The sequence below is a fragment of the Alligator mississippiensis genome, unplaced genomic scaffold (genome assembly GCF_030867095.1).
Source record: "Alligator mississippiensis isolate rAllMis1 unplaced genomic scaffold, rAllMis1 scaffold_41, whole genome shotgun sequence".
In the NCBI taxonomy this organism is placed as follows: Eukaryota; Metazoa; Chordata; order Crocodylia; family Alligatoridae; genus Alligator; species Alligator mississippiensis.
Window position 1 is genome coordinate 66030 of NW_026775350.1, and position 69738 is coordinate 135767.

General features: G+C 53.4%; 2 protein-coding genes, 2 non-coding genes and 1 pseudogene across 20 annotated transcripts; 4 read left to right on the forward strand and 1 right to left on the reverse strand.

Annotated features, from left to right (window-relative positions):
* The first annotated feature begins 22884 nt into the window (after nt 1-22884).
* On the forward strand, nt 22885-57026 carry LOC132247199 (uncharacterized). 5 transcript variants are annotated; one of them, XM_059720138.1, is made up of 2 exons: nt 22885-31321; nt 55019-57026. In XM_059720138.1, exon 1 carries the CDS (start codon nt 23697-23699, stop codon nt 27474-27476), a length of 3780 nt encoding a protein of 1259 aa, XP_059576121.1. In that variant the 5' UTR covers nt 22885-23696; the 3' UTR covers nt 27477-31321; nt 55019-57026. The 5 variants fall into 5 exon arrangements, 4 of the variants coding, with proteins under 4 accessions (XP_059576121.1, XP_059576122.1, XP_059576123.1 ...); XM_059720139.1 differs by having other exon boundaries at nt 22885-29963; XM_059720140.1 differs by having other exon boundaries at nt 22885-29945.
* Nucleotides 23003-23183, forward strand: LOC132247203 (U2 spliceosomal RNA; annotated as a pseudogene).
* LOC132247201 (U2 spliceosomal RNA) lies at nt 27857-28042 on the forward strand. Its single transcript, XR_009458534.1, has one exon. It is a non-coding gene; the product is annotated as a U2 spliceosomal RNA (small nuclear RNA).
* LOC132247200 (uncharacterized) lies at nt 28298-54499 on the reverse strand. Of its 13 annotated transcripts, XR_009458533.1 has the most exons (4): nt 42340-52764; nt 33178-33255; nt 29317-29424; nt 28298-28381 (listed from the first exon to the last, which is right to left on the reverse strand). XR_009458533.1 is itself a non-coding variant. In XM_059720150.1 (3 exons), the coding sequence occupies exon 3, from the start codon at nt 39034-39036 to the stop codon at nt 38092-38094; it is 945 nt and encodes a 314-aa protein (XP_059576133.1). In that variant the 5' UTR covers nt 39037-51328; nt 52771-52918; nt 54412-54499; the 3' UTR covers nt 35104-38091. The 13 variants fall into 13 exon arrangements, 12 of the variants coding, with proteins under 12 accessions (XP_059576133.1, XP_059576131.1, XP_059576136.1 ...); XM_059720150.1 differs by lacking the exons at nt 28298-28381; nt 29317-29424; nt 33178-33255 and adding exons at nt 52771-52918; nt 54412-54499 and having other exon boundaries at nt 35104-51328; XM_059720148.1 differs by lacking the exons at nt 28298-28381; nt 29317-29424; nt 33178-33255 and adding exons at nt 52771-52918; nt 54129-54499 and having other exon boundaries at nt 35104-51328.
* Nucleotides 30622-30815, forward strand: LOC132247202 (U2 spliceosomal RNA). Its single transcript, XR_009458535.1, has one exon. It is a non-coding gene; the product is annotated as a U2 spliceosomal RNA (small nuclear RNA).
* Nucleotides 57027-69738: the final 12712 nt, after the last annotated feature.

Here is a 69738-nt window from a genome sequence, read left to right on the forward strand (position 1 = left end):
AGGGCCCAGGACAGCCCCATCTGGTCCCATCCTTCTTGGCTGCCCAACCTAGCAGCCATCTCCCTAGCCCGAGCCCTCCCATCCAACTGTGACCACAGATCAGACTTGGTTACCCGCTGAATTTAAGCATATTAGTCAGAGGAGGAAAAGAAACTAAGCAGGATACCCTCAGTAATGATGAGTGAACAGGAAGGAGCCCAGAGCCAAATCCCCATCCTGCGGTGGGGCGCGGGAAATGTGGCGTTCAGAAGACCCACTCCCAGGTGCCACTCAGAGGGTCCAAGCCCTTCTGATCAAGGCACAGCCTGTGGACAGTGTGAGGCCGGTAGCGGCCCCCAGTGCACTGGCACTGGGTCTTCTTGGAGTCAGGTTGCTTGGGAATGCATCCTAAAGCAGGTGGTAAACTCCTTCTCAGGCTAAATACTGGCATGAGACCAATAGTCATCAAGTACCCTAAGGGAAAAGTTGAAAAGAGCTTTGAAGAGAGAGTTTAAGAGGCCACGAAATCATTAAGAAGTAAATGGGTGGGCTCTGCACAATCTGCCCAGAGGATTGAACCCGGCAGGTTTGGCTGGCTGGCTGGCCTGGGACGATGGACCCCACTTCCCCGACCTCCACATAGTGGGGCGTTTGGGAACCACTGCCCGGCAGGCCCTGGCCCCAGTAGGTTGCATTTCTATGATGGCAGTGCACCGCGACCTGCTCTGGGAAACCTGAGGAGGAGTGGTGGGCAGTGTTACAGACCCCAGGCATCAGCTCTCTCAGCATCCCAGATTCGAGCGAGATGATCACTGCCATGCCTTCCCCCATGGCCCCCTATTCTCCCCTCCTTGCAGTGGGGGCCACATGAGGGCCCGCCACTGGACAGGCCCCCTCACTCCCAGTGCGACTCCCAGTGAAGCCAGGCCCTTCCTGTGGATCATCCCAGCATTGCCCAGTGCAACTGTTAACCAAGGCAGACTGTCCTCATTGCGCCCCAACTGTGTCACGCTGCTGGGCTGGAAGGGCCATGCTCGGTGCCTGGGGCTTGCAGCAATGTCGGCCAGCCACCCGACCCATCTTGAAACACGGACCAAGGAGTCTACCACATGCTCAAGTCAGAGGCTCAAACGAAAGCCCATGGTAGTAAGAAGGTGAGGGCCAGCAGGTGCCAGCTGTGGAGGGATCCCCAGGCCACTGTTTGCAGAGGACGCACCACCGGCACATCTCGCCCACCCCATCAAGGAGGTGGAACATGAGCATTGATGCTAGGACCCGAAAGATGGTGAACTATGCCCGGGCTGGGCAAAGCCAGAGGAAACTCTGGTGGAGGTCCGTAGCAGTTCTGATGTGCAAATCGGTCATCCGACCTGGGTATTGGGGTGAAAGACTAATTGAATCATCTAGTAGCTGTTTCCCTCCGAAGTTTCCCTCAGGATAGCTGGCACTCATCTGTCTCTGCAGTTTTATCTGGTAAAGTAAATGATGAGGTCTTGGGGCTGAAACAATCTCAACCTATTCTCAAATTTTAAATGAATAAACCCAAGTCCCTGGAGAGGAGCTGGGCACGGAACAGGAGTGCCTAGCGGGCCACTTTTGGTAAGCAGAACTGGCACAGCAGGATGAACTGAATGCTGGTTTAAGCTGCCTGATGCCAACGATCATCAGACCCCACAAAAGGTGTTGGTTGATGTAGACAGCAGGACAGTGGCCATGGAAGTTGGAATCTGCTAAGGGGTGTGTTACAACTCACCTGCCAAATCAACTAGCCCCTGAAAATGGATAACACTGGAGCGTCGGGCCCAAACCCAGCTGGCACCAGTAATGAGATCCAGGAGGGCTAGACTGCGATGAGTAGGAGGGCCACTGCGGTGGGCATTGAAGCATAGGACACGGGCCCGGGTGGAAGCACCACATGTGCAGATCTTGGTAGTAGTAGCAAATATTCAAATAAGAACTTTGAAGGCTGAAGTGGAGAAGGGCTCCATGTCAACAGCAGTTGAACATGGGTCAGTCGGTGCTAACAGATAGGCAAGCGCCATTCCAAAGGGACAGTCGATGGCCTCCGTTGCCTTCAGCCGATTGAAAGGGAGTCAGGTTCAGATCCCTGAATCTGAAGTGGCGGAGATGGGCACCGTGAGGCATCCAGTTCGGTGACACAACCAATCCCAGAGAAGTGGGCAGGAGCCCCGGGGAGAGTTCTCTTTTCTTTGTGAAGGGCAGGGTGCCCTGGAATGGGTACGCACTGAGAGAGGGGCTCGAGTCTTGGAAAGAGTCCTGGTTCTGGTGGCATCTGGTGAGCTCTTGATGGTCCTTGAGAATCCAAGAGAGAAGGTGTAAGCCAGGCCCTTCCTGTGGATCGTCCCAGCATTGCCCACCTCTCCTCCTCCAGCTGACTTAGAGCTGGCACAGACCAGGGAAATCTGACTGTTTAATTAAAGCAAAGCATCATGAAGGCCCGCGGTGGGTGTTGACGGGATGTGATTTCTGCCCAGTGCTCTTAATGTCAAAGCGAAGAAATTTAATTAAGTGTGGCAAAATGGCAGGGGTAACTATGACTCTCTTAAGGAGGTGTCTCTTTTAAGTGCAATGGTTTGGTTACATGGTCATAGCAGGTGTCTTCCAGGTACCTTCAAGTGGTTCGCGCCGGGTGCTGAAGGCTTTGGTCTGTCAGTGCTGTTGAGCACCTTGCAAGCATTTGGCAGCCCTCGTTGTTTCGTTGCGAAACTCACAATGTCTTCAGTAGACTGGTTGCTTGACGGGTTCGCCACTAGACAAAACTGTTTGCCACACAGTTACCAGATGGCATCTGTGCCGTGCAGTGGCCCCGTTTGTCTGGCGGTACAGGATAGGCCAGCTCATCACTGTGCCAGATGCGGGGGCCTCAACAGCGAAGCCCCCATACCAAAGGCAGGCATCACCCAATGTGTGTCCACCTGCAGGTCACCCCGGCGCCCGCTCCCAACACAGAGAGTTCCCCCTCGCAGGCTGACAGGACAGTGCCAGCTGGGGAGGGCCATGGCCTTGGTCGTGAGTCCCCCTCAGTGCAGGGGCCCAAGGCCAATACCACTGCTACTGTCAGAGTGAGCCCACCAGGGAGTGTGAACCACTCTCCACCAAGGTTTTCCTGGTGAGGCTGCCTGATTCAAACCCTCCATGCCCGGTCTGCATGGACAATGTAGGTAAGCCCTCCGTGTTGTCCCTCCACTGTGTGGCGGACCATGCATGGGTGGATGTGCAGTACCAGTGCACCCACTGCAACAGGGTCAGTGCTAACAAGCACAGCATCCTCTGCCACATGCTGCATTGCCAGCAAAGGATGCCAGAGCAGACCGGGAAGGACTGGGCTTGTCCTGGGTGCACAGCCTCCCTTGATAAGAAAATGGGTCTGTTGCAGCACACACGGCACATGCATCCAGTAACACATAATGCAGTAGGGGTTGCAGACAGCCTGTTGAGAACCAGTTTAAGGCCCCAGAAAAGACATGGGTGCTGGAAGGTAGAAGAAGAGGAATCTCACCGAACTTGACACAATGTTCCATGGTGCCCAGAACATCAACCAGCTGATCGCTGCTGAGATGGTGTCCAAGGCAACTAAGCAGATCAATGACAAATGGAGGTTGCTCGGTCTGTTTCTTGAGCAGACCACATCAGGTTGTGAAGCTGAATCTGCCTCCACGATGGAGGTGGAGTCCATGACACCAGAGACAGAAGCTCAAATCCCAATTGAACCACCCAAGAAAATCAAGAAGATCCTGGCCCACACAGGGCAGGGTCTGTCGGACAAGGTACGGGAAGTCTTGGGCGCACAGGTGGAGGTTCAACCCAGGATTTTGTGCTTGGGTCGACTCCATCTCACTTGATGTTTTGACTTCATTCTTGGGAGTGCCCCCAGGACTGCAGACGGCTCTGAGCAAGAAGGGGCCCAATGAGGGTGGCAAACAAATGGCCTGCATGAACAAACATGCTGTCAAACAGGGTACTTTCCATTGGTAAGAGCACCTGTTTTGTATCAACAGGAAGTTCCTGGAGGCCATCATCCTGGACGGCGCTGAGCATAATCTGTGCACCCTCCCATTCAAGGAGGTCTTCCAGGCCTACCAGGGAAAGTGGAAGGCTGAGCTGCCTTTCAAGGGTCTCTGACTGTTCGGGGTCCAAAGCAATGTGGATAGCTGCGCATTCAAGGCCCTGATCACTCTGGAGGAGGGTGTCAAGCACATGATGGCAATGGCCAACAACTCAGTCCCAGGCAGCTCACCCTGAAAGATCTGCGCCAAGCAGACCCTGAGGTAGATGCTCTTGTCGAACTGTTCAACCTCTGGCTGATCACCAGCATGGTCCTGGATGGACTTAAGGAGCGTTGGACCGTGCTGATACTAAAGGTGGTGGACTTTGAGAAGCTGAGGTAGCTAGGCAACTGGCGCCCCTTCACTAGCGGGTCCATTGCGTTATGACTGTTCTCACGAGTGTTGACCACATGGCTCACCATGGCCTGCCCCATTAACACCCACGAGAGGGGCTTCATCTCAGCACCCAGGTGTGCCGAGAAGCTGAAGTTGCTTGAGTTCATCTTGTGCGAGATAAAGCAAGAAAGGAAGCTGCTGGGGATAGTATTCATGGATATAGCTAAAGCTTCCAATTCAGTCACATGATCACATTTCCTGGGTCCTAAAAGCCAAAGGGCTCCAGGCAGGGGGAGGCAGAAGCCAAGAGCTGGCTGAGAGGAGAGGCTGGGAATAAGCACTTTCCAAGGGGGGACTGACTTGTGCAGGTCCCGCTTGGAACCTCTCCCGGAAGGGGCACTGGCACTTCCAATTCCCCATGTTCCCTTCACATGAGAACGGGCCCATGATTGGAGGTGGGCTGAAGCAGACCCGCAACCCTGGGCCTGTTCTTCTCTCTGTCCTTGGCCAGCCCCATGCGCAAGCTAGCTCTGAACTGAGGTGCAGCTCCTGCTGCCCAACAGCTTGTGTAGGCAAATGGCTCTCTCTCCTTGCCAAATGGAGGGGAAAAAAGAGACAGGCAGTGGGCAAGAGGGAAAAAAAAGCGGGGAGGGGGCGTGGCGGGGAGGGTGGTTTTTGTGCCTGGGAACTGATCTTTTGCCAGAAAGGTGAAAGCACCAAAGCAGTCCAAGCCCCTGGACCTGTGAATTCCCACGTTTGTTGACTCACTTTCGGCTCTCTTGTCCTTTCAGGAGCGTTTGGACTGCTCCAGGAGTAGAGATGAGAGCTAGATGAGCTCAGGGCTGCAGGAAGCTTGACTACCCAAAACCATAAGCAAACAAAACCCGCACCTGGTCCTCCTCCTGTTCTGTGGCACGTCCTGGCCCCAAGTTCCTCCTCCTCCTGCCACAGCGCCTCTCGGACCCTTGCGCCCGAGCCCTGCTGGCAGAGGCTGGGCCTGCCGGGCCCTGGTGCTGACAGCTGCTGCAGCCGTTCCCTGAAGACAGTGCAAGGGCAGAAAGGCCAGCTGCAGCTCACATCATCCTGGCCTGTGTGGCTCTGTTGGTAAGGTGTGTGACTCTTAATTTGAGGGCTGTGGGGTCAGGCTTCTCCTTTTGTGAATCTTGCCGATTTTCCCAACCTTGGATTTTGAACTCAGGATGTGACTCAGCACAGCCTTCTTCAGATCCCTGCTCTCGGCTGCAAGGTACCATGCATTCCCTGCCTTTACTTTCCATTCTGTCCTTACACATACCTCAGTCTGGGATTGTACAGCCCTGGGAGGCTGGGTATGTGCTAGGAACACAGTGCTGTTTCAGGCACAGCTCCCTCCAGGCAAAGGGTTTACCAGTTCCTCTAGGAATTGATTTGATCCAGAATCACCTCGTTCCATGCCCACATCTTCTTGGAAAAGCATTGCTCAGGGTGAGGAATTTCCCACAACCTGGGCAATTGAATCTTCCACTGTGTAGGGCAGGATGGCATCCTTCATCTCACAGGCTGTAAAGTGTTTAGGCTGCCTGACTGGTCTGCAGTTTGAAGCCCTCAGTGCAGGAGCAGGTGGGGAGGGATATGCAGTTTGTGGGCTACCCTGTATTCAGCATCCAGGAACATCCCTTACCTTCCTTCTTCAGTTGTCAGGTGAGGGTGAGCCTGCACAGCTACAGCTTAGAAGGCTATGGATCAAAACCCTCCTATGAATCAAACGTAGCCCAGGTAAACCCCGCGGTGTGCCCTGTATACCGATGGCAGTGGTGCTCACCAGGCAGGGTGCTGAGGAAGCGGTCAGGTACTGGAACAGCTTCCTCACCCTGTATAGAGTTGGCCAAAACCAGATACTTAACTATGTGCAATTAATTACAAGAATAAATACAGATGTGGATGCTTTGCCCCAAAGTTTGGTGTCATCGGCAAACTAGGCCAGTCTGCTTCTGACTCCAATGTCCACATCATTAATGAAGATCTTGAACAATATGGGTCCAAGGAGAGAGCCTTGGGGGACCCCACTTGTAACAGGGCACCATTATGACTTATTTCCATCAATTACTACCCTCTGGGTCTGACCACAGAGCCAATTTCCCAGCCAATGGATCGTGGTGGTCCCAAAGCCACGATTGGCCACTTTCACCAGGAGGTGATCGTGGGATACCAGCTCGAAGGCTTTTCTGAAGTCAAGATATATGATATCAATCTCTTCTCCCAAAGAGAACATATGAATCCATACAGATTTATAAATGAAGGTTGTTTATATTACCAGTACCGCCTGTGCTTCACTGGACTCTGGGATGCTATTTGCACCATAGCAATGTTTCTTTATGGACGATGTAGGAGAGTCTGGTGTCAACCATCTGCATGGCAGGTTTTTTTATTGAGGTAATATGAAACAGAACAGAGTTGATGTTGCAATTTTTCAAAACGTTTTGGTATTTAATAATAAACTAAAATGTACATACGTGCCATCTATCTCACAATGCAATACACCTACCACAATGGAATCGTAATGATTGCTCTCAGTTTCTACAATGTTGGTTTCATCATTGGAATTAATTTTCTATCGCTACTGAGGTCTGAAATATTGACCACAAGGGGAATTCACAGCAGCCATCTTGGATTCCAATGTGGCAGCTATACGCACTTCTTGCCAGATTGGCAACATAACTGTCCTCAGATGGGTAGATCACCTTTACCTGGAACACACTGCTGTCATTTGTGGCAATGAGTTTCCTATGGAGCTGTTGGCTACAAAGCACCAACTCACAGGATCATCATAAAATTCGAGTTTATTGGATGGATGCAAAAGTCAGACCATAAACCTTGGTGGTGATCCCTCCAAACACACAAATTCACACACACAAACACACACACAGTAGCTAGCTATGAATACTAAGCACCAGAATCAAGATATACCTATCCCCAAGTGCTGGAGTCCACCATCGATGGCTAGTTGAGGCTTCTTACAGCGTGATGTTGCTTTGGAAGGGGGTCACCAGCTGGTCCTTCTGGTTGGACAGGCAGGGTGCTGGTCACGTCAAAGAGAGCACCATTGTGGGATATTCTTTGCTGCCTTTTATCCTTCTCTGGCAGACTTTGGTGACTCCCCAGTTCTCAGGCTTACCCAATCCAGGGGTCATTGACCTCGAGGGATGTCCCTCTTGGTAGTTGCTGGATGGCAGCTGTCAGCCCCAGGGGTCACATCCGCACGTACGTGCAGTCTCAGAAGTTCATTGATGAATTTTGATTGATTCACTACTGTGATGAATAGAGCTCTAGAAGTGGTTGATCAGCAGGGATTTCAGCCCTGAGGGTCTGTTTCCAGCCTTGATTAGTTCAAACGGGGGCTTTCACACCTTTAACAGTGAAGTTTCCTGGAATTCCTAGCTCTTTATTAATTCTTTCCTCTTCTTGGCCTGTAGTTTTGTAGGTGTTAATTCCCACTCATTAACATGCTTCTCCAGACTAGCTACTGTGTTCCACAACCAACCACGATTCATTCAGGGACCTACTCCATACAGAGATTCCTGTTCTTGCTAACATTGTTCAAGGGTACAACTTAACTTTAAACATAAAGTACATTTGTAAAAGTATCTACAACTGTATTTTCACTACAAATGCACCTTATATAAAAATAATAATGATATAATAAAAAGAAAAGGGATGTCTGAACACCTGGCGGCTGCCTGAACATCCCAGGGCCAGCCACGCACAAAACACCAGCTAACTCCTAATGTTATCATAATTTCAGTACAATATTAATGAATGCTGAATCAAAGGGAGGAGGAAGAAAGAGGAGCAGTAGAGTTGCAAATACATCTTGTTAAGAAGCACTCTGACCTTTTAGACATCTTGTTCATGAGAGTGCAACTGCTGAAAAAGATGACCTTTAACCAGACTGTTTAACTGATAAATATTTTATTGCATTAAATAATAGAAACAGAAATGTTTTAACTATATACAGTTGGCCATCTCAGGAATGGAGGTTGCACAGCCATTCTGCAGACCCTGTCTGGATGCACGTCCGTGCTTTTGCCACATGTAGATGAAAACCGGAACTGACACAGGCTGGGGGCTAAAAACCTGATCCTGCCAAACCTTCCCGGAGCCCAGAAATCCCCTGCAGATCCTGCATACCCATAATCCCTCCCATGGATTGTGTTTACCCTCCACCCTCCCAGATTGTGCCTACCCATTCCCCACCCAACCCCCCATGCATTGCACCCCCCCACCCCCTTCCCCTGCAGACATCCCCTGCCCCCTGCCCCTCTGCCAATGCCCCCCTATCTAGGGTTACCAGGGGGAGCAGGGAAACGTGGGTTGGGAATGAGGAGCACCAGCAGGGCTGGGGGAGGTCAGGAGTGAGGGATGCCGGTAGGGCTGGGAGGGAGCGGGGTGCTGCACACCTGAGACACCTGAGCTGGAGCAGGCATTTCTCAGTTAAAAAGGCTCTGTGCACCCAGCCAGGGGCGTACACACACGACTTCACCAAACCATTTCTATTGCATACGGATGCCTCCAACGCGGCAGTAGGTGCGGTGCTGTCCCAGACACGGGAGGTGGGGAACATCCAGTGGCCTCCATTAGTCAATATTGCTATTGGGTCTGCTCCCCAGGGGGACACATGGGTTCATGCCTGTTGTGTCCCTGGGAGCCGAAGACCCGGGCGCCCCAGCGAAGAGCCAGGAGGTAGGAGCTCGGCCGTGAGAGGGGGCGAGTGAGCCCAGGGGTGCTTGTAAAGCGTGAGGAAGTGCGAGTGTGTGCGTCAGTGAGTGTGTGCATGTGTGTGTTTGGGGCCATGCTGGGCAGGACATGTCAGCTGAGTGGAGCCCGGGAGGGAACCCCCCCCGCAAGTCCCTACTTAGCTGAGCCCCCCCGGGAGCCCCGGGAACAGAGCGCACGAACAGGTGCAGCCCAACTGGGGAGCAGCGGTTTGCACAGGAGCTCGTGCAGAGGGGCGTGCAAAGGGCACCCAGAGGGCTGGTCCAAGCAAGCGGCCTGAGCCCACGGGCCTGAAGAGCAGCTGCTGAGACCAGGTAAGTACGAGACGTAGTTCGCAGCTGTGGCAGTGGCTCACCGTGCCTGTCAGCTTCAGCTGCCCTGCGCCCAGACCCCAGGCAGACAGAGCGTGCAGCCCTGGCCCTGGACGGCGGGGCTGCCTGGGGTGGCAGCGGTGCTGGCCCCGAGCACAGGCGCTCCCCCACTTGTGGGATGTGCTCCTTGCTGGAGTCCCTGGAGGGCCGAGTGCGGGAGCCTGAGCAGGAGGGACGCCAGCTGTGCACATCGGGGCCTATGAAGACCACATCGACAACTACCGCCGGGCCCTACTCCAGGGAAACGGCACAGAGAAGAAGGATGGGGAGGAGAAGGGGGAGGAGGTGGCCACGAAGAAGACTGGCCACAAAAACCCCCTGGAGCTACCTGGAAAACAGTCGTCTCCAGGTCCAGCACACACAGAGCTGGGCCACTCCTCCCTGGCACTGCACTACAGGTAGCTCCCCGCCCCACGCAGGAGACTCAAATCCACCAAACTCTGCAAGCCCCTGCACTAGACTCCTTGCTTCCTTCACCACTACACCCCCATGGCTCCTCCCTGTGTGACCTCCTACCACACCACCACACCCCCACCACTGCCCTCCCTGCACTCCCACTCTCGAGCCCATGTCAGTAAGGGAGAGGGTTTGGGGGAGTGGGGGAACGGGAGCGGAGCAGCACTGGCAGCATCCTCCGTTCCTCTGCCCTGTGGGGGGAGGCGGAAAGGGGGAGCAAACCACCGATTGCTGCAGCCTCGTGGAGATTTCCAAGTGCTCCAGCCAGGGGCCACTGCAGAGGCCGTGCAATGTCCTGCAGTGGTTCCTTTTTTGAAACAGCCCCAAGCCAGCTATGCCTGGAGACATTTCAAATGTCATGTCTGCCTGCACCTTAAGACTGAGGTGCATTGAGTTATGCGTGACTTGATCTGAGTGCTCTCCACTTTGTGCATGTGCTTATATTTTAGCTGTGGAATATCAAACCGATCCAGAAGATATTCCATAGTGCAGGAGCTATTCTCTTTGATAACAGGAAGGAGCATTTTAACAGCACACAAGTTTTACGCTATGTCCACTAAATTGCCCACAGCTTACCCTGTGAGAGCACGTGTCAAAGTGCACACGTTCTAGATCAAGGATTGGTAGTCGGGGTGCCCCAGGGGACCTTTCAAGGGTGCCACAGAGGATGTCTCCAGATCACAGCTGGTAGTCATCTCTAGCAGCAGTCCTCTGGGCAGCAGGCACCAAAGAAGTGTTACTTTTAATCTATGGTGTTGGTGTGCAACAAATGGCAATGAGTTGTGATGCAGAGAAGCACCCCATTTTTGTAGCTATGGAAATGAATGACAAAAGTCTCTGTGAATAAAGACAGCATCCTTTGCAACTGCCTCCTCAGCAATCATCAAACTCAGCACTTTGCATTCAAAATGGGGCCTCAACCCTCCGCCTCAGGATGTCTCCAAATACAATTGGTTTCTGATCAAACAGGACTGTCGTGGGGGACGGTCAAATTCTGACGGCTTCTCAAAGTCTGGAACAACTTCCGATCTGGATGGGTAAAGACAGCCCCGCCGGTACTAGCTCAATTTGCCATTTGGTTGCGATGTTGAAAGAGTAATTGGCTTTCTTACCAGTTAGGCTACAAATGGACATGGTTAGTTTGGAAAGGGTTCTTCAAAAGGGAGGATAACATCTAGGATTTTTAAGTGGAGGCGGTCCCGGAGTGGGCAGACAGGGGTACAACTACTCATTTTTGCCCCCGGGGCATAGAAGGGAGGGTGGGTTGTGCGTGGGGGAGACCGAGCGGTGGATGGTCTTACCCGCTCCTGGCCTGCCCGCTGCAGCCGCGGCTGCTGCCGCCACACAGCGTCCCAGGCCCTTGACTCTGCTGTGGCAAACATCTGCTGCCCTGTCTGGCTGCCTGCTTCGGGCCTCGGCTCCCGCGTGCGGCAGTGCTTGAGGCAGGATGGCAGAGGGATGCATCTCCATCCTTGTCCCTCCTCCTGAGATGCCCTGTTGAGGAGTTCAAAACCTAGTTAATTGGAAATTATTACTTCTACTGGCGTAAGGAGCCAAGGTGCTTAGGTACTAAGCACATCTACACCTTTCAAAATAAAACCAAAATAAATCAGAGAGAAAAAAAAAGAAAAGAATTCAAAATGCAATGGTGCCATTTCTTTGTACGCATAAAGCGTGGCCCGATGAGTGTCCCGATGAGCGTGCACAAACTGCGGAAAGAGGGAGCATTGCTCCCCCTTTCATGCAGTTTGTGGCACTTCAAACCCATGTCAGGCCCCGCAGACCGCACGTGGTGCACATGCACTCATTTGCCATACTGCACATTTACAGCGTGGTGCCGAAGTTTGACGCTGGGAGATCCTGGTGTCAAAAAAGAAAAGAAACAAAAGCGGCACGGTCCACGTGGCAACAGTGTGTGCTGCCAGAAACACAGGCTGGCTGGGCAGAGCTCTGCTGAATGCATGTACTACTAAAAGCAAAATGCAAAAACATTGCTCTTATTTCAGTGAGTCACTATGAGGTCCTATACGCGTGCAGGGAGCCCGCTCTGACACGCTGGACATGCAGCACGCTGGAGCAGACTCAATTAATTGAGTCTGCCAGATCCTTGTGTAAAGAACAATAGGGAAGATCCTAAAGTTACAATTAAATAAATGTATATCCTTACTTTAAGTTCAAAAGCATGCCATCATGGATGTAAATCCCGCAGAGTCAATGGACAGTAACCAATGAAACTGGAAGCAGAATTTTGGGGTCGGTTCAATTACCAAAAAAGCCAACAGAAAAACTGGTATTGCTGGGTTGAGCCCTCGCCCTTTTCCTCAGTGCTCAACCAGGGCAAAGTTAGCAGCAATAGCATCTTCTCCTTCCCTAGAGTAAAGAGGGGAATGGAAGTGAAGTAAGGCGTCGTTGCGTGTCTGCGGGCCTCGGTCTTTCTGCACGGGCTCTCTCCGAATCCTGCGTGGAGTATATTGCCTTTTCTGGCCCTGCTCCAGCGCTCACTGCACCGCTATGCGCAGCGACCTGGCTGGGCCGTCTCCTTTCCAGCGCAGCTCCCTGCCCTTCCCCTCGCCATGAACACAGAATCGTTACACGGAGATGGCATTAATCACCCTGAACTTCACGTGCTGCAGTCGACAGCGACAGGGGTGTTTGGTCACACGCACTACTCATTTCCTTACCACGCATTGTGAAGATCTGCTGACCACTGCTTTCCTCAATTCACACCTGACTCTCTCAAATTAGGCAAGGCAAAAAGAGTATGTGACAGTGAGAATTGGCATCTCTATTTGATTTACCTTCCTCTCTTTCCAAAGGATCCCATATTTTTCTCCCGGGATAAAAGACTGTCCAGTCTTCTGTAGCTGTATGAAAGAAATATTGAAGAGCAAGTTGAAACCACAACCAGTCATTCCCAGTTACTTGATGTCTGGAGCGAGGGACAGCATCATGGCCGGGGGGCAGGGTACTGCAGTTTGGGGTGAGGGGCACTGGCAGGGCTGGGGTCAGTGGGTTGGGAGTGAGGGGCAGCAGCAGGGCTGGCGCGGGCTATGGCTTGGCACTGAGAGGCAACAGCATGGGCAGGGACAGGGCACTGTCATGTCCCTGCCCCCCACTGTCATATCCCCTGTCCCCCCTCCGCCATGTGACAGGTGTCCTGCATTTTGGACATGGAAATATGGAAACCCTAAAGCAACCATCCGCATCCTCACTGCCTGCTCCGCTGCACCCCTCACCTTGCCTGCCCAGCCAAATAGCATCGCTCCAAGCACTCCCCCCGCCTCCCCCATGTCAGGCCAGCACACCTCGTCTTCAACCCTTGGCTTGTACTGAAGCGGACTGAAGTCATGTTTAGGAAAGAAACGAAAGCATAAAAGTGACAATACCCCCAGCCACAAGTCACCCACCCCTACGACCCCCCAAGTGTGGGTGCAAACACCCCCTCATTTGCCCACACTTACCCTTGCGGTCAGGGTGACACCAAGGACACAGGTGTGACCTGACTCCAAGCAGTGTTGGCTCGGGAGCAGTCCAACTGCTGTGCGCGTCTCCAGGAGCCGCACGGCGACGAGCCGGTTCTAGAAGGGGCCATTGTGATGCGCGTCACCTTCTCCGGGTCTCCCCGTGTTCACGTCTCGGCCATGTCCGGCCGCACTGCTGCATCAGCCTCCAGGTGTGAGACAGGGCTGGGCTTGCACGCGGCCTGATGGTGCTCACAACGAGGGACTTCGCACAGGACTGGCCCCTGCCAGGGTTTCCCTCCGGGGCACTGTGACAGCGGATGAGGAAAGGGACTCCAACACCGGGTCCTAACGAACACCATTTCTTGTCTGTGCACAAGAACAGACGGCCCAGGTCTGTCTCACACGTGCTCCCTGCAGTGACTCTAACTTCTATTTCTGGAGGCCGGGGGCTCCCGCTGCTCCCAGCTCTGCGCTGGGGAATACACTGTATTACTTGCCGCCTACTGTCGGTGCTTTGACGGTGTGGGTCCTCCCAGTGTCTCAGCATTGCACCGCTTTCATGGGCAACTTCCCCCAGTTTCCCTTCAAGCCCTTTCGCTTCCTGGAGGGCGAACTGTTTAACCAGATCCGTGTCCTGGATCTCCCTCTTCTGCCTTTGGTCAAACAGCCCTTGCACCAGAGCTGCGGCTGAAGAGGATCTTTCATGGATATCATGTGCTTACTGCGCCTCGAGGTAGTGCTCCTTCTCTGCCATCCTCATTTTACCTTTCCTGCCTGGTTCCTTAACCATAACCACGCTCTCACTTTCGTTTTCGATGAATGGACTGGAAGACGGACAGATCTTGGGTGAACGACTGTGTCCTGAGATTAGTCCTCAAGCTTGATGTCTTCAAATCTGGCGTTATCACCGACCGACCGCGCTGGGCATGGCTTACGGTGCTAGCAGTGCCGCGGTGCTTGCAGCGGGCATGCTGACAGCCTCTTATCCCACGGAGGGCTCCTGACAGTCGGTCCGTTCCCGCTGGGGATTTAACGAGCCCTTTGTTGGCAGCGCCTTCCAAGACGGGCAGTTTTCCTGTGCGGGGGCAGCCTCCCGCATCCGTCCCGCGCCTCCCTGGACAGAGCAGGGCCGGGCAGAAGCCACGCGCTGCGGGTTGGAGGAGAGCAGTGCCGGGGCAGGGTTCAAGTCAGGATGTCGTCATCACGCTGGGGCGTTTCTCCGCCTTCTTGCCGAGAGCGTCTCGTCTCCGCTTCCTGTGCTCCAACAGCCAGCGCGGAGGCGAGAGAGGCAGGGAGGCGGTGAGGGGACGGGAACATGAGCAAGGCAGATGCCAGTGCTGTGGGCCCCACGGGCGGGCGGGGGGCGGTGTTGCTGGAGGGGGCCGGAGGCTGCTTGTGACAGCCGAGGGAGCGGGGCGCTCGTCTGACGGTCGGGTGTGAGCACGCTGGAACGATTCAAACGAGGCAAAGCACAGGCTCCGCGCCCCAAACTGGAAAGGTGTCGCTGCATTCCAGTTGTTCTCGGTTTGTTCCTGCGCAGCGTTGAAGCGTGTTCATGCTCGGTGACAAAGCTCGTTCACCCTGCGTGATGAAGTAGGTTCACACACAACAGCGAAGCACGTGGACACACAACGAAATGTGTGCACACAAACAGCGAAGCCTGTTCACGCGCAGTAGCGAGCGGTCTAAATGTTGTTAGGCGTGAGCTCCCTGAGAGCAACCGAGATGAAGCAGAGGAGAGGCCCCACACACCAAACTGGAAAGGTTTTGCTCTGGTTCAATCCTCAGCTCCTTCACAGGCAGCAGTTAAAGTGTGTTCACGTTCAATGATGAGGCGTGTTCAAATGCAATTAGGTGCGTTCACACTCAGCGATTTAAGAGCGTTGAAACTCGTTTACACGCAGCGTTTAAGCACATTCGCATAGACGAGTGACGCGCCTTCCCTTCCTCCTCAGGGATTAGAGCTTAATAGCAGCTGTCCCTTTGAACCCTGCCCCTGGGGAAGGACTCCCAGCGTGCCTGTGTGCCGCTAAGAGAGCTGTCGCTGGGAGCAGGGCCCCGCTGGACTGGAGAGGGTTGATGTGAGACGCTGCCATCGTGGGGCTGAGGCTTCCTTGCAAATCTGGCGCCTCTGTCTCCGGTTGGCAGCCAGCGAGAGACGGGGGCAATGAATCTGGGCACGCCTCTGGACTGCCTGGGTGAGCAGGGGCACCGTGGTGCCTTGCACTCGCTGGGCAGGAGACGTTGCGGGAGGGGTGTCGTGCAGGCTCACGGGGCCAGAGGATGCTGGGGATGGCTGCGGTACATGGCGTGCGCCTGGAAGGGGCCTGCGGTGGCACGCTCCAGTCCTTCCCCCGATGCCCGGTGGGTGCGGTGTGCGGGTGGTGGTTGTTGTTGTTCTCCCCCCCCGTAAGCTGTGAGCGTGTGTTGCTGAATCCTGTTGCTGATAAAGATGAAGCTGTTTGCCGTCCCACCAGTCGCTCTGCTGAACGCTGACTCGAGGACAGAAGCCCAGGGGCGTGGAGGTCTGAGTGAGTACCCCGTCCCAGGGACCCCGAGGCCAAGGCCAACACTGTATGGTGTCAGAAGTGACCTGTCGGAGTAGGCAGACCAAAGGCTCTCTACAGAAGCAAGCTTGCAAACAGTTGAGCGGAAGGAAAGCTGCCATAGCACTTTGCAAAAGCAAAGCAAACCACCGGTGCAGTTTGCTCCACAGGAGGGCCATCAAGCTGCAAAGGGCAAAGTTTGCAAACGATGCGGAAGCACACGCAAGCCTAGATCCTGCCCAGCTTTTGGAGAAACCTGTTACAAATGCTCTGGAGCGAACCACTTTGCAGAAATGTGCAAATCAAAGGGAGAGGCTCCAAAATCTGCAAAAGGAGTCAGTACCCTCTATATGGGCTCAGTGTCTGCCAAGCAGCACTCACCGACCGTTGATAAGCAGAGTGCCTGGTATAGCGCAGGTATAGCACAGGAGTTTTGATACGTTACAGTCTGCCTGGCCACTGACTCCCCAGCCCAGCCCAGCCCAGCCCCTGGCTTCTTGACTTTTCATCCCATCCAGGAAGAGCACACACCAAGTGCTGAAACCTCCTTAGCCTGACGAAGGGTTTTTGAACCCGAAAGCTTGCTTAATAACTATTCTCCAACTATTTGGGTTGGTCTAATACAAGATATCAAATTCACCCAAGGAACCTTGTCTGCCTGTGTCCTTAGACCAACACGGCTACAACCTACACCCCTGGTATAGCACAGTGATGACCGCTGGCTTGCCAGCTAATTTGAAGTTAGATACTGGAGCGGAGGCAAACGCTATTCCAGTAGCTGTAGCAAAGGCTTTGCAGGGAAAACTGCAAGGCTCAAACTCATGTTACATTAGTCGCATTTGGCGGTGCACCCATGAAACCAAAAGGTGCAGGCATTGCAGGCTGCAAATCTAGTGCTAATGAATCCGATGTACCTTTCTACCTAACCGACAATAGTGACCCACCAAGACCTGGTAGGGTGGCATGCACCACGTCAGACCTCATCAGACGAGTCCACGGAATGGCCCCGACAATACCCGCAACCAAGGCGGACCTTCTCAAACTATGTCCGGACGTTTTCGAAGGGGTGGGCCAATTTCCCGGTACCTACCACATCTGTGTTGACCCGGCAGTACCACCAGCGGTGCACAGGTGTAGAACAATTCCCTGTGCAACCCTAGGCACGTAGAAGACTGCCCTCGAAACGCTGGAAGCTGTGAGAGTCCTTACGAAGGTGACTAAACCCACACACCCTGGGTCAATAGCCTCGTGATTGCACAAAAGAAGGATGGTTCGCTACCGCTTGGTTTATACCCGCGAGACCTCAACGAGGCAGTATCGAGGCAGCACTTTTCTATTCCCGCTGTAGAGGATGTGCAAAAGAGCTTGTCAGGTAAAAAGCTGTTCACCGTTCTTGATGAAGAGGACGGCTACGGGCAAGTCAAACCGGACAAGGAATCAGCCGAGCTGCGTGCCACTTCAGTCGCCTTCCCTTTGGTGTCGAGTCGGCTAGCGAAGTATTCCCACAGAAGAACCGCGAGTGCTTTTGGGGACGTTCCAGGAATCCACATGGTCGCAGATGAACCCCGTTCCTACGTGGCAAAAACTCCCAGCAGTAATGTCTACAGGAGAAACAGAAGACATTTAAGGAAAGATCAGTCCTCAGTAGCAGCAGAACAAGTTGATGCGCCCCAGGAGACGGCAGCAGAACAAGCATCGGAAGTAAAACCAGATCACCAAGAGCAAGAGTTTCATTACATTTCAGAGGATCCACCAGTACCCACGCAGACACCTGATGGCACCACGGAAACAAAGAGTGAATGGGAGGTGAGGCTGCCTGTGAAGTACAAGGATTACGTAATGGGATCCAGACCCCTTTGGTGAGCCAAGTGCTAGCAACCTCTAGCTCCACGGTCCTGAAATGTTCCCAGTTAAAGTAGCCGCTGAGGGACTTTCAACTACGGAAGAGGGAGCTCCCCGAGTGAAGAAGGGGGATGCGGTCCACGGCGTGCGCCTGGAAGGGGCCTGCGGTGGCACGCTCCAGTCCTCCCCCCGATGCCCGGTGGGTGCGGTGTGCGGGTGGTGGGTTGTTGTTGTTCTCCCCGCAAGCTGTGAGTGCGTGCATTGCTGAATCCTGTTCCTAATAAAGATAAAGCTGTCTCCCATCCCACCCGTCTGTGCTGAATGCTGGCTCGAGGACAGAAGCCCAGGGGCATGGAGGTCTGAGTGAGTACCCCGTCCCAGGAACCTGGTGGCCACGGGCAAAGACTATAACGGCTGTGAGTGAAACAGACTCCTTGCAGACTAAGAAAATCAGAGGCACGTGAGCTTTTGTAAGCTAGCTCACTTCATCAGCAGGGATCCAGGTTTTCTCCAATTTAAAAAAATCCCCAATTTTTATATTTATATTTTTATATATATATATATATATATATATATATATATATATATATATAGTGGGGTTTCATTTTAATCATAATGGGAAATGTGGGGGTTCGAGGTTAGCGTTTTTTTAACTGAAAATTGGGGAATTGTTTTTCATCAGAGGCCCTGTTCATCGGCTGGTCAGACGGGAGTGCCGGAAGCAGCACTTCTGTCTCGAGCAGTGATGAGAATGGGAGGGGAGGAAAAAGCAGGTGCCGGCAGGGCCTGCGGTACCCTGCAGGTGTCAGTCAGCGGGGCTCGCGGCCCCCCTTTCTTTGTCCTTCCCCTTCCCTACCCTTTGGTATTCCAGTCCCTGCTTTCGGTTTAGCATCGTTGCTTCCTCCAGCTGCATCTCAGCATCCGACGAAGCAAGCTGCTGCTTACGAAAGCTGATGCATCCCTGGTTTAGTGAATCTAGGAAGGGCAGATCCGCACTGCAAATCTCCCCTGAATCCAGGCTAGCGCGGCCAGTTCCTCTCCCCACTCGGATCCTTAAAGGAGCAGGCTGAAGGCAGGCCCTTAGGTCTGCAGCCCAGAGTGAAACCTGATGCCACGGCATATCAGAGTACGGTGGATGCTCATACTCTGGTTACTTGACGAAGCTGCGCCTTAGAAACGGGTGCTGTTGATTACTTAATATGTGCATTGTGTTTTTAAAAGACTTTCAGAAACGTATCGCGTTTTCCAGCAGGGCTGTCCAGTTGTTCAGAAGCACCTCTTACACCTCATCTCCGTAGACCTCATACTTTTATTTATACCATAGACTTTTTGTAGCTTTTTTGGTTTTTTCCCTATTTCTGAATTGGGCCCTGACTTTTGGGGAGACCAGATTTTTCTGTCACGATTTGTGCTCAGCAGATAAGAGGGTGGTCAGCGCTTCTCTATAGGATACAGGAAGGTGCGACTTTTTTGAACGTATAACAAGGTGTTCGCTTTGACGTCACGCAGTATTAATACCAGTCCCGCAATACTATACTGGCAACTATAGGCCAGTCAGTCTCACCTCCATCCTCGGCAAAGTCTTTGAAAAAATTATCAAGGCTCACATTTGCGAGAGCCCGGCAGGACAAATTCTGCTGAGGGGAAACCAGCACGGGTTCGTGGCAGGCAGATCGTGCCTGACTAATCTAGTCTCTTTTTATGACCAGGTTACAAAACACCTGGACGCAGGAGTAGGGGTTGTCGTCGTTTACTTAGACTTCAGGAAGGCCTTCGATACGGTATCCCACCCCATACTGGTGAACAAGTTAAGAGGCTGTGACTTGGATGACTGCACGGTCCGGTGGGTGGCGAGTTGGCTAGAGGGTCGCACCCAGAGAGTCGTGGTGGATGGGTCGGTTTCGACCTGGAAGGTTGTGGGCAGTGGGGTCCCGCAGGGCTCGGTCCTAGGACCGATACTCTTTAACCTCTTCACCAGCGACTTGGACGAGGGAGTGAAGTGTACTCTGTCCAAGTTTGTGGACGACGCAAAGCTGTGGGGAGAAGTGGACACGCCGGAGGGCAGGGAACAGCTACAAGCAGACCTGGACAGGTTGGACAAGCGGGCAGAAAACAACAGAATGCAATTCAACAAGGAGAAATGCAAAGTGCTGCACCTAGGGAGGAAAAATGTCCAGCACACCTACAGCCTAGGAAATGACCTGCTGGGTGGCACGGAAGCAGAAAGGGATCTCGGAGTCCTAGTGGACTCCAAGATGATCGTGAGCCGGCAGTGTGACGAAGCCATCAGAAAAGCTAACGGCACTTTATCGTGCATCAGCAGATGCATGACGAACAGATCCAAGGAGGTGATACTTCCCCTCTATCGGGCGCTGGTCAGACCGCAGTTGGAGTACCGCGTGCAGTTTTGGGCGCCGCACTTCAAGAGGGATGCGGATAACTTGGAGAGGGTCCAGAGAAGGGCCACTCGTATGGTTAAGGGCTTGCAGGCCAAGCCCTACGAGGAAAGACTAGAGAACCTGGACCTTTTCAGCCTCCGCAAGAGAAGGTTGAGAGGCGACCTTGCGGCTGCCTATAAGGTCATCACTGGGGCACAGAAGGGAATTGGTGAGGCTTTACTCACCAAGGCGCCCCCGGGGGTTACAAGAAATAATGGCCACCAGCTAGCAGAGAGCAGATTTAGACTGGACATTAGGAAGAACTTCTTCACAGTTCGAGTGGCCAAGGTCTGGAACGGGCTCCCAAGGGAGGTGGTGCTCTCCCCTACCCTGGGGGTCTTCAAGAAGAGGTTGGATAGGCATCTAGCTGGGGTCATCTAGACCCAGCACTCTTTCCTGCCTAGGCAGGGGGTCGGACTTGATGATCTATTGAGGTCCCTTGCGACCCTAACATCTATGAATCTGTGAATTGTTGTTATTTTTGTTGCTGTGGTTGTGACGTTTGCTGGCAGGTCCTGAACTGACGAGTTCCGCGAACCTTCGAGGCCCCCAAAAGTCAGTTTCTGAACTGGTGTTATCGCTGACAGCGCTGGGCATTTCACGGGCCCCGCTTACTGTGCTGGCAGTGCCGCGGTATTTGCAGCGTACAGGGAGACTGACAGCCTCCCGTCCCGTTGAAGACTTCTGACTGTCAGTTCCAGCTGTGTATTTAACGCGCACTGTGTTGACACCGCCTTCCAGTAAGCGCAGGGTCCCTGTGTGGGGTCGGTCCCCTGCTCGTGTCGCGCGTGCTCCTGGAGGAAGTAGGGCCGGGCAGAGGAGAGGGCGGGCGGCCAGACGCACGTCCCCTTGCCAGGGGAGGGTTCAAGTCAGGATGTCGTCATCACGTTGGGGCGTTTCACTGCCTTCATGCAGATCCTGCGTGTCTCGGTCTCTGTCTCGTCTCCTCTCCTCACGCAGCCAGCCAGGAGGCGAGAGGCAGGGAAGCGTTGAGGGGGCAGGAATCTTTGGGATACACGAGCGAGGGAGACGCCAGTGCCGAGGGCGGTGTTGCGAGAGGGATTTCTCCCCAGGTTGCTGGGCCCAGAGGCTGCTCGTGACAGCCGAGAGGAAAGGGGCCTTTTCCAAAGGGGAGCAACAGCTCCGTTGGGATGGCGGGGTGCGAGCACGCTGAGAACGCCTCAAACGAGGCAAAGCAGAGGCTCCTCGCCCCAAGCTGGAAAGGAGCTGCTACCTTCAAGTCGTTCTCGGCTCGTGCCTGCACAGCCGTTAAGCGTGTTCGCTCAGCGTTCGCTCTGTGCGATTAAGTGCATTTTCATGCAACAGGGATGTCCACTGACACACAATTAAGTGTGTGCACAGAAACAGTGAAGTGCAATCACGTGCAAGCCTGTTCTAGTTGTTAGCTGTGAGCTAGCTGAGAACAACTAAGACGAAGCAAAGGAGAGGTGCCGCAGCCGAAACCGGAAAGGAAGGTTTTGCTTTGTTTCAGTCGTCCGCAGCTCCTTCACAGGCAACAATTAAGGGTGTTCCTGTTCAAATACCGGTGGGTGGGCTCACACTCAGTGATTAACGGGTGTTCAAGCACAACTGAAGCACAATCTCACTCTCACAGGCAACAATTAAGGGTGTTTCTGTTCAAATACAACCGGGTGGGCTCACACTCAGTGATTAACGGGTGTTCAAGCACAACTGAAGCACAATCACAGTCTCACAGGCAACAATTAAGGGTGTTCCTGTTCAAATACCGGTGGGTGGGCTCACACTCAGTGATCAACGGGTGTTCAAACACAACTGAAACACAATCACAGTCTCACAGGCAACAATTAAGGGTGTTCCCATTATACCGGTGGGTGGGCTCACACTCAGTGATCAACGGGTGTTCAAGCACAACTGCAAACATTCACACTCTCACAGGCAACAATTAAGGGTGTTCCCATTATACCGGTGGGTGGGCTCACACTCAGTGATTAACGGGTGTTCAAACACAACTGAAGCACAATCACAGTCTCACAGGCAACAATTAAGGGTGTTCCTGTTCAAATACCAGTGCGTGGGCTCACACTCAGTGATCAACGGGTGTTCAAGCACAACTGAAACACAATCACACTCTCACAGGCAACAATTAAGGGTGTTCCCGTACAAATACAACCGGGTGGGCTCACACTCAGTGATTAACAGTGTTCAAGCACAACTGAAGTACATTCCCGCTCTGCCACTAAGCACGGTGGCACCAACCAGTGAAGCGCATTGCCCCTCGGGGATTAGAGCCCGTTCCCCCTCAGGGATCAGCAGCTGCCCTTTTGATCCCCGCCCCTTTGACAAGGGCTCCCAGTGTACCCGTCTCTGCTCAGGGGCTTGCTGCTGCTGCTGCTGTTGCTGTTGCTGTTGCTGTGCTGCTGCTGGCGGGGAGAGCAGGGCTGGAGGAACGCCCCGCGAGATGCTGTCGTCATCGCGCTCGCTCTGGCTTTGAGCAAATCATCTCTCCTCTCATGGCCAGCGAGGATGAGGCGAGAGGCAGGGCAGTGTTGAGAGGGCATGAATGGGGGCGCCATTGGGCTACGTGGGAGGGGTGGGGGGGGTGCTTTGGACCTGTTGGGCACGAGAGATTGCGGAAGGACTTTTCCGTGTGGGTTTCTGGTGCCAGAAGCTTCAGGTGACGACTGTGAGCGGAGGGGCCTCCGTGGCAGCTTGCGGTGTGCTTGGGGGGGCTGCCCGTGGGGGCCCCGAGGTTTCCGAGGGGCTCACGGTATCGCTTCTCGGCCTTTTGGCTAAGATCAAGTGTAGTATCTGTTCTTACGTTCTCGATGCGAGGACTGACGCATTGAACGCATTTTCCGGTGCCGGGAGCGGAACTCGGAGCTTGCTCCATCCGCTCCACACATCGGCCCGGTTTTGCAGTTTAATTGCCGAAAAAGACAGAGAAACACTTACTCTCGCCCCGCGCCCGGCCTGGTATTGCACTACTTCCAGGACCGGCGCCAACCCAGTCCGGCAGACTGCCGGAACTATAGAGACAAAAAGTGAGCTGACTAGCAGCTTGCTTTTCTTTCTCCTGCTGCAGCGAGGGTTCTCGTCAGTCATGACGGGCTAGAGAAGGCGGTGCCGCCAGTACGTCCGAAAGGGTATCCGGTTGCGCGAGCGACCGTGCTTCCCAGGTTAGTAGCCAAAGGGTGCTCTGGCTCGCCGGACCCCGATAAAGCGAAAACCCCAGCTCGGGCTAGTAGCCGAAGACCTCGGTCGGTAGGCGAACGCCAGGGTTCGGAGGACGGAACGTGGAGCAACACCCCCAGGTCTCAAGGACGCCCTGATCCACTGTCGAGAACGCTCGAGGCACGGAGACCCCAGCTAGGGCAGAACGTCGACTGCGGATCCCGGAGGACCCTCCCAGGAGGGTAGACCAGCGAACCCGAGCCGGCGAAGAACCCCGACGCACCCCCCCACGATGTCGGGACCCCGACAGGCGGCGGCGGACCCCCGACCATCGATCCACCCCCGGAGGCAGAGAGACTCTCAAAGCCCGGAACCCCGGCTGACGAGAGCCGCCTCCCGGCGGAGGACCCCGGAGCCCGAGGACGCCCCCCGGACAACGACGGAGCGTCCCGTGCGACAGCGGAGCCCTCCGGACCCCCACGGCGCCTCGGTGACAACGACGGGCCCCGAACGGCGACGGCCCCCGGACCCCGGCGGCCCCGAGGACGCCCCCCCCAAGGGTCTCCCCACGCTGGTGGAGGAGCCCCGAACCCCCCCGATGCCGGACCCCCCCACGGACGACCCAGGGGAAGGAGCAGACGTGACGGCGCTCACGTTCCTCCCCTTCCCTCTTCCGGGCAAGCTGTTCTGCCCGACCTGCCACCCGCCGAGACAGTACAGGTCGCACGGCGACATGAACAAGCACCTGCGGCGCTTCCACCAGCTGCGCCTAGCTTTTTACTGCTCCCTCTGCGGCACCGAATACGAGGCCTTGAAGCTCCTCAAGAACCACCAGAAGGTATGCCAAGGCCACGGAGCAGAGAGGAGACCCGGCACGCTGGTGAGGTCCGCCGCCCCGGCCCGGCGCACCCAGGCCGCGGCGCGGAGACCCGCCAGACCGGCCACCCCGCCGACAACCCCACCGGACCAGACCTCCGAGGACCGCCCTACGGAGAGACCTGCCCCGACGACGCCACCGTGCAGGCCTCCGCCCAGGGTCCCCCGACCGAACGCGACGCCCCGACCGGACAGCCCTCCACCGGGACCCCCGGGGCCACCCGAGGCCCCCGCCCCGCCGAGGGTTCCGGAGCCGCCGGGAGGAACCGAGCCGCCGGGCGCCCTCCGGCCCCCGAGCGTGCCGGAATCTCCCGGTGCGGAGCCCTCCCCGCAGCAGAGGATGCCCTCTCCATGGCAGACCCTCTGGCTGGAGGAGCTCTCCCAGGCCACCACCTTCGAGGCTTTCGAGGCCTCGGTGGCCCGGCTCACAGAGGAGCTCTCGGCGGCCGCCCGGCCCGGCCAACCCCGAGGAAACAACAACAGACCGGCGACGCGACGAGACCACAGGCCCCAACCGCAGAGGCGACCCAGGCGCCAGCGCTACGACCCGGCGGCAGCCTCCCGGATCCAGAAGCTGTACCGGGCCAACCGTCCCAAGGCGGTGAGAGAAATCCTGGAGGGACCCTCGGCCTTCTGCCAGGTCCCCCGGGAGGCTCTCTTCAGATATTTCAACAGGGTCTTCAACCCTCCAACGGATGCCGCCACCCCACGCCCCGCGACCGTCGAAGCGCTGACCCCCGTGCCCCCGGCGGAGGGGTTCGAGGACGCCTTCACGCCGCAGGAGGTGGAAGCCCGCCTGAAGAGGACCAGGGACACCGCCCCCGGCAAGGACGGGATCAGGTACGGTCTCCTTAAAAAACGTGACCCGGGCTGCCTTGTTCTTTCTGTTCTCTTCAACAGGTGCAGAGAGTTCCGGCGCACGCCCGCCGCCTGGAAGAGGGCCATGACGGTCCTCATCCACAAGAAGGGAGACCCGAACGACCCGGGCAACTGGCGACCCATCACCCTGTGCTCCACCGTCGCGAAACTCTACGCCGGCTGCCTGGCGGGCCGCATCGCCGACTGGGCGGTGACCGGCGGAGCCGTCAGCCGAAGCCAGAAGGGCTTCATGTCCACGGAGGGCTGCTACGAGCACAATTTCACCCTCCAGATGGCCCTGGACAACGCCCGGAGGACCAAGAAGCAGTGCGCGGTGGCGTGGCTGGACATTTCCAACGCCTTCGGGTCCGTGCCCCACCGCCACATCTTCGACACCCTCCGCGAGCTGGGCCTGCCGGACGGCGTCACCAACCTGGTGCGCGAGCTCTACCACGGCTGCACCACAACCGTCCGCGCCACCGACGGGGAGACCGCGGAGATCCCCATCCGGTCGGGAGTGAGGCAGGGCTGCCCCCTCAGCCCCATCATCTTCAACCTGGCCATGGAACCGCTCCTTCGAGCCGTGGCGGGCGGCCCCGGCGGGCTCGACCTCTACGGCGAGAAGCTGAGCGTCCTGGCCTACGCCGACGACCTCGTGCTCCTCGCCCCCGACGCCACCCAGCTGCAGCAGATGCTGGACGTGACGTCAGAGGCGGCCAGGTGGATGGGCCTGCGTTTCAACGTCGCCAAGTGCGCTTCCCTGCACGTCGACGGGAAGCAGAAGAGCCGCGTCCTGGACTCCACCCTCACGATCCAGGGCCAGGCGATGCGGCACCTGCGCGACGGGGAGGCCTACTGCCACCTGGGGACGCCCACCGGCCACCGGGCCAGGCAGACGCCGGAGGAAACCATCACCGGCATCGTGCAGGACGCGCACAAACTGGACTCGTCCCTGCTGGCCCCGTGGCAGAAGATCGACGCGGTGAACACTTTCCTCATCCCCCGCGTCGCGTTCGTCCTGAGAGGCTCGGCGGTCCCCAAGACCCCCCTCAAGAAGGCGGACGCCGAGATCCGACGGCTGCTCAAGAAGTGGCTGCACCTGCCGCTGCGGGCCAGCAACGAGGTCCTGCACATCCCCTACCGGCAGGGGGGTGCCAACGTGCCCCGCATGGGAGACCTCGGCGACATCGCCGTGGTCACCCACGCCTTCCGCCTCCTGACCTGCCCGGACGCGACGGTAAGTATCATCGCCGCCAGCGCCCTGGAGGAGACCGCCCGCAAGAGGATCGGCAGGCAACCCACCGGACGTGACTTGGCCACCTTCCTGAGCGGCTCGCTGGAGGGCGAGTTCAGCCGAGACGGCGGGGACTTTGCCTCGCTGTGGAGCCGAGCCCGCAACGCCACGCGCCGCCTCGGGAAGCGCATCGGCTGCGCCTGGACTTGGACCGAGGAGCGCCGGGAGCTGGCAGTCTCCCTGCAGCCAGCCCCGCACGCCGACTCCGTGACCGTGACGCCCCGCACGAGGACCTTCCTGGAGAGGTTCCTGAAGGACGCCGTCCGCAACAAATACGCCGGCGACCTGAGGGCCAAACCCGACCAGGGCAAGGTCTTCGACGTCACCTCGAAGTGGGACGCCAGCAACCACTTCATGCCCAGCGGGAGCTTCACGCGCTTCGCGGACTGGCGCTTCCTCCACCGCGCCCGCCTCAACTGCCTGCCTCTCAACGGGGCCGTCCGCTTCGGCCACCGGGACAAGAGGTGCCGACGGTGCGGCTACGCGGCCGAGACCCTCCCCCACGTGCTGTGCAGCTGCAAGCCGCACGCCAGGGCCTGGCAGCTCCGCCACAACGCCGTCCAGGACCGGCTGGTGAGGGCCATCCCGGCCGCCGCGGGGCAGGTCTCCGTCAACCGCACCGTCCCGGGCTGCGAGAGCCAGATGCGCCCCGACATCGTGATCACCGACGAGGAGGCCAAGAAGATCACCATCGTGGACGTCACCATCCCGTTCGAGAACCGGCGCCAAGCCTTCGCCGACGCCCGGGCTCGCAAGCGGGAGAAGTACGCCCCGCTGGCCGACACCTTGAGGGGCCGCGGCTACGACGTGACGGTCGACGCGCTCATCGTGGGGACGCTCGGAGCCTGGGACCCCAGTAACGAGAGCGTCCTGCGCGCCTGCCGCGTCTCCCGCCGCTACGCCAAGCTGATGCGCTGCCTCATGGTGTCCGACACCATCCGGTGGTCCCGCGACATCTACGTGGAACACATCACGGGCCACCGCCAGTACACGGACCCCAGCAGGAGAACAGCCGCCGGACCGGACCCGGAGGGGACCGCCTGAACCGCCCCCCTCCGCAACAGACGGACCTTCGCTTCAAGAGGACTCATCAACGACGGACGACGACCCAGCGCCACCCGAAGAGGACCCCCGCGATAGACTGTATCTAGACTGAGACGCTTCATCTTCGGACCACTTCTCCCACCGTCGCGGACCATTGTCACGGGTATGTGTGTTTCTATCCTCTTTCTCTCTCAGCGTCGCGAAACCCCCCCCTCCCTCCCCCTCCCCACTCCCCTCTCCCCTTACCCCCGGGCTTAGTTGGCTAACTTTGTATCGCATGTAACCTAGGTGCGTTCCCAACCTCACCCCCATCCTTTTATTGTTAGTCCCTCGCCCGGGCGTTCTGTATTTCCCTATCGGCTTTGTCATCTTTTTTGGATTTACCATCCTTACCATTTACTGATAAAAGTCAATCTGTTCTTATCAGTTTAATATCTGATATGTCCTCGATGTGAGGACTTTATATTAAATGGATTTTTGGAACTGGGAGATGGACTCGGAGCTTGCTCCATCCACTCCACGCATCGGCCTGGTATTGCAGTGCCTCCAGGAGCGGTGCACCTCCCCTCGGGGAGAACTTGCTGCTGTCAAAAAGTAGATCTCGTCGCTTCTTCAGAGACATCTGGGGGGGCTGGTGCCAGGCAGGAGCCTCCAGCAGTCTGGCAGGCAGGCTACTACTTGGCTGAAGCCTTCAAGAGGACAGGGTGGCTGGCTGTCTGGAGGAAAGCGGTCCCTCTGCCTGCACCTGGATGGAGAGCGTGGTCAGCAGCGTGCAGCTGAGGGGGGTGTCAGGGGCAGCCTGCTTGGTGACCCCCTGCGAACAGCTCTGTCACAGCGGAAATCCTCTGTCACAGCAGAAATCGTGGGCTTTAGGATGCCGGAAAGCCGTGGCTGTTGTCGTCACACTGTTATGAAGAAAACGAACCAAACTGAACACAGGCCGTACGGTACGGTACGGGACATCTCAGAGGTCAGATGCGAGCCAGAACTGAAAGCTGGAAGGCCTGGGAAGAGCCAGAGGCCGCCACAACACCAAGGCGAGGCTTCTGGAGCACGACGCGCTACACACCACCTACGTGGTGAGTGCATGCATCGTTTTGCCGTCGCGTGGCGTTGGAGCAGGGGGAGATGGACGGTGCGGTGGGAGGAGCGCCCCCCGTGAGCAGGGGAGACGCACAAGCCCCGTCTCCCGGCCCAAGGCTCCTGTTCAAGACTGCCACCTACAACAGCTTGCCTGGCGCCTCGTGGCTGGTGGCCATATGCAAAAGCATTGTTCTCGTGGTTGGGTGTGAACTAGCTGTGAACAACTGAGAGGCTCCACACCCAGAACTGAAAAGGCTTGGCTCCATTTAAATTGTCCTCGACTCCTTCACAGGCAACAATTCAGGGTGTTTGAAAGACTGCCTGCCAGCGCAGGCTTTTTGTTGCTCCCCTGGCGCAGGCGCAGGCAGTCTTCCACCGGGTGTCTGGCCCTTTTTTAAAGGAGCAGCGTGTCTGAAGCGCGCCTGCACGCTGCACTGCCGAGGGCCCTGCACAGCACGCGGCGGCGAGTTCTGTCTTTTGGAAGGCGTGTTAAAATGGGCCACGTCTGGCCGTACTGGAACCGGTCTCGGCTCGTTCACGCAGCAGGCCAGGCCAGGCCAGGCCAGGCCAGCAGCTTCAGGGCAAGCAGGGCAAGCGGCTTCTGAAGGAGCAGCGTGTCTGTGTTGTGGTGCTCCTGTTCAGGTACAATTAGCGGGGTTCCCACTCGGTGATTAAGGGTGTTCAACCACAACTGAAGCTCCTGGTATTGCAGTGCCTCCAGGAGCGGCGCACCCCTGTGTCAAAAAGCAGAACTCACCGTTTCCCAGGGAGCTGCTTGGGGGGTGGGGCTTGTGCTGCGCAGGGCCCTCGGCAGTCCAGCGTGCAGGTGGACTTCAGACACGCCGCTCCTTCCAACACGCCGCTCCTGTAAAAAAGGGCAAGACACCCTGTTTAATCGCTGAAAACACGGAGAACCGCTTCTTTTTTCCCCCGCGCTTGGCCTGCTGTTGCACTTTCTCCAGGACCAGCGCCAACCCAGGCCGGCAGACTGCCGGAATAAGAGCAGCAAAAAGTGAGCTGACTAGCAGCTTGCTTTTCCTTCCTCCGCTGCAGCGAGGGGTCTCGTCAGTCATGACGGGCTAGGGAAGGCGGTGCCGCCAGTACGTCCGAACGAGCGCCGGTTGCGCAAGCAACCGTGCCGCTCAGGTGAGTAGCCAAAGGGTCTCACGGTTCACCAGACCCAATAAGGAGGACGGAACGTGGGTCAACACCCCCAGGTCCCAAGGACGCCCCGATCCACTGGCAAGAACGTTCGAGGCACGTCAGGAGACCCCAGCTAGGTGGACCGCCGACTACGGATCTCGGAGGACCCTCCCAGGAGGGTGGAACCAGCGAACCCGAGACGGCGACGAACCCTGACGCACCCCCCACGATGTCGGGACCCAGGTCAGGAAGGCGCTACCGGTGAGGGCAGAGCAGCGGAAATGGGGGTTGGTAAGGTCAGGGGAGTGTCCGAGGGAACTATGCAGCAGGGAGGAAACGGTGTTCCACGTGTTATGGGAACGCTCATATGCACGGAAGGTTTGGCAGAGAGTGGCGAGGTTTTGTAAAGAGATAGGGTGGGGGGATTGTGTGAGGTACGAGGGAGCGGTGTACGGTCTGGCGAGGCGTAAAGTGTGGGAATGGGAGATTCGGGTTTTGCTGTTGTGTACACGGATGGCAGTGTGGGAAAACGAGATGTTCATTGGTCCAGAAGGGGCTTTATTTTACGTCACGGGAATGTGTTTCTTTGGCGTACGCAGAGTTGGGGTACTATCGACGGAAAGGAGAAGGGGAGTGGGAAGGTACTGATTGGAAGAAATTGTTTGAGTAAGAGGGAAGGAAGGGGGAGGGAACGGTGAAGAGAAACAACTGTTTTGATGTATGTTATGTTATGTTATTTTATGTTAAGTGTTGATATTTAAGAGAGAGCTGAAACGCTTTGTAGTTTGAATCTGTAACAAAGGGGGAAGCGGTTTTCTGTTTTGTACAGGAAAGTTTTGTTATACTATGACGTGAATGGTGTTATTTAGAGCTCCGAACCGGGAAAAGAGAACATTTTGGTGGTGGTGGTGAACGAGGTATGATTTTAATGTATATAATAAAAAAAAAATCAAAAAAAAATCTGTTCTTATCAGTTTAATATCTGATATGTCCTCGATGTGAGGACTTTATATTAAATGGATTTTTGGAACTGGGAGATGGACTCGGAGCTTGCTCCATCCACTCCACGCATCGGCCTGGTATTGCAGTGCCTCCAGGAGCGGAGCACCTCCCCTCGGGGAGAACTTGCTGCTGTCAAAAAGTAGATCTCGTCGCTTCTTCAGAGACATCTGGGGGGGCTGGTGCCGGGCAGGGGCCCCCAGCAGTCTGGCAGGCAGGCTACTACTTGTCCGAGAAGGACAGGGTGGCTGGCTGCCCGGAGGAAAGCGGTCCCTCTGCCTGCGCTTGGATGGAGAGTGCGGTCAGCAGCGTGCAGCTGAGGGGGGTGTCAGGGGCAGCCTGCTTGGTGACCCCCTGCGAACAGCTCTGTCACAACGGAAATCCTCTGTCACAGCAGAAATCGTGGGCTTTAGGATGCCAGAAAGCCGTGGATGTTGTCGTCACACTGTTATGAAGCAAAACGAACCAAACTGAACACAGGCGGTACGGTACGGTACGGTACCTCTCAGAGGTCAGATGCGAGCCAGAACTGAAAGCTGGAAGGCCTGGGAAGAGCCAGAGGCCGCCACAACACCAAGGCGAGGCTTCTGGAGCACTACGCGCTACACACCACCTACGTGGTGAGCGCATGCATCGTTTTGTCGTCGCGTGGCCTTGGAGCAGGGGGAGATGGACGGTGCGGTGGGAGGAGCACCCCCCGTGGGCAGGGGAGACGCACAAGCCCCGTCTGCTGGTCAAAGGCTCTTATTCAAGACTGCCCCCTACAACAGCTTGCCTGGCGCCTCGTGGCTGGTGGCCATACGCAAAAGCATTGTTCTCGTGGTTGGGTGTGAACTAGCTGTGAACAACTGAGAGGCTCCACACCTTTGCAAGGAAGCCTCAGCCCCACGATGGCAGCGTCTCGCATCAACCCTCTCCAGTCCAGCGGGGCCCTGCTCCCAGCGACAGCTCTCTTAGCGGCACACAGGCACGCTGGGAGTCCTTCCCCAGGGGCAGGGTTCAAAGGGGCAGCTGCTAGTAAGCTCTAATCCCTGAGGAGGAAGGGAAGGCGCGTCACTCGTCTATGCGAATGTGCTTAAACGCTGCGTGTAAACGCGTTCCAACGCTCTTAAATCGCTGAGTGTGAACGCACCTAATTGCATTTGAACACGTCTCATCATTGAGTGTGAACACGCTTTAACTGCTGCCTGTGAACGAGCCGAGGATTTAACCAGGGCAAAACCTTCCCAGTTTGGCGTGTGGGGCCTCTCCTCTGCTTCATCTCGGTTGCTCTCAGCGAGCTCACGCCTAACAACACTTAGACCGCTCGCTACTGCGCGTGACCAGGCTTCGCTGTTTGTGTGCACACATTTCGTTGTGTGTCCACGTGCTTCATTGTTGGGTGTGAACGTACTTCATCATGCAGGATGAACGAGCTTCGTCACCGAGCGTGAACACGCTTCAACGCTGCGCAGGAACAACTCGAATGCAGCGACACCTTTCCAGCTTGGGGCGCGGAGCCTGTGCTTTGCCTCGTTTGAATCGTTCCAGTGTGCTCGCACCCGACCGTCAGACGAGAGCCCCGCTCCCTCGGCTGTCACAAGCAGCCTCCGGCCCCAGGGAAAAATCCCTCCGGCAACGCCGCCCACCCCCCCCCCCGTGGGGCCCACAGCACTGGCATCTGCCTTGCTCGTGTTCCCACCCCTCACCGCCTCCCTGCCTCTCTCGCCTCCGCGCTGGCTGTTGGAGCACAGGAAGCGGAGACGAGACGCTCTCGGCAGGAAGGCGGAGAAACGCCCCAGCGTGACGACGACATCCTGACTTGAACCCTGCCCCGGCACTGCTCTCCTCAGGACCGCAGCGCGTGGCTTCTGCCCGGCCCTGCTCCATCCAGGGAGACGCAGGATGGACGCGGGAGGCTGTCCCCGCACAGGAAAACTGCCCGTCTCGGAAGGCGCTGCCAACAAAGGGCTCGTTAAATCCCCAGCGGGAACGGACCGACCGTCAGGAGCTCTCCGTGGGATAAGAGGCTGTCAGCAAGCCCGCTGCAAGCACCGCGGCACTGCTAGCGCCATAAGCCATGCCCAGCGCGGTCGGTGATAACGCCAGTCCGGAAACTGCCTCCTGGGAGCCTTGAAGACGTGTGGAGCTTGTCAGTTCAGGGGCTGCTGCTAACCAATGCAACAGCCGCAGCAGCAATGCAATGACACAACTAGCAATGGTTGTGGGGCTGGCAATACTAAATACCGTGTAATGTCAACGGGAACGCTTTGTCACACGCTCCGAGAAGTCGCACGTTACGGCGTCCTAAGTAGCAGTGCTGACCCGCCCTGTGGTTTTCCGACAGAAAAACATGCGATCTCCCAAAAGTCTAGACCCACTTCACACGTATCGGGGGAGGGAAAAGCCATGAGAAGCTTATCAGATAATAGAAAAAATCAGCTCTAAGGACATGTGCTGTAAGAGGTACTTTTCAAATGTAAATCGTGGAACTCACCAGGCTGCGTAGATGAAAACAGGATACTTTCCCCGCAGTCATCTTAACGGGTACGCTTGTTTTACCGTCAGGATCAACCTGGGAGATGTTTCGAAAAAGGAGTAAGAAAAGGAAAACTCAACGAGAACTGAAATGAATATAGGGACAGCACATAAGGAGAGTACACCACAGAAAGCCAACTAGTTACGGCCATCCAACTGGCGGCCTGTGGGCTGCGTGCAGCTCCCAAACTCCCAGTCCCAAGTCTGCTTGCCCCATCGCTTCGCTGCTGCCACCAAAATCCCCTTCCCTAGCCCAGCATCTGCTTCCTGCGTGCCCACTTCCCCCCGCCACCCCTTGTGCACTAGGGCCAAGGCAGGGCGGCACAGTCCTGGTGCAAGGGAGTCTGTGGCTGGGGAGGTCCTGCAGACCCCTTTCAGCTCGTGCAGGAGGCGGCTCTGGTGGGCATGCAGCCCCTACAGCATGCGGATAGGGGGGCTGCAGCCCCAGCCACTCAGAAATTGGACGGCTCTGTTGTCAAACCAGACGTTTCAGGAAGCAGCGGTTCTAAACAGAGAGCAGTTACTGGAAAACAAAGGGTAGGGAAGGGAGGAAAAAGAAAGGGGTATGAAGCGAGCTCGCTTACAAAAGCTTACGCACCTCTGACTGACTTAGTCTACGAGGTGAAAGCCTACCCTGCCGTGTAGCACGAGTCTTTCGATGTAGAAACAAGGTAACAGGAGCATCTACAAAGCCCCAGCTGAAAAGGAGCTATAAGAGGGGGTGGCAATCTCCAGCCCACAGGCTTAATCTGGCCCACAAAGAGGTCTGATCTGGTACGTGGGATCCGTCTCACAGGGTTGAGCGGCACTGCCCCTCTGCTCCGCAGCAGCGCGCTCCGCGACCGACCCTGCTGCTCTACCGCAGCGGTTCTCAGTTCGCGGGTTGTGTCCCAAAAGGGGGTCACAAGTACCTATGAAAGGGTCACGAACAAACTTTAAAAATGGATCAAGAAACTTTTAAAGTGGATTGTCTTTTAATGGAGGAAAACGTGGGCAAAGGTGGCTTTTCCCTTGCAGGCTGGCAGAGGTCCAGGGATGTGTCACTGCCGTGCACTGCAGTGAAGGGTATGAGACCTTTGAAGGCCGTCAGGCGGGTATTTATGACGCTTGGAGTGGAATTAGGCATAGACGCTTATCGGTTGTAAAGGAAGATTATTTACTCACGCCGTTAAGGTGGTGAAAGACGGAGGTCAGAGATATTTGGTTAGTTACAGCTTAAGGTTCGAAGGTCAGTCTGCATGAAAGTCTTCCGTCGGGCAGATAAACGGAAAAAAAATCGGGCCGGCAGGTCGGTGATTTACGTCTTAAGATTGGGTCGAGACGCGAGGGGGGCACTGGCAAGTGATCAAGTTGTCAGTTACTCTGATACGTGTGATCAGAGGTCTCTAAGGTTCGTACGGAGGTCCCCCCTTCTTCACGGAAGTGAAGATGGGTTTTATTTGTATATTAGCCAATTGTTTTTTGTCACGTCATAAATTTAATTAGAATCGCCAATTGTATAGTGGTCTTCGCTAGGGTGTTATCATAGGAACACTCCCAGACACTCACTCCCCTGTCATTCCGACCACTTACAATGATTTATATAAAGCAAAGAAGGCAAAAGTTTTTATCTCTGTTAGTGGCGCAGTAATAAATTTTTTTTTGACATGCGCAGAAAAAAAACCTGTTATTTTCATCTTGTTAGTTAACCCTTAGTTACCTTGTATAGACTAAAACCGTTTTGATTAATATATTTCTTGCTTGTGGCATGGGCAGTACTTAATTTGGTTGTGACATGCCCCCTTGCCCATGGCACAGCAAGTTACATCATATTTATGTATAGACCATTTTGTTCACCATTGTTAGTGTTTGGCAAGCGGGTGTATATAAAAGCAGAAAGCGTGGCTAGCTTTGTTTTGAGATATTGTAAAATCCAATAACCAAAACATATAAACACAGCAATCGGTAACAACAGCGTAATGAGGGGCATTAACAAGTTGAGAAACCATGATGATGTGTCCCATCTAAACCAACGGAAGAGGTCTGATAGCCAACCTTGACCTATACCCGAAAGTCGGTTGACGTTTTTTGTAATTTTTTTTTATTTTGTCAACTTGTAGAGATAGAGGGAGAGATACACTGGGAATGGCAATATAACAATGGTTATGAGAAAGGTTAAGGTATTGACAAAGTCCACCTTGTTGAAGAAGAATGGCGTCTAATGTTAAGCGGTTTTGTAGAGTCATCTGGGAGGTGGCTAGCCCTTGGTCCTGGGTGTCCCCAGTGTTCATGTAGCCACGTAAGGAACGGATCGAACTGTGGTTTGGGGTCGTTTGCTTTAGCAACTAAGACAACATCACTCCAGAGAGGGTCTTTTAGAAGCTTGTCGATGATTTTATGTACTGGATCAGTTTTAAGTTTATGCGACTTGGTGTGTTTTACGAGCGGTAGAACAATAAATTGGGATAACAGGTCCCAGATTTTTTTTCAATCCTCTAGGTTTTCCGCCGCAGTCGCTGTGCCAGTAACAATTTTGTAGACATATTGGGAATCAATAGCTATGATGGGAGTCGGAAGTGTTCCGTCGTGATGTTGAAGACAGTGGCGGATGACAACTTTAAAACCTAAGAGTTCATTTTTTGGGGCTGTAGCCCCTTCCGGGGCTCTGTGTAATCCCACATCATGGCACGGTTTGTAGTAGAACCCGTAGCCCCGTCCATTTCGAGTGGTGTCATCGGAGGCCACCTAGGCTGGGGCTATGGTCTCATAGAGAGTGAGCGTTGCGTCATCTTGTGTATCGGGACCGGGTGGCAAGTCTTCGCACTTTTAACAACACCAATGATAGTGGTAATGTAATACCATTTTGTTCCAAGTATCCGGTTCTCCTTGGAACTGTGAGTCAACCTTTGTGGCGTTTAGCAAAGGTAAGAGAGTAGCAGCTGGTGTTCGAAGCGTTTCATGTCCCTGGGATAGTAATGTGACGAGTCTTTCTGTCAACAGAATTTTTGTAAAGGCTCCGTAGCGATGTTGTGTTGTCTGGAGAGCTTTGTGTGAGGCATACACCAGTTCGTTTTGGGGGTTATGGGCAGTGGCCCATACATGACTGGCAGTATATCCCAAAGTAATTATTAATGTCTCGGTGAGGTTAAGTGCTTGAAGTGGCGTGTGTTTCACAGCGTGGAGAAGATTATGAAGATCCTTTCTGTCTTTGTCCGTCCAAGGTGTGGCTTTCCGCAATTTGTCGCGGGTCTGACGCTGGAGTCTCGCCAATAGCGGAAGGTAACGCGGAGTGATGTAATGTTGATATCAATTGAGATGTCCCAAGAGCCGTTGAAATTGCTTTTTGTGCATTGGTAATGGATCTTTAAGTGTACCGAGCTCCGGGGTTTTGTCGTGTGTGACACCGGATCTAGTTGCGCCGGTAAATCTGGTACCTAGGAATGTAATATTTATCGTGGGTTGTAAGTTTGATTTTTTTTAAATTAACCGTCCAGCCCTTAGCATGGAGATGGTCGACTAGACGGCGGGTGACCTCAGCAACAACTTGCTGGTCACGACCCATAATGGCAAGGTCGTCAACATAACTCTAAATTTTGAGTTGTTTTTTCGCTGGCAAAGGATAGGAAGCGCGAAAGTCTTTAAGTGTGTCATTCATTGCGCCTGTGGCCGATGCAGGAGAGTTGCGATATCCTTGCGGGCATACCGTCCATCGGTATATCATATCTTCGACGCACATGTTTAAGATTCCGCTGTTGTCAATAATTGGGATGGAGAAAAACATGTCCTTGAGGTCAAGGGTCGTCCCGTCTTACTTGCCCCCTTGAAACCTCGCCATTTTATATAAACACTGGGGTAGCGTAAAAGCATTGGGTTGCGTAAGTGGGAGACACCGTTTATTCGCCTCGCGGAAATCCACTATAAGTCGGACTTCGTTGGGTTTTTCGGGCTTTGCGATTCCCCACCCTGGTGATAGGTGGGTACTGGCCGCTATCGGTGTTATATATCCCTGTTGTTCGAGCCTCTGTAACAGGGTGACAAGGGCTTCCCGAAGACGTTGTTTGGTCAGGATTGGTTTATAACGCCATGTAGATGTGTTATGAAGCGTAGGTTGGTGTCGGTCGGGCTCAGCAATAAAGAATGGAAGAGCTTGAAATATTAAGTTTTTTAACTGGAGTGTCTTAATGCCTGGTACGCCCAAGATGTTCATGCCCCCTAGAACTTCTTTAAGGGGTTTTTTGTGATTGTGTATCCAAAATTTGACTTTTTTAGCAGTTGATATAGCATTTAGCCCTTGTACCATGATGGTTTTCAAAGTCTTTTTATGAGGTGTCGCAGGTGCTACGACGTTAATTTGTGTTCCCGTGTCGAGGAGACAAGAAATCTTTCGTTGTATCGAGGGATTATCGGGGTGAACGATAATAAGGCTGGTATATGGGCGAGGATCCGAAGGGTCAGGCTTTTTTGTAGGGCCGCCGGCTCGCCCGGCGGCCACTACCCGTTTTTTGGCTTTTGGGTGTAATTGAATCCCAACTTTTCTGCTAGGGCCTTTTGCCCATCGTCCCTCAGGGCGCGTAATTGTTGTTTGGTAAGCCCGGACTCTTTTATCAGGAACCAAAACATGGCCTTTTCTTTAGGGGTCCGTCCTGGGACTGGTGGTGAGCCTTTGTAGGGTGGTCTGTTCACTTCAGGTTGTTTTATGGGGTACACTGACAATGGGTCCGGTTTTGTAGCACAATTGACACCTTGAGTTATCGCTGTTGGCTTTATGAGGGTTTGGATACGGCCCAATTGACTGAGGATGTTTCCGGCCCGTCCGTCTATTTGCGGGGTAAGGAGGAGGCAAAGAGTGATGGCATGAGATCCCCCATAGATGTCTATGCAAGCTTCCAAGGCTTTAGGGGTGATTGGAACCATTCCGGGTTGCGTTAGGAATCGATGTGGCCACGGCCCAGCGGCCTGTTGCTCTGTCAAGCCGAACCTGTTGTGTTGAATACCCGTCGGCTGTGGGCCCCCCATCCCATGTGTAGTACGAGGTTCCTATTGTTGCTAATAAAAGTTGTTTTGCCGATGTTATTTCTGGGCGGTCGTTGTGCCACAGGTGGGACTTGTTCACGATTTGGCGGGCTAGAAGCACAGGGAGTGGTATGGCCCAGTGTTGGTTTTTCATGATTGGGCCGCGGTCGGTGGCGTGTCCTCCACTCCATGCAGCTTGACGGATGAGGAAGCTGGCCTCTTCCATGTCCAGTAATTCTGAGCCAAATTCAACTACCAGTCGGCCAAGCCAAATCGCCAGGGTTTCTCCTGGTTTAAATTCGGATAGCTGAAAAATATCTTGTATCTCTGTTCGGTTATGGGTGCGGTAGGTGGAAGTAGCGTGAGTTACGCCTTGTGGATCCGTTGTGTATTTTGTAACAACGATAGGGAAGGCCGTTTTCATGGAAGTCGGCGAAGACTTCATCGGTGGGGGCGGATTCTCCGTTGGTAGGGAGGGGGGATATATTAACTTGGAGGGTTTTTTTTCTTCGTCATAGGGAGGCGGTAGCTGATGTTCCGGGGTCGGAGCCGTTGGGTCTGCCCCGTTGTACTCCCGTAGAGAATGAGGTAGTTGTGGACCTCCCACAACTCTGTCCTCCGCGTCCTTTTCTGAAGCTCCGCCCTTCTTCTCCGATTCTTTGAAGAAGCTGAGTTTTTCGCTGGCGCCATATTGGGGCGATGGTGTAGGCGATTCCTGCGCAGCAGCATTTTTAGCTGTGACTTTTCCCAGGGTCAGAAGTTGGCTATTCAAATTTTTAATATAGCGCGTTGCGTTAGCAAATGCGCGGAACAGAACATTAATCATTTTTTCTTTTTTCCACTTGGGGCCTGCCCATTTGGTCGCGGTGCAACCCTCTGTCTCCAAGTTTTCACGGAGCTGGGTGAAGAGTTTGTGACTGGGGACTGGGGCACCATGGTCGGACAGTTAAACTTGTCGGGGGGTGTTCCTTCCCCGCCCTCTCGTACGTGGCAGATGCAACGGGCAATCTCTTGGGCAGGGGTTGGGTCCACCCCTGCCGGCACTTTTGCCGCTGTCACCACCTTCACCCGATGTAGGGATATGATTCCCGCTTCGTCCCTGGGTCTGTACATAACCCCTTTAGCGCTCATAACACACCCTAGGGCCCTCACATCGAGCTGAGCGCTCCACTCTTTCCCTTCTCCTGCTTCACCCCTTAGGGAGAAGTGTCCAGTAACCGCTTTCAGTCCTATTCCCCTTGCCTGATGGTAGGCAATGTGTGCCCATAATTCATCCGAATCGGATGTCAGGCGGTCCCCACTGCGCCATGGGCAGTTCTTTACTAGTTCCAACTCCATTGCGTCTACCCCATATCCTGTTCGTGACGCCATGTCACTGCCGTGCACTGCAGTGAAGGGTACGAGACCTTTGAAGGCCGTCAGGCGGGTACTTATGATGCTTGGAGTGGAATTAGGCACAGACGCTTATCGGTTGCAAGGCAAGATTATTTACTCACGCTGTTAAGGTGGTGACAGACGGAGGTCAGAGATATTTGGTTAGTTACAGCTTAAGGTTCGAAGGTCGGTCTGCATGAAAGTCTTCCGTCGGGCAGATAAACGGAAAAAAAATCGGGCCGGCAGGTCGGTGATTTACGTCTTAAGATTGGGTCGAGACGCGAGGGGGGCACTGGCAAGTGATCAAGTTGTCAGTTACTCTGATACGTGTGATCAGAGGTCTCTAAGGTTCGTACGGAGGTCCCCCCTTCTTCACGGAAGTGAAGATGGGTTTTATTTGTATATTAGCCAATTGTTTTTTGTCACGTCATAAATTTAATTAGAATCGCCAATTGTATAGTGGTCTTCGCTAGGGTGTTATCATAGGAACACTCCCAGACACTCACTCCCCTGTCATTCCGACCACTTACAATGATTTATATAAAGCAAAGAAGGCAAAAGTTTTTATCTCTGTTAGTGGCGCAGTAATAAATTTTTTTTTGACATGCGCAGAAAAAAACCCTGTTATTTTCATCTTGTTAGTTAACCCTTAGTTACCTTGTATAGACTAAAACTGTTTTGATTAATATATTTCTTGCTTGTGGCATAGACAGTACTTAATTTGGTTGTGACAGGATGCTGGGGGACTATGTGTTAATATGAATCTGGAGAGGGTCTGGGTCAGAAGTACAATAAAGCAATTGAATCTAAATCAGTTCAGTCTCATACTACATCCATCCAGGCTTATCTTAAACCTGTTTCGGCAATCTTGAAAGTGGCTTATGTGCACCATCCTTCTGTTGTGTTCCAGATCTGAACCTGTTTCCAATCTCTTTGACCAGCTTGTGTGTAATTTCTGTCCCAAGCCTAACAGAGGAGTCAAGAATTTAACAGCTAACGACACTACTTGCTTGAAGAACATACCAAATGCATCCAGCAAATGTACTTGTGCAAAGCATTTGCACGTAACAATATACGTTTATCTTTCATGCCTTTGAACGGATACGTTCCTTAGGGAACACGTGCACATTTGATTTTTCAGCAATGAAGTTCTTCAAAACTAAGATGGGAGCCAGGTTGTTCCGTCCAGTCTGTGCAAAGTGGAGGATGAACGCCCCGATCTCTCTGCCAGGGGCCACAGAAGGGTAAATCTAGTATTAAGTAACATCAGCATCAACCGCTCTTCAGCCAACTGACTACCAAACAAGGAAGCTGCTCAGACGTAACCCACTTGTTTCTCCAAATCAGTTCAATTTGTTGCAGTTTACCTGTGGGGAACAGGCTACAGAGTCATCCTTCCTCCATGCATGAACTGCCCGGGAGCTCACCCACTGGGAAAAGACAGGGAGACACACACTACTCCTGCCATGCCTCAAGGGTAATTCCCTTTGGCTAAAAACAGACCCAGGACTCTTCCTCCCCCTCTTGGCTCCCTCAAGAGTCTTTCATTTGGGGACCCTAGAGGTAAAGTACCCCACTCCCTACCATAAGTACCTGTGAACTGAGATAACAGGACTCCTGGGACAACTGTGACTAATCCATGCTAGTTTTCATTCAAGCCTCATGTTTAAATGACTTCTCCCTCACTCCCCTTTTGATAGGAGTTAAAGATCAGTGATAAAGCCCTTGTTTGCTTTCTGCCTTAGGTACTTCCTAGTGCTCCTCTCTCACTGCACCTTTGAGGAGCCTGGAGCATTAGCTAACAGAAGAGGTTCTGCAGACTAAACAAAGTGTAGGATTTTCCACGCAGCATGTGTGGACACACACACGCACACACACGCACACGCAAGCTTGCAAGGTTTTCCAGCATAGCTCCAGCAGAATGACACTGTCAAAAAGTGGGATGCAAAGAAGGGGGAGGAAATGCAGAGAATTACACGGTCTGTGGATTCCACAAGCTCAAAATGCATGATATTACTTCACTATAATTGAGCCGGTATTGTTCCAAGGACTAATTTAGGAAAAACAGGTGCAAAGGAACGGGACCGATTCCTAAAGTGAGCTGAAATTATTTCCTCCTCCGTAAGTTAACAAAAATAAAAGGAAAGAAGAAATGCCTTTCAACTGCAGTTTTGACTGTAGCATAACAAACTTCACAGGTGGCCGTGATGTTTTAGCCTAGAGAGAGTGAGGACCATTTTTACAAAGAATGATGTTATGTCTGAAATATAACTGCCTCATCACGGCTGCAGATATAGATTGCTCCTTGTGATGCCCCTCTATAGCACTGCTATATGTCAAAATGGTGAAATATGCCCCCCAAATTTAATGAGAATATTTACATACTGTATTAGGCAGGGGTGCAATACCTCAGCTTTGCATAATGTTTCAGAAAGTTTTAACCTCTACAAACTAAAAGAAACAGACATAAGGACAGTTCTTAAAAAGCCACTCCTGTGCCCCTGGCTCTGGCACAAACTCTTCTAGTTTCTATGCAATGCTCTGTGCAAGCACGTGGACTGTAACGTTTACAGCATTACATACTCTACCCAGGGTCGCAGATGTCTGTGTATGACACAGTACAGTCCTCAATCTGCATATCCCGCACAGACAGAACGAAGTAAACAGCCCATTTTTCAAAAGTACATAAAATATGGTATTGAGAGTTCTTTGCTTTAATGTCAAAAGCTACTGAAAGAGGAAAAGTGCTCTTTACCAGACAAGCTTTCTTTTCGCAGAGATCACATCCACTACTCCTTCCTTGGAATAAATCTGGGCAGGGTGGCACGCTGGAGACTACCTGGTTGAACGACGCAGCAGCTTTTGTCTTGGGATGCAACGAAGGCACTTACAGAAAGCAAGGGCTCTAAATAAAAGAGAATTTAAAGATAAACGTTAGACTGAGGTACATTGAAAGGCTCAGTAGAGAGAAACAAGGTGAACGGGCAGCAAACAGGGCAAAGGAGACAAGGGAAGAGGAGCCAGGCACCTGACCCGAACCCCTGGAAGGAAAGTGAGCTGGGGCTGCCTGTTCGTCTGGGCACGTGCTCTAAGGAGCTGGGAGTGCTGCAAGCTGGGGGACTGCTACCTCTGTCTGACAAAAGTCTTAACAAGGCCCAGGAGGGGAGAAAAGGAGGCTCTGCGTGACCAGGGGCAGCAAACGGGGCAGTTTGCAAACAGTTCATAAGTCAGTTTGCAGGTTTCAATGTGACGGTGACGGGTGTGCACACTGCACAGTACAGTCTTTGTAACAAGACTAAGAGCGGTGTAACTGTACAAGTGTGGTTTGGACTGTCAAGCGAACCATGGCAGTCACAAGGCAGGCTGTCAGAGCAGTGCCTCCCAAACTTTTCCTCAGCATGACCCCATTTATGGCCCCATTCCTCAGCATGACCCTTCGCTCCCCACCCATAGCCCCCCACCCCTGCCACCCCATCCCGCTGATTTTTCAATCCCATTTGGGGTTGTGACCTACAGTTCGGGAACCACTGTGTTAGAGGTACAGTTATATAGATATGTATCTATTTATATATAGAAATATTATGTTTTTTTAAAGTTAGTTCACAGGTCAGTTTGCCCCCCGTTCTTTAAAGGGGAGCCTTTAATGTAAGACCTTGCTTTAATTGAGAGTACCTAATCTACATCTATTTAGTGTAAGTCGCTAATACACAGCAATTAGACCAGTTCTTGTGCTCCTTGCTTAACTGGAGTCCAGAGTGAGAGGGAAGTTGGAGGCGGCGTTTGCTAGGTAATTTATCTGGAAACTCTCCCTCACCTTCCTTCACCGTAAACTTAGAGAGAGGAAGCGGGTTAGCAGGGGAAAGGGAAGCTTTTGGGACCAAGGGGCAGCACAGAGGCCAGTTTACAAGGAAGTTTGCTAGGAAAGGTCTGGTTGGAAAGAGGGGCGAGCAGAGAGAGGGAGCGGATTAAGAAACCCAGCGACACGGTGCGCCCCTAATATAAAATCATAACTTTTAAAAAATATTTTAAAGGTATTATTTGGTTATTGTCCCAAATTTCATTAAGCTTTTAATAAACATAAGAGTATCTTACTACTCAGAAAGAGCTTAACTAATTTCCTTTTTCTCTAAAAGCTGTAAAATGATCAGCAATTAATAAAAAAGCAGAGGTTTCTGGGCAAAGTCTTCAAAAGCCAGAACAACACTGCATGTTGTGTTAGAGTTTGATTGAGTATGTCAGGAACTCAGCTAAAATGTCTTTATTAAATCCAACAGCCAATAGCAGATATATAGAGACTTTAAGCCAGTAGTTTTCAACCTTTCTTTTAGTAAGTGTACCCCCGGCAGCCCCCTTTTTAAAAAGTGTACCCCCGGGGGGTGGGAGCAGCCGGATGTGGAGCAGGTGGGGGTGGCGAGCGGTCAGACGTGGCGGGGGGTGGCAAGGGCCAGACAGAGCAGGGGCACGGTGAGTGGCAGAGCAGCGGCAGCGCAGCTTCTGTGGGCCCTGTTCTCCCTCCGCCCTGGCCCTGCTCCTGTGAGGCAGCAGGTGTCCTACATCTGCGCCTGCCCCTGTACATTCCTTGGGACCTTTCAAATTACCTCCAGGGGTAGGCATACCCCAGGTTGACAACACCTGCTTTAAGCAACTGCTCTAAAACACTGACAAAGAACGTTTTGCGTTTGAAAGCTTGCCTAACTTAATTCCAACCATTCAGTTGGTCCAATAAAAGTGATCACACTCAAAAAATCTTGCCTCTTGCATACTTCCTGGATCATCACAGGTAGAACATAACTCTACACAAACGGGTGCTCAAACCACGGGGTGCTCAAACATCGCTCTAAACAAAGGCATGCCAGGGCCCCATCCATCTGTGCAGAGGGAGGCAGGGTGCACGCCAGCCCCAAGACAGCGCAGAAAGGGGGCTTTGTCAGCCTCAACCTGAGCCCAAGGGGCTTGACAAGGCCCCACTACAGCGGCAGGTTCGGGGTGTGCCCATCCCCACGGCAATCCCATGGAAGGAAGAATGGCCAGGCACCAAACCAGCCATGCAGGGGAAGAAGGCAAAGCTCTAGAAGAATAAGTGCAAAGTCCTGAACTTAAGACAGAACAGTCTCATGCACCGCTACAGGCTTGGGACCAACTGGCTGGCAGCAGCTCCACAGAAAAGGACCTGGGGGTTACGGTGGACAATAAGCTGAATAGGTGCCAACAGTGTGTGCTAGTTGCCAAGAAGGCTAACAGCACACCGGGCTGCATTAGTAGGAGTGTTGTCAGCACTGAGGGAAGTCATTATTCCCCACTATTCTGCACTGGTGCGGTTACATGTGGAGTACTGTGTTCAGTTTTGTGCCCCCTACTACAGAAAGGATGTGAACAAGTGGGAGATTAGGAAAAACTTTCTGACTAAGAGACTGGTGAAGTGCTGGGACGGCTTATCTAGAGAGGTGGTGGACTCTTGGAGGATTTTAAGGCCCGGCTCGACAAATCTCTGGCAAGATCAAATTAAGGATGGTCCTGCTTTTAGCAAGGGGTTGGACTAGATGAGTTACTGGAACCCCTTTCAACCCTAGTTTTCTATGATTTATTAGAAACATTTGGAAAAACAGCAGTATAAGAAACAAAATTGGTGATGTAGCATCCATGGGCATCCACACGCAAACAGCACCTACGTCCCCATTGCAACACGCTCCCCTGGTATAGCGCGCCACTACGGTGAAGTAGCGGCTAAAAATAATCATGTGCCACACATACAGCACAGTAAAGTTGCCATAGTGACACATGTAGATGCGCCCTGCATGTTGTGTTAGAATTTGATTGAGCGTGTCAGTAATTCAGTTCAAATGTCTTTATTAAATCCAAAAGCCAATAGCAGAGATACAATTACTTTAAACCAATGCTCTAAAATAGTGACAAAGAACCTTTTAGCTCAGCTCTCGTGGTGCAGTGGGTTAGCATGTGAAACTTCTAAAACAGCCCTGGGGAAGTGATGCCAAGGTTGTGAGTTCAAGCCTCACCTAGAACATTTGACTTTTAGTTGGATGCTGAAGCAAGCATGTGTGCGCCCTTCGTGCCTGTGCCGTGGTAAGGAACCAGCAGCAGCAATAAGGTGAGCTGGGCCAGCTGTAGGGAAGTGGGAAGGGGTTTTCTCCCATCCCTATTTAGTTGAGGGGAGAGCAGGAGGAGTCTGAACTGCACATCAGCATCACTGGCTTCAGACAGTGTTCAGGTGAGTGCACAGAAGGGAGTCTTAAGAGAAAGTTAAAGCATTGTGGGTTAGGACACATGGAGGTCAAGGGGAAAGGGACCTGGTGATGGGGGTCTGCTACAGACCACCACATCAAGGAGCAGAGCTAGACTGGGAATGCTTGCAGCAGCTCTCAGAGGCCGTACAGTCTAGGGACATGGTTGTCACGGGGGACCTAAACTACCCTGACATCTGCTGGGAAGAGCAGTCAGCCAAATCCAACCGCTCACCTAACGCAGGAAGTATATGGTCCCACTGGACTTGGTGTTGGCTATGGGGGATGACCTGGTAGGGGAACTACAGATTCGTGGTCACCTTGGGGACAGTGACCACCACTCACTCAATCAAATTCATCATAGGGCGTCGAGTGGGTAAGATAATAATAGGATGGAGGTGCTTGACTTTAGGAAGGCTAACTTCAGTGTGCTCAGTTTAATCAGCAATGCACTGCAGGAGAGGAGTATTGGCGAGATGGAAGTCCAGGAAGGGTGGTCGTTCCTAAAGGAAGCGATCCTTCAGGCACAGAGGGAGATGATCCCAGTGCGAGGGAAAGGGGAGAAAGGGGCCAAAAAACCTCCTTGGCTAAACACAGACATCCAGAAAAGCCTAAGGGCAAAAAAAAAAAAAAAAAAAGGCATATAGGTGGTGAAAGCAGGAGGAAGCTACCAAGGAGGAGTGTATCTACTTGACCCGCACTTGCAGGGTGCCAGTTAGAAAGGCCAAAGCAACTACAGAGCTGAGGCTGGCAACACAAATTAAAGACAACAAAAAGTCTATTGTCAGGTATGTAGGGAGTAAAAGGAAGGCGCAGGGCAGCACAGGACCCCTACTGAAGAAACAGGAGCACTTAGTGACAGACAGGGGGGACAAGGCTGAGCTATTCAATGAGTTTTTTGCCTCAGTGTCCTTGAAGAAGGGTCAAGATCAGTCTCCTAACAGGTTCTTAGATGGGATCAGAGGGATACCAGCCTACCAACTGTCAACGCTGACGTGGTGCAGAGTCACTTGGATGGACTGGATGTGTTTAAGTTAGCAGGCCCAGATGCGCTGCATCCGCGAGCACTGAAGGCATTTGCCGGTGTCATTGCAGAACCACTGGCACGGCTGTTTGAGCACTCGTGGCACTCGGGTCAGGTCCCAGACGACTGGAAAAGGGCCAATGTGGTCCCCATTTTCAAAAAGGGGAGGAAAGAGGGTACAAGTCATTATACGGCAGTCAGCCTCACCTCCACCCTTGGAAAAGTCTTTGAAAAGATTATTAAGGATCATATTTGTGGGTGTCCAGTGGGAAAAATAATGCAGCAGGGCAACCAGCATTGATCAGTAGCAGGTGGATCATGCCTGACTCATCTGGTTTCATTTTATAACCAGGTCACAAAATGCTGATGCAGAAGTAGAGGTGGATGTTGTTTTTTTGGATTTTAGGAAGACCTTCGATTCCATATCTCATCCCATTCTCTTAAATAAATTAAGAGGCTGTGACTTAGATCTTTACACGGTCTGGTGGGTGGCAAATTGGCTTGCGGGTCGCACCCAGAGAGTGGTAGTAGACGGGTCGGTATCGACCTGGAAGCATCTGGGTAGTGGGGTCCCACCGGGCTCAGTCCTCAGACCTGTACTCTTCAGTGTCTTCATCAGTGACTTGGATGTGGGCGTGAAGTGTCCTCTGTGCAAGTCTGCAGATGATACTAAATTGTGGGGTGAAGTAAGCACTCTGGAGGGTAGGGAATGACTGCAGGCAGACCTGGACAGGTTGGAAAAGTGGGCTGAACACAACAGGACACAGTACAACAAGGGCAAATGCAGAGTACTGCACCTAGAACATAAAAATATCCAGCGCACCTACTGGCTAGGAAATGACCCTCTCAGCAGCGCAGAATCGGAAAGGGATCTCGGAGTCCTAGTGGACTCCAAGATGAACATGAGTCGGCAGTGTGACGAAATCATCAGCAAAGCTAACTGCACTTTATCGTGCATCAGCAGATGCATGACAACTAGAACCAAGGAGGTGACACTTCCCCTCTATGCGGCACTGGTCAGACCGCAGTTGGAGTACTGCATCCAGTTTTGGGCGCCATACTTTAAGAAGGATGTGGACAGCTTCAAGAGGGTCCAGAGGAGAGCCACTTATACGGTTAAGGGTTTACAGGCTAAGCCCTATGAGGAGAGACTAAGGGATCTGGACCTCTTCAGCCTCCACAAGAGAAGGCTGAGAGGTGATCTTGTGGCCAACTACAAATTCATTAGGGGGGCGCAGCAAGGAACCGGAGATGCTCTGTTCACCAGGACGCCTCTTGGGGTAGCAAGGAACAATGGTCACAAACTGACAGAGAGCAGATTTAGGCTAGACATCAGGAAAAATTTCTTCACGGTAAGGGTGGCCACAATTTGGAATGGGCTTCCAGGGGAGGTGGTGCTCTCCCCTACCTTGGGAGTCTTTAGGAGAAGGCTGGATAGGCATCTGGCTGGGGTCATCTGACCCCAGCGCTCTTTCCTGCCTAGGCAGGGGGTCAGACTCAATGGTCTGTTGAGGTCCGTTCCAACCCTAGCATCTATGAATCTATTAATTTATGAATCTTGTGTTTGAAAGCTTATCTAACTTAATTCCAACCATGCAGTTGGTCCAATAAAAGTCACCACACCCAAAAAATCCCTGCCTTTTGCATACTTCCTGGATCATCACAGCTAAAACACCACTCTTAACAAAGAGTGCTCAACCTTTCTGTCTGGTGAGACGGATGGGCAGTGCCCAATCCATATGCAAGCAGTACGCAGTGTGGTTCCAGTCTGGGGCCCAAGGAGTTCATGACAGGGTCCCATCCAGCTGTCCAGAGCGGGCTAGGGGACAGCCCAGTCCTGATCCAGCATGAACAGGGATTTTTGGCCAGCCCCAATCGAAGCCCATGGAGGGAGGAAAGGTAGGGGCATGACAAGAAACCAATCCAAAGGCAATGGAGGGGGAGGGGGGTGTCTCACCAGAAGAAAGAGTTGACAGGTGAGAAACCCCCAAATTTCCCAACTGTGGGGAGCCCAATGGGGCAGATATCATAGCTCCACAGGCTGCAATTGGCCCATGGACCAGAGGTTGAGCACCTGTGCTCTAACACTATCAGCAAAACACTATAACAATATTTATTATGCTTGCCAGCATTGAATCCGAACACCTACAGCTGGGCTCGCAGGAAGATTCTAGCTATCCCACGCTGGCTGATTCCCAGGGAAGCTCACTAGCAAAGAATCCACCTCTCCCACCTCTTCCCCTCCACCCCCAATCTCTCCCAATGTCATCTTCCGAGCTAGCCCACACACATCTAGCTTGTCATTCCCCAGACACACAACCTTCATTCCAGCCTGCCTGCAAGTCACTGCTTTGGGTGACTGGAGGCAGCAGGCACACGTGCGTCTCTGCACACACATCCCCATGGCCTGCATGCACCCAGGCAGGGTCCTGGGAGTAGCACCAATAGCTGGATGCAGGTAAGTGTATGATCAGTGGGGGTTGGAGGTCCGGGACTTGGGGACTGTGTGTGCGTGTGTGTGTGTGTGGGCAGGGGGGATGGGTACCTGCCAGATATGGGGGAAGATAGCCGGGCGCCAAGGCTGCATCAGGGCAGGGGGGACAGGACGGGTAGGAGCCTGCCCCTTCAGCAAGAGAAGGAGGCATCGGGGGGAGCTGCATAGCTGGGCTGGTGGCACTACAGCTGGTGCTCATACTTGTATGGGCAGAGCAACTGGGAGACGCTGCTGAGGGATGGGCTGGAGGGACCGTGACCAGGCTCCTGGTGAGGCATGGCAGCCCCAGACCAGGGCAGGGGGGGCCGCCACAGGCCTCCCCTTCTCCCTCCAGCCTGTGCTGGGGCTGGACTCTCTCCGCTGAAATCCGCACAAACTGCGGGACTTCGGCCCGAATGGCACGGGGCAGCTGGGGGCTCCCTTTAGCAGGGCTGGGGGAAAGCAGGTCAGCACTGGCCACTGATCTTCATAAATAGGTCCTGGTACAAAAAAAGTTGAGAACCACTGTCCTAGACCTCCCATCCCTTTAACGGGTATTTATTTCCTTGCCATTGTACACCCACCTTTTCTCTTACATTAGCATATCACTTCATCCTGCCAACTGAAGCATTTGGATTGTCTGTCTGGCTGCCTCTCTCAAGTCATACTTTCCTGAAACTGTCCTGCTTGAACCTGAGATGATAAAATAACACACTACCTATTACTTTACAGTTCTTAATTCCTAGATGTTTCATTTTTTTTAAAGTTACAGTAATCAAATATTCAAGTAAGTTAAGAGCTATGATGCTATGCGATTGCCAGGTCAAGGTTAAGTGCAGTTTTCGTAAAAACAAAACCCTTCTTTCTCTACATCAGATTTGCTTAGTATATAAGGGAACAGGTGGAAGAAATGGGGTGGTTTTTTTCATCCCAGACCTACACACTGCTCCTGAATTTAAAAGCCAAACTGACCTCTTGCCTATTTCTACATCATGACAGGTGGTAAAAGAAGATATTCTTGCAGAATCGTTTTTCAGATTTTGTTCTGTTCAATCACTTCCCCAAAGTCCCCCCTCCCTGTGTTTCTCCTTTTTGGTCCAAATCCTCCAACCAAGACAGAAAGAGAACGGTCCCAAGGCTTAAAATTGTAATTTATCAGCATGAAGCTCATGTGTGTTTGCACAGCAACCAGTGCAATCAGTGGGCTAATGTGGCCTACAAACAGTACCAAAATAAAACTAACCTGTAAAAACTCCAGTATCCCATGCTGTATCTATTAAGTCTCATTTCCTTTGTTTGGTTTACTCTAGCTAAGTAAATGAAGTCATAACACTAGATTGATTAGCGGCTTTAAAGGTAAGACCTGCCTTAGCTTTGCTGTGTATTTGTAAAACTAGTTTCACACCCCACTTCTGCAAAAGATTATGCAAACATTTAGCCTCATGGGCCAAGAGTCTTACTGAGTTTAACAGCTCATTTGTCGAAAACTATGCACACGCAGACTTGGCCTTCGAATACAAATGGAGCTTTTTGAGACTATATCTTTTCAGGATAAGAACTAACAAACAGGCCATAGTGACAAATGCAGTTGCGTCGACATAAACGGGAATTTTCATTTCATCTACACGCACCCTAAGTCTTTATTTGCATTTGTACAGCATCTGCTACAACAGAACTTTAGTCGGGATTGTCACCTCTCCTCATCGAAGGACGTACAAATAACTAACACAGTAATCAACTACCATGGTTATCTAGTATACAGAATATGTAGCAGGGCACTGGGATGTGCCTGACCCTTTAGGAGAGCAAGCAGCCCGAGAGGCTGCTTTTAGGGGGCAGGGGGGAGCTAATGAGGGACTCACCTGGCTGGAAGACGGCTCAGGCTAGAGCTACATGAGCCCAGAGTCTGCACCAGTCTGTTCGTTTCTCCCCAGCTACTGCACAGTGCAGAACTCCTGGCTCCGGGTCCCTGAAGGGAACTGGATTTTGGCTGAACAACTCTACAGGTCTGGAAACAGAGGCAAGTTTCTTGGACTGAGGAAGACTGGGTTTACAGGCAAGTGGTCTTTATGTTACACCTCTAAAGACTGAGGTGTCTGCCAGACGGCCGTGATGTTTCTTATTGATTTATGTTTAGCCTTGAACCCTGGGGGTGCAGACTCAAGGCTTGCTTAGACAGCCAGTATCCCAGGAGCCCTCACACTGAGGGTGGGACCCAGGGAGGGGTCCCAGAACTGAAAAAAGGCTGAGACCCAGATCACGAGGTCCAAGAGGCCCAGAGCCACCTGTGTCCAGGGCTGGGCGGGGGAGGGGTCTGAGAGCTCAAGGGGGCAGAGTGTATAAGAAGGAAAATCAAAGGGAGAACACCTCTGAGGCTTAGGGCGTGGTGTAGGGGAGGAAAAGGAACCGCACCGTTTGCCCTTAAGGCTAGGTCCCTGTAGGGCACCTGTAGTCAGGCCGAGAGGAACCTACCAAGGTTGGGTGTCTGGATAGCGGCCAATGGGGCCTCAGACCCAGGGGAAACTTACTGGATTCGGGCTCACTCTAAGGCCTGCTAGCAGCCTCCTTGAATCAACCTGTAATATTAAGAGCAAGGCACGGCTGGTGAACAATGAAGAGAGAGTGACATTAGAGCTGGAGCCAGGCAGGAGCAGCAAGGCCGCTAGGGGTGTCATGGCAGCCCCTGTGGCTGTGAGCCTGTCACAGAGTACTTCTATTTTTTCCTTTGAAAGGAAAATCTAAAGTAGTGATAAAATTATGATCGCATAATCTGTGATTCCATGACTCGTTTCTTTAAAATTGGTTTAATGGACCACCGATAGTACAGTGCAGCCCCAACAGTTTTACACGGCAGGCCAGACTGTCAGTGGCCAATACATTCATGGGCTGGATCCAGGTGTTCCTGCTCTGGCACGTGGGTGGGCACCATCTGGCCAGGTGGGGGACAAACTGGCTTCAACACAGCCCTGATGGGGAAAGGAGCTTGACCCATCCTTGTCAAGAGGGAAAGAAGGCTAGCCAGGTGACCGTGTCGGGAGGGAAAGAGCGCGTGGCCCGGCCCAACCCGGCCCTGCAGGAAAGGAAGGGGACACGGTCCAACCCTGATCCCGAAGTGGGGGAACATGGCCCAGGCCCACGGGGGAAAGAGGCATAGCTTGGCTCAGACCAGCCATGCAGGTACTGGGGCTTGGGGATTTGGCAGGGGAAAGTGGGGGGGAGGCTGTGTTCATGGCCACCACTCGCTTGCTGCCAATTCCCCAGACCCCTGGGGAGCCCCACAAGCCAGATGTGATGGCTCCATGGGGCTGCATTTGGCCCAGGGGATGGAAATTGAGCAACCCTTGTCTAGTAGATGCATAATACGTCAATTTGTATTTGCTTACAGAGATAATTAATAAAACATAAATATCAATGATATGTTAGTTAAAATCTCAAAAGATTAAAAAATACCTGTCAGCATTTTCATTTTTACACTCTCTGCCTTGTATGGATAGCCATTTTAATAACATAACATTAGGTATCGTTTTCAAAAGATCCTGCCTGTTTGAAAATATGCATAAGTGGAGCAGCTGTGAATGCTTCACAACAAGTTGTAGCGCTGAAAGAAGAAGAAGAAAAAAAAGTTAATTTCTCAATTAGTGAATTAGTTCACATTTTGGACTCTAAAAATACCCACGGTTAGTTAGTTCTGTAGACAATACATTTAGAAATCCTTTCCAAGAGTTACAAAAGTTCCGTGTCCAATACAAATCACCATTTCCAAAGATACTAACGGAGCCAACAAACAGTCTTCAAAGCAACCTTGAAAACAGCACAAGAAAAGCTGGAAAGTAGGGTTTGATGCTTTTCCACCACAAATCATACTAGCCTATCTTCAAAAAGGCCAAAAGGTTCCCAAACAGTTACGACTTTTATTCCCTACCAGCCGTTACTACACCTGAACTAGCAGCTTAAAAGTCAAAACTTTTCATTCTATTTTTAATCCGTCTGTTTTATTTTTAATCTATTTTTAATCTTTCTTGTTTCCCCAAGAAAAGCCATTTTAAGGATCCAATCCAATTGACACTGAGATGAATGGGAGTCTTTTCACTGACTTTACAGAGTACCGAATCAAGCCCAAAGCATTCATAGTGGACGATTTCCTCTTTGGAACCCCACCCCCCCACTCCGCAAGGGAAATCACCTATCAGTTATGATACCACATACCAATGTAAGAGCAGAGACTCGCCAAAACAAAAGCAAAACACCCAACCTCCATCAATCAGTGTTAAAATAGAAACATGTTCCTAAGTATGTAAATCAGGGAGAAGAAGGGCTTTTTTCAGCATTGAGGAAATCAGGACTGTTACTCTTAACTTTACACAGAAGAGCAATTTTAAAACTACCCCATACTAAATCCCCCTACCCCTTGCCACAGCAGATACCAACGGCTTCTGATGCTATGGGTTGAAACCTCGAGGTGTTTACATGCCTCATAGAGCTGACTGACTCCCACCCCTACTCACGCACTCGGTGTGTGAGCCCATGCAGCCATGTACATGCATGTATGTGTGTGTGTGTGTGTGTATGCATGCACACGCATCTGCATGTGCAGGTGTATACACACAGTGCACCTGTAGCACATAGGGTACAGCGTGCCTGCAGGTGCATACTGCGTGTGTGCGCATGCAGGTGCGTGCAAACAGGCAGACATGTATGTGCACTGCCACACGCACTCTTTGCATGTGTGTATACTGACATGCACATGTATATGTATACGTGTACAAGTGTATATGTGGATATCCACACCCCCGCCCCCGTACACACACCCGTGGGCAACCCCTCGCAGCCGAGGACGACCCGCTCTCACGAGGCCAGTCCCGGTCCCGGACTCCAGCGCAGCCGGGCTGCTCCTGCCCCCCCCCGCTCCTGCGGCTGTGCAGAGACCCGGCCTCCATCGGGGCCGGGCCGGGGCCGGCGCTGCCCCAGCGCTGGTGTCGGGGCGGCGGGGTGTCGAAGCGGGCCTGAGGCAGCCTCGACACGCTTCCTCCGCCGCCGCCGCCCGCCGCTCCTGCCGCGTTTCCGGGGCGCCGGACGCAGTCCCGGCCCTACCGGCAGCGGCGCGGGGCGGGGGAGCCGGGGCCTCGGCGCGGGCACCTGACTGCCGCCTCCCGCCGCTCTGGCCCGTTCCCACCGCCCAGCCGGCGCTGCGTTGCGCACGCGCGAACCCCCTTGCTCCTCCCGCTGTAGTGACGCGCAAGCTCCCCATTGGCCGCGGCGCAGGTGCGCGGGCTGAGGGCGGGCGGGGCGGAGAGGCTGTTGAACCCCCCTCGTGTGCTGTGGGCGATGGACGCGCGGGGGGCGGGTCAGCGCGGAGGGGCGGGGCCAGGGGTAGTGGGCGGTCGGAGCAGGGCTGCGGGGGGGTGTCCATCCCGCGCGGGGTAGAAGCGGACGGGGCAGGGGGGTGCGTGCCATTGCAGCCTGGCCCCTAGAGAGCCCGAGGGCTCGAGCAGTCTCCCCTCGCGGCTGCTGCGACGTGCAGCGCTGTTGTAGCGCAATGACACCGAGAAACGGGCAACACGTCACAGAGACCGCTCTGACGTTGCAAAGACATCCCTGCCCGAACAGGTCAGCGGGGGCCACTTCCCTCGGTTTGTGTTGTCAGTACGGCTGTGTCACACGTGCTAAGACCTTCACCCCTTTCTTCTTGCTGGTTCAGGGGAGGAAGACACACCGCTGCACCGAGTGCAGGAAGGACTTCATCAGCTGGCAAGGCGTGTCGCACCACCGGTGTGTGCGGAGGGGGCAGCAGCCACACCGCTGCACCGAGTGTGGGAAGAGCTTCAGGCAGCCGTCCAGCCTGGCCCGGCACCACCGCATCCACACAGGGGAGAAGCCATATCCGTGCTCTGAGCGTGCGAAGAGCTTCACCTACTCCTGCAGCCTGTGCCGAACACCGGTGCATCTCGCAGGGGAGAAGTGACGTGGGTGCTCTGAGTATTGGAAAGGCTTCACCCACCTCTCCCACCCATCCTGGAATCAGCACGTCCACACCCAGAAGCATCCCTAGTTGTGCCGGCAGTGCAGGAAGGGCTTGGAGATGTGTGCCTGCTCAGCACCCAGCAGGGGCTGCGTTCAGACAAGCACCCTCATGCTGGTGGCCTGCAGAAGGAGTTCCCCCAGGCTTTGTCCCTCGTAGGGCACAGCGGGAGTCCAGAGCCCAGAGGCTGGCCCCCAAGGTGTCATTGTCGGGGAAGGGGGTTAAGAGGAAACGCCTCAGGCAGAGGTCAGCCCCGATGTAGGGGAAGGAGAGGAGGTGATCTTTGCATCAGCCTTGGAGCCTGTGCATTCCCCATCAGTCTCTAACAGTACTCCCAGGGGAAGAAGTGCGTTCACGCTAGGGTGCCCTCCCCCACACAGCTGACTTCAAGTGACACCCGGGCACTTTTCTTCGCTGCCTCCCAGCTTTCTCCTTCCTCCTGGTCCAGGGGTTCTGGTGTATGAGCCCCTGAGTTGCAGGGAGGAGTGCATTTAAGGCTGGGGAAGCATTCCCTACCCTCCTCCCTGACCTCGCCTTTCCTCACCACCACATCACCCCTCTCCCAGACCTGCCCATGCCCAGTGGGGTCTGCAAGGAGCTGCTTCTGCCACCCCCGGAGCCTTTTTGGCCTATTTTGCCCAGCCACGAGGCCTTTTGGAAGAGCGGGAGGGAAGGCTGCAGCCTCTGCGGGAGGAGCGCGGCGAGCGCTGCCCATTTGTGTGCAAGGGAAGAGGAATCCAGCCCGGTGATTTTCTCTGGGGGGCCGAGCGCAGATCAATCTCGCCGTGTGCTGTGAAGCCTAAAGGACACCTTGAAAAGTTCTTTTCTTCTGTCAGGAACCGGCGGACGGCTCCCTCCCCGCGGCTCCTCGGGGACTTCCTGACGGGTTCCCGACAGCAAAGGGAACGTGGTCCCCAGCGGCCGCCGGGCGCCGGCCTCCTTCCCCCCAGCCAGCCCCAGGTCGCAGGGCAGCGCCTGGGGACCGGACGCCGGCGAGCACCGGGCTGCCCTGGGATGCGGCTTTGCCAACGCTCCTCAATCCCCTGGGCCTGGGTCCCCCACAGCTCGTCCCTCCCCTGCAGCGCCCCGCCAGCTCACCCACGGCTCTCGTGTGCCCCTTGCACCCCCTTCATCTCCGTGGTGCTAGTCAGTGCTGCTTCTCCTCCTGGTGATGTAATCTTTTTATGTAATCTTTTTTATGGTATATCTAGCTTTTGCAAACTATATCTAACTGAATACTTAAGGCAACTTACTGGTGCTGGGAGGGGTGTGGTATGTGTGTGTTAAGAGATGCTTGCAGAGCACAGCGTGTGGGATGCGGAGGATTCCTGGAATGCCTCCCTAACACCAGCAGGATAATGTCTCCCTGACACTTGTAAGATAGCAAGAAGTTGAGAAAAAGGTCTCATTATAATGCTAAAAATCACACCCCTGGGCAGAGCAAAAGTATGTTAATGAAACATACATGTATGCAAATGAAATACATGGCTAAACCATAGGTATAGAGACATGCTCAGTAGAGAACGTCTTATGTCAGTGGCTTGTAACCAATCACTGAGCGATACACTTGCAAACATATGTATAAAAGGTACCCAAAGGTAGAAACCGGTGGTGCTTGCTTTGCAAAAGATTGCCAAGCACCCCTCTCTGCGCAGACTTGAAACAATAAAGATTAAGTTGGATCCTCCACCCCTGTGTGTTTATTGGCAAAAGCGAACCGGGCACGAGCTCACACTGTCCTTTGGAGACAACACTGGCAGCGCCCAAGATCCCCCCAAACACCCCGAGATCGCTGCCACCCTGCTCTTACCGTCCCCACCAGCACCTCCCCGCCCCCGGGCACACGGGCTCTGCCCAGGGCAGGACCTGACCTGCGACTAAAGCAAGGGAGAGGAAGAAAAGCAAAGCCCCGCACGAGAGGAGCCGGACCCCTGTCGCGGGACCCCCAGCCCGAGGCTGCCCCATCGGCCCCTGCCCGGCGCGGGGGGCGGGATGCAGACTTGGGTGTGCGCGGGGAGCAGGGGGCGTTTGCACCGGTGGCGGGGGGGGGGGTGTCGTTGCAGCACCCCTTCCCGCCGGAGTGCCCGGGCCCGGGGAGGGCCGGGGCTGCAGCCCTGCTACCCCCACCCCCACCCCTATGGGGCCGAGCTGGGCCGGCTCCCCTCTGCTCTTCCTGGGACCCCTGGGGGCTCCGGACCTTCCCCCTGCCGCCAGCCCAGCCTGCCCCATGGCCGGGCAGGATCGTGTGCGTATGTGCTTGTTTGTTTTTGCACGCACAAGTGTGAGCTTGCATGTGCCTGTGCGTGCATGCATTTGTGCTTGCATGTCCTTGTCTGTCCATGCATGTGTTTGTGCATGCACACATAAGTATGTGCTTACATGTGTCTGTCTGCATTCGTGTGTATGCATCTGTCTGCGTACACGCGTGTACATGTCTCCATGCATGCATGTGTGCAGGCACATGTCTACATGCATGCACGTGTGTGTGCAGGTGTGTCTCTGTGCATGCATGTATGTGCATGCATGTGTGCAGGTGCACATGCGCATGTTTGCATGCACACACGTGCATGTGTTTGTGCATGCATGTGTCTGCATGCATGAGTTTGTGCTTACGTGTGTCTGCTTGCATACATCTGTGTGAATGCATACGCGAGCATGTGTGCGTGTGTTTGTGCACGCACATGTGTGCCTGCATGTGCCTGTGTGCCTACATTTATGTGCGTGCATGCCTGCATGCACATGTGCATGTCTGCATGCACACGCATGCATGTGTTTGTGTGCATTCATGTGTACACACGTGTGCATGTGTGTGTGCATGTGCACCTGTGCATGCTTATGTGTGCATGCACAAGTCTGCATGCATGAGTGTGCTTGTAGGTTTCTGTATGCATGCGTGTGCATGTGTATTATCTATGTGTGTGCATGTGTCTGCGCACATCTGTGTGCATGTCTGTGCATGCGTGTGTTCTTGCATGCCTGTGTGTATATGCATGTCTGTGTGCATGTATCTGTGTGCATGTGTGTGTTCCTGCATGTGCCTGTGCGTGCATGTGTGTATGTGCATGTCTGTGTGAATTCATATGTACCTCTGTGTGTCTGTTCATGAGTCTTCATGTGTACGTATCTGTGTTCACGTGTGTGCCTGCATGCATGTGTGCATGCATATGTGCGTGTGTGTGTGCATGTGTGTATGTGTGTGCATGCATGTTTGTGCGTGTGCTCCTCTCTGCATGTGTACATGCCTGTCTGTGCATGTGTGTCTGTGTTCATAGCAGGGAGAGTGTATTTGTGTCTGCGTGTCCATGTGCAGAGAGTGAGTGTGTAGAGTGCATGCCTGCCTGCATGTGTGCATGTGTCTGTTCACGTGTGTGCGTGTGCATGCATCTGTGTTCATGGCATGGAGAGCATGTTAATGTGTCCACGTGCACAGCGAGTGAATAGAGTGCACACCCATCTCTGTCTCTGTGTGCATGTGTCTGTGCGTGCGTGTGCCTGCATGTACGTGTGTGTGTTCATGGCAGGGAGAATATGCTTGTGCCAGCGTGCCCATGTGCAGAGAGATGGTGCGTCATGAAGGACACGTGCCTACGGCGGCGACGGGAGCGGGGCAGTGGTGGCGGGAGAGTGGCAGGGCTAAGCGGGATCTCCCGCAGATGGCACTGGCGCTGGCATCGGTCGGGGGGTGGGGGGAGGTGGCGAGCGCTGGCCAGGGGGCAGCGACCACCCACAGACCTTGCCAGCAATGTGGGCTGTGCCTTTTAGTAGGGGGTGCACCGCCACGCTCAGGGGGTGCACGTGCACCTGTGTGCACCCCCACACATCGCCCCTGTGGTAAGTAGAGTGTGTGCCTGTCTGTGTGCACGCCTGTGTGTAAGTGTGTGTGTATTAGCCATAATGGGGGATGGGGGGTTGGTAGCAGGGAGAAGAGGGGGGCATGTGCCTCCCACCCCCAGCCCAGCAGGGTCCCCCCAGCCTCCCCCGCCAGCACCAGGAGGGGAAGGGCCCCTCCCCACCCCCTTGTACCCCAGGCCCAGTACCCATTAACCCACGGGGGACGGATCTGGACCCTGAGCCTGTCAGTCTTGATGGGCACTTTGCTAGTACTAGCTCTAAATGTGCAAGTTAAACACTTCCTAACAAAATCGGTGTCATGCCAGCTAGGGAAAGCACACGCGTCTTCATGTTTGCTTGGAAGTTTCAATAGAAATATCCCGTGCGCCTCTTGGAGCTGCAAGTCTTCGCTGCACGGGACATCGACATCTACCCGCCAGAGGCAGTTTCCCAGACATTTCACTGGACCTGGCACTTTAAAAAATGCCAAAACAACCTGGCAGATCTACACAAAGGCAAAGCTGAAAAGAGCTATACAGTATGATTAGGATATTGGGTCCACTTTTAGGAGTATTGGGTCCAGTTTTGGGCACTGTACTTCAAGAAGGACGTTGCTAGAGTCAGGAGGGTGCAGAGGAAGCCACTCGTGTGGTTAGGGGCCTGCAGGCAAGGCCCTAGGAGGAGAGCCCGAGGGACCTGGACCTCTTCAGCCTCTGCAAGAGAAGGCTGAGAGGGGATCCTGTGGCCGCCAACAAGTTCATTAGGGGATGCAGCAAGGGACCAGAGATGCTCTCTTCACCAGGGCACCTCTTGGGGTAACAAGGAGCAATGGTCACATACTGAGAGAGAGCAGCTTTGGGCTAGATATCAGGAAAAACTCCTTCACAGTAAGGGTGGCCACATTTTGGACTGGGCTCCCAAGGGAGGTGTTGGTCTCTTCCACCTTGGGGGTCTTTAAGAGAGGGCTGGATCGGCACCTGGCTGGGGGCGTCTGGCCCAGCGCTCTTTGCTGCCCAGGCAGGGGGTCGGACTCGGTGAGCCGTTGAGGTCCCTTCCCACCCTAGCATCTATGAATCTGAATTAGTGCTTCAAGTGTACCATTTTATCAGCCTTCAGACCCATGAAACTTCACATTGTCTCAGGAGAGCACGCTGCCAATCTCCAAGGTGTTTAGCACGTGGGCACTGCTTTATAGTTACTTTTTTAAATGTCTGTATGAACTGATCACCCCAAGCTCCCCAAATGACTCTTTATTCTGCTACTTCACCCCCCTTTTCCAAACGAGGCCATGGAGCCTCTCTAACAAATGGAGCATGTCTTTCACTCTTCTGTGACAAAAGGGGTTTGATCTGATCTTCTTATGCCGCTGCTCCTGTCCCTTTAGTAGCACACCGAGAGGGCATTGAATCATCAAACCCGGGACTGGAAGAGACGTCGGGGCCGTCCAGTCACCCCCTGCTCGAGGCGGGATCTCACCTACAAACCCGGCCAGCCAAGCATCGACCCTGCTTTCACGCCTTGGCAAGCATGGAGATTGCACAACCCTCTGGGTAGCCCCTTTCCGTGCTCAAAAAAAACCTAAAAAAATCGCCCTCATACAGTGCGAAAGGTCTTGTATCGAACCTAAATGTCCCCTGCTGCAGTTCTTGATTTCCTCTGCGTCTGTTTCTGTGGCTGAAGAAAACAGGACATGTCTCTGTCCTCTCCATGGCCACCGCTCAGGGATTTGAAGACATCAAGCTTGAGGACTAATCTCAGGACACAGTCGTTCAACCAAGATCTGTCCGTCTTCCAGTCCGTTCATCGAAAACGAAAGTGAGAGCGTGGTTATGGTTAAGGAACCAGGCAGGAAAGGTAAAATGAGGATGGCAGAGAAGGAGCACTACCTCGAGGCGCAGTAAGCACATGATATCCATGAAAGATCCTCTTCAGCCGCAGCTCTGGTGCAAGGGCTGTTTGACCAAAGGCAGAAGAGGGAGATCCAGGACACGGATCTGGTTAAACAGTTCGCCCTCCAGGAAGCGAAAGGGCTTGAAGGGAAACTGGGGGAAGTTGCCCATGAAAGCGGTGCAATGCTGAGACACTGGGAGGACCCACACAGTCAAAGCGCCGACAGTAGGCGGCAAGTAATACAGTGTATTCCCCAGCGCAGAGCTGGGAGCAGCGGGAGCCCCCGGCCTCCAGAAATAGAGGTTAGAGTCACCGCCGGGAGCACGTGTGAGACAGACCTGGGCCGTCTGTTCTTGTGCACAGACAAGAAATGGTGTTCGTTAGGACCTGGTGTTGGAGTCCCTTTCCTCATCTGCTGTCACAGTGCCCTGGAGGGAAACCCTGGCAGGGGCCGGTCCTGTGCGAAGTCCCTCGTTGTGAGCACCATCAGGCCGCGTGCAAGCCCAGCCCTGTCTCACACCTGGAGGCTGATGCAGCAGTGCGGCCGGACATGGCCGAGACGTGAACACGGGGAGACCTGGAGAAGGTGACGCGCATCACAATGGCCCCTTCTAGAACCGGCTCGTCGCCGTGTGGCTCCTGGAGACGCGCACAGCAGTTGGACTGCTCCCGAGCCAACACTGCTTGGAGTCAGGTCACACCTGTGTCCTTGGTGTCACCCTGACCGCAAGGGTAAGTGTGGGCAAATGAGGGGGTGTTTGCACCCACACTTGGGGGGTCGTAGGGGTGGGTGACTTGTGGCTGGGGGTATTGTCACTTTTATGCTTTCATTTCTTTCCTAAACATGACTTCAGTCCGCTTCAGTACAAGCCAAGGGTTGAAGACGAGGTGTGCTGGCCTGATATGGGGGAGGCGGGGGGAGTGCTTGGAGCGATGCTATTTGGCTGGGCAGGCAAGGTGAGGGGTGCAGCGGAGCAGGCAGTGAGGATGCGGATGGTTGCTTTAGGGTTTCCATATTTCCATGTCCAAAATGCAGGACACCTGTCACATGGCGGAGGGGGGACAGGGGATATGACAGTGGGGGGCAGGGACATGCCAGTGCCCTGTCCCTGCCCATGCTGTTGCCTCTCAGTGCCAAGCCATAGCCCGCGCCAGCCCTGCTGCTGCCCCTCACTCCCAACCCACTGACCCCAGCCCTGCCAGTGCCCCTCACCCCAAACTGCAGTACCCTGCCCCCCGGCCATGATGCTGTCCCTCGCTCCAGACATCAAGTAACTGGGAATGACTGGTTGTGGTTTCAACTTGCTCTTCAATATTTCTTTCATACAGCTACAGAAGACTGGACAGTCTTTTATCCCGGGAGAAAAATATGGGATCCTTTGGAAAGAGAGGAAGGTAAATCAAATAGAGATGCCAATTCTCACTGTCACATACTCTTTTTGCCTTGCCTAATTTGAGAGATTCAGGTGTGAATTGAGGAAAGCAGTGGTCAGCAGATCTTCACAATGCGTGGTAAGGAAATGAGTAGTGCGTGTGACCAAACACCCCTTAAAGGAGAATAATGTGGGAAAATGTGGCTTTTCCTTTTCAGGCTGGCAGAGTTTCAGCTTGCAAGGGGCTGCTTGGGGCCCCCCATGCCCCACACACCCTCCACTGCCCTACACACCCACCTGCTGCTGTACACACTGGGCAGCGGGGGGCTGGGAGTAGTGGGTTGGGAGCGAGGGTCATTGGGGTGGGACAGGCCATGAGTGTTTAGCAAATGGGTCCTAGTAGAAAAGAAGGTTGAGAACCACTGGCTTAGGCTGTGCAGGAAGGTTGCTGATGAGAGCAGGAACCTCTTTTCCCTGTGCCTGAAGGAGGGTGTTTGTACCTGAAACCATGTTTTTCCAACTCTTTAGCTGCTCTAGTAAAAGATGTCACATTTAGAAAGAAGTTTCTTGCTCGGAGGATAGTAAAACAATGGAAGAGGTTACCCAGAGCAGTTGTGCAATTTCCATCCTTGAAGGTTTTCAAGACCCATCTAGACAAAACTTTGCCTGGGATTATCTAGTTGGGGATAGTCCTGCTTTGGGCAGGGGGCTAGACTAGAAGCACTAGAACAGTGGTTCTCAACCTTTTTTGTACCAGGACCCGTCTGTAAACATCCATGGCCAATCCTGGCCCAGTGCCCCTCACTCCTGACCTGCTGCCCCCCACCCCACAGACCAGCACCCCCAGTGCACGGGGCAGGTAGTGGGGGTGCAGGGAAGCAGCGGGGGAGGGGGCAAGCAGCCCCTTGCAGGCTGGGACTGCCAATCTGCAAGGGAAAACCCACAGTTTCCCGTGTTTTTCTCCTTTAAAGGAGAAACCATTTTTATAGTGTATTGATCCATTTTTTAAGTTTGTTCACAGCCCGTTCATATGTTCTTGTGACCCACTGGTTGGGACATGCTGCACTAGATGACCTCCTGAGGTCCCTTCTAACCCTAATTTTCTATGATACCCAATTATTTCTATGATATTCTGTGTTTTTTTGCTGGAACATTTAAGTAGCTTAAAGAAGAAAATGCCTCCCTTCACACATTTCCCTCCCTTCACCGGCTCTTCCTATCTCTACCCATTGTCTTTTAAACAGCCATTCGTCTGCATTGTCAGATTTCTTGTTATACTTCAGCTTCTTTTCTACCTTGGGGACCACACAACAGCAGAGTCTTCCAATGCCCAAAGAAGCCTGCAAAACCTCAAAGCTTGGAAAAAAGTTTTCCCCCCAACCATTTGGCAGGTCTAATAAAAGATATCACATCTACCCAAGCTTTGTATGATCTACCTGCTACGAACCCGTGCTGGTTTCCCCTCAGCATAATTTTTCCTGCCGGGCTCTCGCAAATGTGAGCCTTGATAATTTTTTCAAAGACTTTGCCAAGGATGGAGGTGAGACTGACTGGCCTATAGTTGCCCGGGTCCTCCTTCCTCCCCTTCTTGAAAATGGGGACCACGTTGGCCCTTTTCCAGTCCTCCGGGACCTGGCCTGTGCGCCATGAATGTTCAAATATTCCTACCAGTGGCTGTGCAATGACATCAGCCAGTGCCTTCAGCACCCTCGGATGGAGCTCATCCGGGCCTGCCGACTTAAAGGCATCCAGTTCCTCCAAGTGCCTCTGCAGCATCTCAGGGTCTACGCTTGGGAGCCTGGCGCCTTGCTGCTGCCTCTCTACAACCCCAGTGAGAGACTTGTCGTGTCCCTTGTTTAGGAGCACTGAGGCAAAGAACTCGTTGAGGAGTTCAGCCTTGTCCCCCCTGTCCGTCACCAATTGCTTCTGCCCATTCAGTAGAGGGCCTAGTCCACCCTGGGCCTTCCTGATGTACGAATGTATGAATGATGTACGAATGTATTTACTTTTACCCCATACTGGAGTGCCTGAGCATCCACTCCTGCATCTTCTTCTGTAACAACTGGCCTCTCCCCCTGAGGACTGGTTTACACAAAATGCTGGGAGGGGGATTTGGGGGAGAAATATCAGGAAATGATAGTAACTGGCTCACCCTAGCCCCCCAGTACTCTATTGAAAGGTGAGAAATATAGGAAACTTATAGTAATTAGCTAATATTTCTCTTTCCGCCCCCACCCCCCCCCCCCCAGCTCCCCCCGAAATATCCTGTGCGGAAGAACATAAATAGATTCGTAATAACTTATTCCTATTTCTCCATTTCCCCCCTAAAAAAAAACTTCTATTGGAGGGTGAGAAATATGAGAAACATAATAATTAGCCAATGTCCATGCCCTCCACCCCCACAAAAAGGATCCTACAAGGGGAAGGATATAAATAGATTAGTACTAACTTCATCCAGTTTCTCCATTTCCCCCCTACACAACTCTGTTGGAAGGTGAGAAAGATGAGAAACTTATAATAATTAGCCAATATTCCTGTTTCCCCTCCCCACTCCCCCCCAAAATGTCATATGAGGGGAATATAAATAGATTAGTAATAATTTAGCCAATGCCTCAGGGTTTTTTTCAGGGAAAAATGGAGACATTAATTATATATCCCCCTCAATGAGAGAGTTTTTTTAGGGGGTAAAATGATCTCATGGAGGGGATAAATAGATTTTGGCTTTTGGAAGTCAATTTTATGGGTTCTTGGGTAACAAACCCATGATTCTGCTTTTTTTTTCTATAAATCTTGAACAACATGTTTTTGGAAGTTTGACTTGATAGACCATTTTTTTTAGGTCAAACCCTGCTATTCTGGGTATTTTCCCCTTCCATTAACATTTCTAGAAGTTGATTTCATTTTTTTTTTTCATGATCAAAAGCCTGCAATTTTTTTTTAAACCCCTCTTTCCGCCCTGCCGCCCCCGCTTGTCAATTTTGGGGTAATAAATTGGCATTTCAGGGCATGGGGGTTTGCATCATGGTTTTTGGACATTGATCTCAATATTTGGGTCAAAACCGTGCAATTTGTCTGTTTTTTTATTTGCATTTTTGTAAGTGGCTCAAACTTTTGGGTCAAAATCTGGACTCGCTGTTTCTCAGGCACGCAGTGAGGGGGGTGGGAAATAAAATCGCACTTCAGCGCCTAAGTCTGCTGAGAGGTCTCATGGATGGAGTAGTCTCCCAGCTATTTAGTAAAATAGACCGATATTGAGTCCAGGGCTCCTGTGTAAGGCTGCTGCCAGGACTCTATCGAGCTACTTGAATAGCTGTGACCTCAGTGGAGATGTACCTGACTGTGGAGGAATGGCATGGGCCAAAGCCTCAGCTACTCGGTTTCTAAATGAGAATGGGGATGCATGTGTGATTCGGTTACTGTATTTCATGGCCCGGTCTAAAACAGTGCAGCCCCAGCACTGCTTTAGCAGATCTCTGCTTTTCAGGGGTGTCTTCAGGACTTGCAAAACAAACTAGGTCGAGTACAGTTCACTCAACCCACCCCTCCACTGCAACCCTATATCACAAACCGAGACCCAGACTCTGTTCCCCTCCTAAGTGGGTCGGTGGATTTAGGTGCTTCAGTGCAGTTCTCTTCCACCCTGCTGGGTCCCTGGAAAACAGTTGATGCAAAAGGAGGGTCGATTGTTTGCCACCACCGCTGCCTCCTCACTTTTTTTTTTTAATGCCTCAGCCTTAAGGAGATGGCAATCGTTACAAAAACAGATTAATGCATGGATTTTTCAGGAACTTGAGCAAGGTGGACTAGAATTACACTTAGGTGCTTAAGTCTGTTGGGATGTCTGATAGGCAGTGATGACAAGAGTGAGGCCATTTGTTTACTGAGGAAGCCCTACATAAGACATGGCTGAAAACCCAGCAAGCTACATTCAAACCTAGAATCAGGGGAGCAATGTCCGGTAGCGGGGCAGGGGGTGTTTTGTCTCCCTCTGGGGTGGGTTGTGGCAGTGATGCCATGCTCTCTACTGAGGTGAGGGCTCCCAGGAGAGCAGAGCAGTTGTGCAAAGGGCAGCTACTGATACAGCTACAAGATGTGACGTGACGAGCACAGGCTCAGCGCTATGACAAGGGTACTTTCCTTTCTGGTCAGAGCTGACCACAGCCGTGCCCTCCTCCCTGACGTGCCAGTCAGAGAACTGTTGGATTTTGGGGTGTGTTATGAAATTCTTCCCACCGGGCCCATGAAACATCTCTCGACTTTCCCCATCAGTGGTTCTGGACCTTACTGGACAGACGGGTGCCTTAAGTAACTTTTGCATCATCACAGATCCTAACGGGAGGTGAGAAGCTCCGTACCAGCTATGAACAGACTGCCCAGAGAAGTTTTCCATCTCTTGATTCCTCTGTGAAATCCAATGGAATATGAACTTTTATCTCTACCCAGGACAGCAGCAAGGAGAGGGGAGCAGTGCCACAGCCACTGCCTGTGCCTGAGACTGCATCCGGTCCACATGCAGCAGCCATACCCCCTCCACCCCAACCATGACGACAACCACAACCAGCAGCACCAGACCAGCAGCCTACTCCACCCCTGTGTCCCTTCCCATGCTGAGCCTTCCAGTGCCAGAAGAAGAGCTGGTGCTGGATCTTAGTGCCCTAGCAAAGGAAGTTCTGGGGAAGGAGGGAAAAGAGCTGAGTTTGTGCTTGACACCCTCAAGTTTCCCTTCAAGCCAGGTCTACTTCTCCAGAAGGCACTTTGGAGGATGTTGGTGTAGAGGTGGAGGCAAGCAGCTCAGCTGAGTGTGCTCCTCCTCTTGCTGTGCCTCTGCCTGCTGAGGGGGGGGAAAGCGCAGCAGCATCCATAGATGCACCCACACCCCAGAAGTGAGTGGGTAGTGTGGACTGGGATCACTTTGAACTGGCAGATGATCCCACGTATGCTATCTGCCTGCAATGCCAAGCCACAACCAGCTGGGGAAGGGAACAAAACAGATGAGCACTATGGGGATGCTGATGCATCTCTGCAGGGAGAGTCCCCTTGCCCTTGCTCCTTCTCAGCCTGGCAGCAGTGGGAGCATGCCCAAAGAGAAGTCCCCCACTTGTTCCAAATCTCCTGTCTCCCCAAAGCAGAGGCAGGCCACGCTGGAACAGTGGGGGAAAGGTGGACAGAAAGTGGGGCACGTTGCAAGGCCGAGCGAGCTCACCCAATTCATTGGGGAGATGCTTGCTGTTAATGACCAGGCCTTCTTCGTTGAGCGACCAGGGTTCAGGCATCTCATGGCACTTGCAGTCCCATCACACCAAGTGCCCACATGCACCACCTTCAGTAGGAAGGTGGTGCCATCTCTGTATGAAGCATGCAGGGGGTACTTGAGGGAGGAGCTGTGCAAGACAGGTCTGCAGGTGACTTTACACTTCTCCTTAGATATCTGGAGCAGCCGGGGTGGAGATCATGCCTGCCTCTCCTTCACAGGGCACTGGTGCGACCAGTCAGTCTGTCGGTGGGCTCTCCTTCAAGTCGAGGTGATGGATGAGTCCTATACAGCATGTTAGCATGGTTCCAATCCAAAACTCAGAAACATGTTTTTGAGTCTTAGATCTATCTCAGCAAAACCACCAGAACACTGGCTCTGGATGGTCCTCAGTTTGTAGCTTTTTTACTCCAGATACCATATTTTATATTTGACAAGAAATGCAGAGCCTGTGCTCAGTACTGGCCCATTAAGATTCAGCCCTCAGATCTGGATTTTTTGTTCAGATTTGATTCAGACCTGTATTAGTCACACGGATAATAAACAGGCTTATGAAGTCAGAACCATCAAGCTAAAGGTCCAGTTGTCTCAATGGTTGTATAATCTGCAGATACTCTGTGAGCTATGGTGTGACAAGCTAATGTTGACTTAATCGAAACAGATTTGCTATTTCATTTAATCAAAAGTGTTTTGCTATTTCAATGCTGTTTTGATGTTTTGCCCATAGTTATTATGGGGAAACATAAAATGCAGCAGGCAGGCAGATTGGGGTCTCACCAGAACCCCAGGGAGGGCTGCAGGGGCTGTGTCAGAGTCCTCTCTGGGGTGCAAGCCCCTGATCTGCCTGCCAGATGAAAGAAGCCGGGTGCTGCCACCTGGGACTAGCACCAGGAGCACCCGGCTCCTGTCACCCGGCAGGCAGATCAGGGGCTTGCACCCCCAGGATGACTCCAGAACAGCTCCTGCAGCCCTCCCAGGGGTGCCTGCAGGACCCCAATCTGCCTGCCAGCTGACAGGAGATGAGTGCTGCTGCCTGGCAGATCAGCTCATGCAGGGACCCTCCCCACCCCGGATCAGTACGCCTGTCCTCCCACCTGCTCCTTGCTCTGCCCTGCCACCCCCACACCAGGATGCAAGCCACTGGGACCTGAGCTGATCTGCCCCAGGCCCCACACCCTCCTCCAGCCAGCTCTAGTATGGGGCCAGGGCAGATCAGCTGGTGTGGGGACCCTCCCCCACTATGTGATCAGGTCAGCTCCCTGCACCAGCTGATCTGCCCCGGCCTCGTACCGGAGCTGGCTGGAGGAGGGTGTGGGGCCAGGGGCAGATCAGCTGGTGCAGGGATCAGGGATTGGGGTGGCAGGTCCCCTCACAAGCTTATCTGCCCTGGCCCCAGCTGGAGGAGGGTGTGGGGCCCAGGGCAGATCAGCTGGTTTGGGGACTCTTCCCTGCCCCAGGATTGGGGTGGCAGGTCCCTGCACCAGTTGATCTGCTGATCTGCCCATACCCGAGCCAGCTGGAAGAGGTCCCAGCTGCTTGCAGTCTGGTACAGGGGGCGGGGCTCAGCCCTGGGACTGTACTCTGCCCTCTGCACTGGGCTCAGGTCTCAGCGGCTTGCAGCCCCTTTGAACTCAGCCTGGTGGTGGGAGGCAGAGCGCAGCCATGGCTCTGCCTGCCTCCCGCTACCAGGCTGAGCTCCATAGGGCTGGTGGAGCCCATCGGAGCACAGCCGGGTGGCAGGAGGTGGGGAGAGCCAGGGTTGTGCTCCCTGCTGGGCTGAGCCACATGGAGCTGCCAAGCGCAGCCCTGGCTCTCCCCTGCCTCCCACCACCTGGCTGCTGCTTCGAAACTCAAAACGTTTCAAAACTTTCAAAATGTTTTGACTGGCCTGATTTCATTTTCAGGCTGTTTTGAAGTCTGCTGTTTTGTTTTGATTTTACTCTTTCGAGCTCAAAACCAGTTGAAACATCATCGAAACGAAACAGCTGATGAAATTTCGCACAGCCCTAATGGCTACTCAGGCTGGGTTGACTCTACAGTAAACTCACCCAATA

What these genes read in the sequence shown, in the direction of transcription:
- LOC132247199 (XM_059720138.1), top strand. Translation starts at nt 23,697, where the DNA reads ATGTCGGGACCCCGACAGGCGGCGGCGGACCCCCGACCATCGATCCAC.
- LOC132247200 (XM_059720150.1), bottom strand. Translation starts at nt 39,036, where the DNA reads ATGATTAATGTTCTGTTCCGCGCATTTGCTAACGCAACGCGCTATATT.